This window comes from Coffea eugenioides, chromosome 5, assembly GCF_003713205.1.
Source record: "Coffea eugenioides isolate CCC68of chromosome 5, Ceug_1.0, whole genome shotgun sequence".
Lineage (NCBI taxonomy): Eukaryota > Viridiplantae > Streptophyta > Magnoliopsida > Gentianales > Rubiaceae > Coffea > Coffea eugenioides.
This window is the reverse complement of record NC_040039.1, coordinates 3,122,356-3,194,444: the sequence shown is the minus strand read 5'-3', so window position 1 is coordinate 3,194,444 and position 72,089 is coordinate 3,122,356. Positions and strand designations below refer to the sequence as shown.

The 72,089-nt window shown below is 36.8% G+C and overlaps 6 protein-coding genes across 6 annotated transcripts; 2 read left to right on the top strand and 4 right to left on the bottom strand.

Moving 5' to 3' along the window:
• The first annotated feature begins 798 nt into the window (after positions 1-798).
• Positions 799-2,550, top strand: LOC113770991. Its single transcript, XM_027315624.1, has one exon. It carries the CDS (start codon positions 799-801, stop codon positions 2,548-2,550), a length of 1,752 nt encoding a protein of 583 aa, XP_027171425.1.
• Positions 2,551-15,261: 12,711 nt separating this feature from the next.
• LOC113770989 lies at positions 15,262-16,705 on the top strand. Its single transcript, XM_027315623.1, has 2 exons — positions 15,262-16,029; positions 16,127-16,705. Exons 1-2 carry the CDS (start codon positions 15,262-15,264, stop codon positions 16,703-16,705), a joined length of 1,347 nt encoding a protein of 448 aa, XP_027171424.1.
• An 8,187-nt stretch (positions 16,706-24,892) lies between these two features.
• On the bottom strand, positions 24,893-32,682 carry LOC113770988. The gene is made up of 6 exons (XM_027315622.1): positions 32,628-32,682; positions 27,238-27,384; positions 26,877-27,060; positions 26,378-26,684; positions 25,195-26,050; positions 24,893-25,074 (listed from the first exon to the last, which is right to left on the bottom strand). Exons 1-6 carry the CDS (start codon positions 32,680-32,682, stop codon positions 24,893-24,895), a joined length of 1,731 nt encoding a protein of 576 aa, XP_027171423.1.
• A 695-nt stretch (positions 32,683-33,377) lies between these two features.
• On the bottom strand, positions 33,378-34,487 carry LOC113770987 (F-box protein At3g07870-like). Its single transcript, XM_027315621.1, has one exon. It carries the CDS (start codon positions 34,485-34,487, stop codon positions 33,378-33,380), a length of 1,110 nt encoding a protein of 369 aa, XP_027171422.1.
• Positions 34,488-48,937: 14,450 nt separating this feature from the next.
• On the bottom strand, positions 48,938-50,271 carry LOC113770986 (BAHD acyltransferase At5g47980-like). Its single transcript, XM_027315620.1, has 2 exons — positions 49,468-50,271; positions 48,938-49,372 (listed from the first exon to the last, which is right to left on the bottom strand). The coding sequence occupies exons 1-2, from the start codon at positions 50,269-50,271 to the stop codon at positions 48,938-48,940; spliced, it is 1,239 nt and encodes a 412-aa protein (XP_027171421.1).
• Positions 50,272-64,395: 14,124 nt separating this feature from the next.
• LOC113770985 (2-methylene-furan-3-one reductase-like) lies at positions 64,396-65,115 on the bottom strand. The gene is made up of 3 exons (XM_027315619.1): positions 65,071-65,115; positions 64,542-64,807; positions 64,396-64,461 (listed from the first exon to the last, which is right to left on the bottom strand). The coding sequence occupies exons 2-3, from the start codon at positions 64,743-64,745 to the stop codon at positions 64,396-64,398; spliced, it is 270 nt and encodes an 89-aa protein (XP_027171420.1). The 5' UTR covers positions 64,746-64,807; positions 65,071-65,115.
• Positions 65,116-72,089: the final 6,974 nt, after the last annotated feature.

Sequence of the window (72,089 nt, the reverse complement as noted above, 5' to 3'; positions counted from 1 at the left end):
AATGCTACCGAAATCCTCTTGCCTTTAGTCACTCCTGCCTCGGCAAATGTTCCACCGCCCAGCTAGCTGGCCAACTCTTATTTGCTGCTTCATTTCCACCGCTTAGACTTAGTAGTTCTAGTGCTGTTTTCTTTAAATTTTCCTTCAGTCACCGCCCAACTTTTACCAATTAATTCACCTTACTTCTACTTGGTTCTAGTCCCGATAATTTCTTCTTGGGATGCATGGTGAATTGTCTAACCTTTAGGGTTAAATTAGTCCTCTAGTTTTAGCATATTTACCTACTAAGGCCCGAAATTTTATTATCTTACTCATTGATTCCAAATTGCATTTGTTCTAATTTGTACGTACCTTAAAAGATTTTCCTTATATTGATCTAGTAGATTTTCACACATTTGACTTTAAGGAAAAATTAATTAATCATGTAATTTATTCAATTATATAATATATTCAAATTGCTCAAATTACAATATGCATATCATATGTTTATTTGATTCATATATATATATATATATATATTGCACCATTCTAGGATATTTCTAAATTCTCAATTTTTATATAAATTCAATTAGGCATTTAATTTAACCATTTATTCGTTATAATATTTCTAATATCAAAGTAACTAAAATAAAAGAAATTCATAGCGTACATATAATTTATTTTTTCTCGAGTTCTCACATAAAGAGGAATAGATATGGCCGTGGAAGAGGCAAAGGCAAAAATTCAAAAATTCTCTCTCTAGGAAAAAACTCTCTTCCTTCTCTCTATTCTTATTCTCTCTAATTTCTTAACTAGTTCATGGCTGCCCTTCAGCCGTCGGCTGAGGGGCAAGGATTATCACCTACCAAAAAAAAATCTTTCTCTCAATTATTTTCTCAGTCGGCAATATCTCCTATCCACATTCAGCAGGCTTCTGTCTACAAGGGAGAAGCTGCGGTAGTTTTTTCTAAAGCAGATGCAGACAAACTTGCAGCGCCGTTTCAATGGGCTTTGGTGGGAAAATTTTCACACGGCCGACCTTCTTTGGAAGATATTCGAAAGTTTTTTGCTTCTTTAAACCTGAAGGATCATGTTTCTATTGGATTGATGGATTATAGGCATGTTCTCATTAAGTGCATGGCTGAAGCTGACTTCAACAGAATTTGGATGCGAGGGATTTGGCAACTGGGTAAATATCCGATGCGTGTGTTTAGATGGACAAGGGAGTTTCATGTGCTTAGGGAATCATCTCTGGCTCCGGTTTGGGTAGTTCTTCCAGCTCTGCCTATTCATTATTTCGACAAACATTCATTATTCTCCATACTTTCTCCAGTAGGAAGACCACTCTTCCTAGATTCGGCAACCGCAGCTGGGACTCGACCAAGTTTGGCCAGGGTATGTGTGGAACTCGATGTAGCGAAATCTTTTACACAAAGAGTTTGGGTGGCTGTTGAAGGTGAGTCTGGATTCTGGCAACGTATTGTGCCAGAGAATATGCCATTATATTGTTCATCTTGTTCACGTTTGGGTCATTCCCAAGAGCAATGCAAGAAGAATGTAACTGAGGTTGGGTCTCGGTATCTATATAAGCAAAACATGAAGCTGCAGAGGGATCTACCATTAGAAGTTAATAATATTCAAGTGTCAAATTTAGACCTTGTAAACAACCCAGATGCTAACTTGAACAAAACAACAGATGCCGTGACTGATTCCGACGAAGTGCAGCATCCTGAGATGGGCAATTATGCTGAAAAACTCAAAGGTGCAGTGGTGGAGGAAGTCTGTACTGCCACAAAGGTTCAGGAAGTTAGTCAGCCTGATGATCACCTTAGTAAGCTTGGAGTATCTAAGTTGTCGTCCAATGCTGAATTTGAACAACCACACAATGATCTTGCATTGGAGCTGCCGATACGTGAGGATCGAAGGGAAATGGAAAACCAGCTGGACAAGGCCCACGGGAATGAATACCAAGGGACCCGTTCTGAAACTAATATAATTCCCACAGACAAACTTCTTTGTAAGGCTGACAGAAATTCTCTTCATCATCTATCTGATCACCAAGTGGTGATAGTTGCTGCATCCAAGCCGACAACATCTGATGTGCAAGGGAATTTTAATACGACTCATATGAGGGAGCAAACACTTGTTGGGGAACAATTGACTATGCAAAAGCAGTTAGAACAGGTCCACGAAAATGATGAAGGGACCCAAGCTACATCGTCTGAAGCATCAAAAGTGAAACTTCAGTCCACTGCCGACAATAACTCTTTGGAGCATCTCTATGTTGAGTTGCGAGGAGTGGAGAATTACGGTCCTACAGAGCATGGGATAGTGGAGGTTAATTCACCAACTGTTGCAGGAAATTTGTCTCCCAGACCGGGTGTCCCACAAGAAAATTTGCCGGAATCATCAGGTCCTTCTTTAACTATTCATCAATCAGGGGTGGCTGACCGTAATCCCAAACAAAAAAGGACAAAAGGTTTGAGGGCTAATTTGCAAACCGACAGAATTTTGCGCTCACGGTCAGAGACATCTTCCAACAACTCATTCCAGGTTCTTTCTCATGATTAATGGCATTTTTTGGAATATTAGAGGAGTAGCTAAAGCACCTAATCTACGAAGATTAATCAATTTAGTACGGACACATCATTTCCAATTTGTTGTGATTTGTGAGCCAAAGTTAGACGTATCTAAAATACAGACCATTCGTCTACGTCTATTATTTGATTACGTGCTTGTTAATTGTTCAAGTGATATTTGGGTGTTCTACAATAATCCTTTCCTTTGCTCGATTGTTGGTAATTCTGATCAGCATATTTCTCTACATGTACAAAGTCCCCTAATTCCTTCTCCAATAATTATGTCCTTTGTCCATGCTAAATGCTCAGTTGACGAGCGGCGTCACTTATGGTCCTCATTGTTAGCTGATAAGCCTAGTTTTCTTCCTTGGTGTATTGGGGGTGATTTTAATGTTATTGTGGCACCTCATGAAAAAAGGGGAGGTCGTCCATTTGCTATAACAGAAGGAGTGGAATTTCTGTCTTTCATGGAGGAGGCTGGAGTATTTGATGTTGGCTTCTCAGGACCCAATTTTACATGGTCAAACAATCGACGAAGTAGAGCTCGGATTTCAAAGAGGTTAGACAGGTTCTTAGTCAACGGGGCATGTCTGGATCTTTCTTATAACATTTCTGTCCTTCACTTGGCTAGACATCCATCTGACCATTCACCGTTAAAGCTCTCATTTGTTGCTCAATCAGATGCTAAGCCGCGTCCATTTCGATTTTTGAATGTGTGGACGACTAAACCACAACTCTTGGAGGTGATAAGCCAGGCTTGGAATCAAGATGTCAATGGATCTCCGATGCGTGCTCTATGTTCTAAATTATTAGCAACAAGAAAAGCTATTCAGACATGGAACAAAGAACACTTTGGAAACGTGATCGATAATATGCGATCTGCGGAAATGGCGGTGCAACGGGCAGAAGAAGTAGTAGATCAAGATGATTCCGAGGAGTGCCAGATTGAACTCAAAAAGGCTCAGGCGGAGCTGAGACATGCATTATCAATTGAAGAACAATTTTGGAGGCAAAAGGCCAGGGTGAAATGGCTTCGACAGGGAGATACCAATTCAAAGTATTTTCATGCGATAGTAAGACAAAGACGGGCTCAAGCTATGATTTATCGTATCAAAAAAGCCAATGGTGTTTGGGTGGACAATGAAGCTGATATAGCAAGTGAAGCAACCACCTATTTCTCTAAACTTTTCTCGGATTCTTTGGGATCATCTGCAGATATGCTACACCTAATTCCACCTATGATTTCGGGAGAGGATAATGTGAAGTTGGAAGAAATCCCTTCAATTGAAGAGGTTTTTAGAGTCCTGAAGGCAATGGATGAAGAAAGTGCTGCTGGCCCAGATGGATTCACGGGAAAATTTTTTACTTTTGCATGGCCAGTCATCGCCCAAGATGTCTACAAGGCGGTACTCAGTTTTTTCTGTGGAGCAGAACTTCCTCGTTTCATCACCTCTACTTCAATTGTTCTAATTCCAAAGGTGCCAAATCCTCAAGATTTTTCTCAATTTAGACCCATCAGCCTATGTAACTTCTTCAACAAGCTATTATCAAGGATCTTGGCAGACAGAGTGGCGGAAATATTGCCAAAAATTATTTCTCCCCAGCAGACAGGATTTGTGAAGGGTCGTAATATAACCGAAAACTTCCTACTTGCACAGGAGGTGATATCGGGTATGGCGAAAAAGAATAGAGGTGGTAATGTGGTTATGAAACTAGACATGTCTAAGGCATATGACAGAGTGGCATGGGGTCATATTATCAATGTTCTGAGAAGGTTCGGTTTTGGTGAGAGATTCATTGATATGGTTTGGCGACTGATTTCTAATGTCTGGTTTTCCGTCATTATAAATGGATCCTTATATGGTTTTTTCAAATCTTCGAGAGGACTCCGTCAGGGTGACCCATTATCACCAGCATTATTTATTATAGGGGCAGAGGTGTTATCTAGAGCACTGAATAATCTTGTCATGCAACCAAGATTTGTGGGTTTCAAAGTTCCATATGGATGCCCGTCTATTACTCACTTGGCATTTGCGGATGATGTTCTTATTTTTGCAAATGGATCCTCATTTTCCCTGAAGGCTATCATGAAAGTGTTAGATGATTATCAAAGATGTTCGGGCCAATTAATAAATGTACAAAAAAGCTGTTATCTAGTTCATCCATCTGTATCAATGGCAAGACGACGGCTGCTTGATCGCATTTCTAGGTTTGCCCGCAAGTCATTTCCAGTACGCTATTTAGGGTTTCCGCTCTACATTGGAAGATGCAAATCATCTTATTTTGGAGAAGTTTGTCACGCAATACTAGCAAGGATTCTGTCTTGGAAATCAAGGTTACTTTCCTTTGGAGGAAAAATTATTCTAATCAAGCATGTATTATCATCAATACCAGTTCACCTAATGTCAGCTGCAGTTATTCCCAGTTCGGTGTTAAAAACTATAGAAAAGGCATGCTCGGCATTCCTGTGGGGATCCTCACCCGAGGAGTCGAAGCTTCATTGGATAAGTTGGCCTCAATTGTGCTATCCAGTTGAGGAAGGGGGAATTGGATTTCGGAGATTATGTGACGTCTACATAGCCTTTTCCTCCAAGTTATGGTGGAAATTCCGAACAGAATCATCACTGTGGTCAACCTTCATGAAAGCAAAGTATTGTAAATGTCTGTATTCTTGTCAGGTAGAACTCAGGCCAACGGATTCGGCAATTTGGCGAAGGATGATCAATGTGAGCCGACAAGTGGAACTCTCAATATTATGGGTGGCCAAATATGGGGCGTGTCATTTTTGGTACGATAACTGGTTGGGGAGTGGTGCATTGTTTCTAAAGGTTCCGGTTATCCCAAATTTGACATTCCGAAACTTCGTAAGCAACGGCCATTGGGATTTGAACCTTCTATACCATACATTGCCAAAGGAAATTGCTTATTCCATTTCAGAACAAATGGCCCCAAAAGAAGGAAGTATAGCTGAAGTCATTTGGATGCCCACAACAATTGGAAATTTCTCTCTACAATCGGCTTTTGGGGACATTAGGCAGGCCCGACCCACGTCTATGGTATTTGCTTCCATTTGGCACCCTCGGATACCTTTGAAAGTTTCATTTTTCATGATGAGACTTCTTCTGAGGAGAATACCGACACCGGATAAGCTTCGTAAATTTGGTTTCCATTTGCCGTCAAAGTGCTTTTGCTGCACTGAGGCTTCTGAGGAGTCTATTGAGCATTTATTCTCCAATGGACACATTGCGTCATTACTTTGGAATTATTTTGGAGGGTTATGTGGAATAAAATTCTCAGGATCTTTTCTACGAGTACGCAAAGTAGATTGGTGGTTGTATTCACAGGATTCTGAGTTACGAAGGCTTATTTGTCGTATTCTTCCTAGTGTAATTTGCTGGCAGATTTGGAAGGCAAGGAACAAAGCAATGTTTGAGGGTGTCCAGATGCAATCATCGGCCATTCGCCAAGCCATCTTCTCAGAAGTCCAATCCATGGTAGTAATACATTTTAAACAACTGATAAGACTACAATCTTTTTGTCAATTGTATGATTGGTCAAACGCACCTGGGGGTACAGTTGTATATCAAGGTATCCGCTGGGAAACCAAAGAGACATGGAGGTATACTCTTAACACGGATGGATGTGCTAAGGGTAATCCAGGAATAGGTGGAGGTGGGGGCATACTCCGGGATTCCACTGGATTACCAATGATTGGTTTTTCGGCATATCTGGGAGAAACTACATGTCTCCGTGTAGAGGCTTGTGCCCTTCTTATTGGTCTTCAGATCTGTATACATAACGGTTTTGGAAACATATGTGTACAATCAGATTCATTGGTTTTAATTGGGATCATTCAACGTCGTACTCAATGTTCGTGGAAAATTCGAAGATACGTCAACCAGATTTGGCAGTTATTAGATGATCCACCTAGATTCACGCACTGCTATCGGGAGGCTAACACAATTGCTGATGCTTTATCTAATGTGGGTATATCTCATCCAGATAAACAAATTGAGATTTATGACACCTTCAGTACATTCCCAAGGTTGGCTCGTGGGGCAATCCGTTTGGACAGAATAGGGATACCTTCAATTAGAAAAATGAGGATTATGTAAGAGGAATATTTTGTTATATTTTCCATGAATAAAAAAAAATACTACTAAAAAAAAAAACCTTCAAAGAGGTCTTAATGCTGAAAATTCACAACCTTGCAACTATTGTGGCAAGACCAATCACCTTGAGAAAGATTGTTGGCACAAAGACAAGCCAAATTGCTACTATTGCAAGAGATTTGGCCATATTGAGAAGGATTGCAGATTCAAGACCAATCACCAAGTACAATTTTCAAAAGACAAGCAAGGAGAAGGAAACTTATTCTTTGCTTGTCACATGGCCACTGAAGTCAAGAATAATATATGGTACCTTGTCAGCGGTTGTAGTAATCATATGACAAGAGATAAATCCATTTTTATTGACTTGGGTGAATCTATAAAAACTGAAAAGACAAGCAAGGAGAAGGAAACTTATTCTATGCTTGTCACATGGCCACTGAAATCAAGAATAATATATGGTACCTTGACAGCAGTTGTAGCAATCATATGACGAGATAAATGCATTTTTATTGACTTGGGTGAATCTATAAAGACTGAAAAGACAAGCAAGGAGAAGGAAACTTATTCTATGCTTGTCACATAGCCAGTGAAGTCACGAATAATATATGGTACCTTGACAGTAGTTGTAGCAATCATATGACAAGAGATAAATCTATTTTTTTTTTTAACTTGGATGAATCTGTAAAGACTGAAATGAAAATGGGAAATGGAGTCATAATTCAAGCACAAGGATTGAGAACAATTGGTGTCCAAACCAAGCAAGGTATGAAGTTCATTCGTGATGTTTTATTTGTTCCTAATTTAGACCAAAATTTATTGAGTTTTGGACCGCTTCTTGAGCATAAATATGCACTTAACTTTGATAATTATAAGTGCTGCATCTATGACAAAAAGGATGGTAGACAACTTGTTATGAAAATCTAAACGCAAGCCAATCGAAGTTTTCCAATCAAATTCAATTATAGTGAAAATCAAGTCTTGAAAGTACATGTCAATGAAAATTCATGGTTGGGCATAAGAGATTTGGCCATTTGAATCTTCTTGAGCATAAATTTGCACTTAACTTTGATGATTATGAGTGCTGCATCTATAACAAAAAGAATGGTAGACAGCTTGTGATGAAAATTCAAATGTAAACGAACTGAAGTTTTCCAATCAAATTCAATGATAGTGAAAATCGAGTCTTGAAAGTACGTCGATTAAAATTCATGGTTGAGCATAAGAGGTTTGGCCATTTGAATCTTCTTGAACATAAATATGCACTTAACTTTGATGATTATGAGTGCTGCATCTATTAAAAAAGGATGGTAGATAGCTTGTGATGAAATCCAAATGTAAGCCAACTGAAGTTTTCCAATCAAATTCAATTATAGTGAAAATCAAGTCTTGAAAGTACATGTCAATGAAAATTCATGGTTGTGGCATAAGAGATTTGGTCATTTGAATTTTCATATCCTCAAGGTGCTTCAACAAAGAGAGATGGCATATGGCTTACCAAGAATTGAGGAGAAACATGAAGTTTGTGTAGTTGGCAAACAACACCGGCAACCATTTCATAAAGGAGTTGTATGGCGAGCCAAAAAAATTTTGGAGCTGATGCATACGGATGTTTATGGGCCCATGAAGACAACTTCTCATGGAGGTAACAAGTATTTCATCCTTTTTATTGATGATTTTTCAAGAATGACTTGGGTCTATTTCATGAAAGAAAAATCTGAGGTGTTTTCAATTTTTAAAAAGTTCAAAAGTCTTGTTGAAAAATAAAGTGGTTGTTATATCAAGAAGTTGAGTGATCATGGTAAGGAGTACACCTCAAATGCATTCTAAGAATTTTGTGAAGATGAAGGTTTGAAAAGGAAACTGACCATTGGCTACACACCACAACAAAATGGAGTCTCGGAAAGAAAGACTTGCCAAAGAAATTTTGGGCTGAAACTGTTTATACAGCTGTATATTTGCTCAATCGAAATTCTACAAAGGGCGTGTGGAATCAAACTCCAATTGAAGCATGGAGTGGAAGGATACCATTGGTGAAACACTTGAAGGCTTTTTGGAGCATTTGCTATGTTCAAATTCCAAAAGAAAAGAGGGACAAATTTGATGAAGTAAGTGAAAAATGTATTTTTGTTGGTTATAACTCCAAGTCTAAAGGTTATAGATTGTTTAATTTGAAGACTAACAAAATCATTATTAGTTGAGATATTGTATTTGATGAAAATGCTGCTTGGAATTGGAATGAGAAAAAGATTATGGAGCAAGTTGTTTGTCATTATGAAGAAGAAGAAAATTCAACAAATGAAGAAGAAAATGATGATGATTCAACACCAACAAGCAGTCCACCATCATCTCCAAGTTCAAGTTCGAATTCTCCCAATTCAACTCCAAAGAAAATGAGGAGTTTGAGTGATATTTATGCAAGATACAATTTTTGCATTCTTGAACAAGAAAATTTTGAAGAAGCATATGCAGAAAATGATTGGAAAAAGACAATGGAAGATGAAATTTATGCAACTGAGAAAAATGAGACTTGGAAGCTAGTTGAAAAGCCTCAAGACAAGGAGATCATTGGTGTCAAGTGGATTTACAAAGTCGAGTTGAATCTGAATGGTTCAATCCAAAAGAAGAAGGCAAGACTTGTTGCTAAGGGTTATCCACAGCAGCTCGAAATTGACTATAACGAAACATTTACACTGATTGCAAGATTTGATACAATTAGAACTCTCATTGCCATGGCAGTCCATAAAGGTTGGAATCTCTACCAACTTGATGTTAAATCTGCCTTTTTGAATGGTGAATTGAAGGAACAGGTGTGTTGAACAACCTCAAGGTTTTGTCAAAAAAGGACAAGAAGACAAAGTGTATAAGTTGAAGAAAGTATTGTATGGATTGAAACAAACTCCAAGGGTTTGGTATAGCCAAATTGATTCTTACTTCATGGAGCAAGAATTCAAGAAGAGTAAAAGTGAGCAAACCTTATATGTAAAAACTCAAGATAGCTCAAAATTCTCAATGTTGTTTTATATGTTGATGATTTGCTTTACACCAATAACAATGAGAAGATGATTGCTGATTTTAAGAAAGACATGATGAAAATATATAAAATGAATGATATGGAACTGCTACATCATTTTCTTGGTATGGAGATTTATCAATATGATAATGGAACCTTTATTTGGCAAAAAAAATATGCTGAAAATATTCTTGTGAAATTTGGCATGATTGATTGTAAACCGATGGCCACACCACTTGTTGTAAGTGAAAAGCTTGTCAAAAAAGATGTCAAGGTTCATACACAATCCCAGTCAATTACATCTTGGAGTAGCCAAGAGAGTGTTAAGATACATCAAAGGACATTTAACTACGGCATCAAATTCAGCAAAGGTGCTACTTTAAATTTGCATGTTTATTGTGATAGTGATTGGGGTGGATGCCTTGATAATATGAAGAGCACCTCAAGCTATTGTTTTTCGCTTGGTTCTGGAGTATTTTCTTGGGGATCAAAGAAGCAACAAAGTGTGGCACAATCATCCGCTGAAGCTGAATATGTGTCCGCAAGTTTGGCAACATGACAAACCATTTAGCTTAGGAGAAATCTTGAAGACGTTGGTGAGAAGCAAAAGGAAGCTATGGTGATGTTCTGTGACAACAAATCAGCAATTGACATTGCCAAAAATCCAGTTTATCATAGTAGAACTCACCATATTGCTATCAAGTACCATTTTATTCGAGATACAATTGAAGATGGTGAAGTTAAGCTAAAATTTTGCAAGAGTGAAGACCAAGTTGTAGACATCTTTACCAAGGCACTTCCAAAAGACAAGTTCAACTATTTTCGAAAGATGCTTGGAGTTCAAGAACAACAGAGTAAGAGGGGGAATATGTTGAATAATGTGCTGAATCAATTAGTTTGATTAATTATTTAGTAAATGAGATAGTTGGAATATTCTTTATGTATCTAGAATATTGGAATGCTCTCTAGATAATTGGAATATTCTCTATGTATCTAGAAGGTTGGAAATTAAGAAGGTTGTTGGTAAATGTGGCTGGAAGTCTTCCCTATGTATCTAGAATGATCACTTACAACTATAAATAGATCTTGTAAACTCCAAACCAATATAGGCGAGTGAAAAGAAATAAAACAAAACAAAACAATTGAAACTACCCTTATCTCCAAATATTCTCAATTCTTGGCCTAATATCCAACACAATCTTATAACTTCTTTCCCTAAATCTTACTAGTTCGTGACCAAAACCTACCAAAGAAAAAGCCTATTTGGTCCCCAACCTTTATGATTTAATACAAGGATAATAAAAGAAACCATCCTTGAGGTTTTCTCGTAATGTCACTTAATATAGCTAAGGTTTTAAAAAATCACCTATCTCCCTTATTTTTGCTATTTGTATGACAAAATCTTTAAAAGTCCTAAACTATCGTTTTGCTCCTTTTGCTAAACAAAAATACTCTTAAACCACTTTATTTAGTCTATTACCACCACATCACAAAGCAATTGCTGCTAAAATATATAAATTTAAAAAACAAAAAAGAAACTTGTTAGCACTAGTTCAACTTTTATATGATCAAAACGAATTTTTATGAACCATGTTTTTTTTCCAACCTCATTTCAACCCATGACCAAAACCTTAAGTTGTACTAAATCGCTACAAAAATCAAATCAAAATAACCAAGGAAATCATATGGCACTCTACCATGGTCACTTGAAAAAAGAAAGATAAGTAAAATTCAGTTTATGATAATTTATAAACAAAAATTGCATAGTCAACCAAAAAAATGGACAAGATAGAATGTTAGAGAAAGGGGAAAGAGAAAAGTGACTTTTATTTCTTGTTCTTTAGTTTTTTACGTTCTATTTATTTGATATGCATGTTATGTATGAAACGAAGGATAATATAGTCATTTTACAATTATCAGGAGAAATAAGTGATATTTTCAAAACTTTGGCAGTGCTAAGTGCTATTAAGAGACACTACAACAAAATTGTGCAATAGCTACGAAACTTTCAGCGAGGACTACAAAATTTATCGCTAGAATGTATATTGTAGCGAGGACTTTCAAACTTCTCGCCCAATTTCAGAAGCCCACTACAATTAGCGAGGAACCAAATTTTCCTTGCAAAGTTTCATCGCTAGTAACCTACACGCTTTGCAATGGTGAGGATGACTATAGTTCATTAGCAAGGAAGCCCCAGGTTCTCGCTTGAGAAATAACCGGAGTTTCCTTTGGTAAAACAATGACTAGCAGCGAGACTTAACTACTGACCTTGACTTAGTGGCTACTAGGGCTGTAATTGAGTCGAGTCGAGCGCTAGTATCTCTATGCTCGAGCTCGACTCGACAGTAGAGATATGTTGCTTGAGCTCGAGCGAGCAGCAGAAATGGAGTTCGCACTCAAACTCGAAAAATTGCTGAAAAACTCGAGATCGACTCGATTTCTTGCGAGTATGACTCAAGCTCGAGTACTTGACTCGAGCACGAGATTCTTGTCCACTTCCAGAATTATTTTTTCCTCTCAAATTATTTTTTTCCTTGTGAAATGACTATATGACCTATAAATATTTTAAAGCTATAGCCAACATTTTGGCAATTTAGACAACTCCAAGCCTAAAAGAGTAAATTGTAATAACTAAATATATAATTTTTAATTAATTAATTTGTGCTCGTTAAGGCTTGACGAGCCATCGAGCTTGACAAATTAATACTCGAACTCGGCTTGATATATTAACGAGCTACTCGAGCTCGACTCGCACTCGATCAAAGCCGAGTGCGAGTTAAGCTTTTGACTGAGCTACTCATGAGCTGCTCGCGAGTAGCTCGGTTCGTTTACATCCCTAGTGGCTACTACCACAACCTGTAAGGCTTGATGGGGTGGGAGGTTAAGGATTCAAACTTTACCTCCCTACCGGTTTTTCTTTGGGTCTCTTCAGTCCTCTCTCCCTCCCTCCCCTGTAGTATAGAATAAATGTAGGTCTATTTTGCAATTCTTTCAATATATGTTCTTGTGAAATATTCAAGAGAGAGGTTTTCTTAATGTCCCACCAACTTATTGCTAGTACATTAGTAGCACTTTCCCTTCATCTTTACAGGCTCAATTCTTTACTAGAAAGAAAATTTTCTTAGGAACCTAAAAACTAAGAAAAGCCCGTTTCATTTTTAGAAGAAAATACGGTATATATAAAATAAAATTCTTTCACGTGATTGAGAATTTGTATGATAGCATGACATATCTAGGACTCATTTTGTCATATGACAGTGATTCTCAGTTTTTTTATCACTTGGATTTGCATTAGAAGATGTTTGTGTACTTGTCACCTATATTATTGCCACTAAATCCACAAACAAGGCAAGAAGTGATTGGAATCTTGGGTACATTTCTTCTCTAGATTCATTTAACCATTTACATCAACTACCTATTCAATAACAAAATCATCATCAGCCTGTTTCTTACGTTATTCTACATCACAGAGCTATTGAATTGGTTAATCCATTTGGAGGATAGATCCAAAGTCCATCATTTCACTGGACAACTCCGTCGCTGCCGTCAAAGATGCCGACCATCATTTCACTGGTCAACTCCATTGCCGCTGTTCGACTGCAAGCCCGTGCTTGGCCAATCTCGTTCGTTGGCCATCACGCAACACCACACGATCACAACCATGTCCTAGGTGACCGTCGTCATGGTGCTTTGGACAGACCAACTAGAGCTCAGGCGAAGACCCTTTTCCAGAGAGAGATCAAAATTAAAAGCCATCTAAGAGCTGCTTCTTCTTCAAGAGCTGTTCTTTAAGAATCTGCGATCAACAAAGAAAGCAAAGAAATTTTTGGAGCAACAACAACGGCAACCCAATTCGCTGAAATCTTTGCACGAGCTAGTTCACGGTCTAGAATTCTTATTTCTTCGTTCACGATCTGAACAGGAAGAAGACACAAGATTTTGAACTTCATTTCTTACTGGTTGTTGGTAAATTTTGAGAGTTCATTTCTTTCCAAACTTCATGAACCGTAAGAACTTAAGTTTTGCCTAGTTTATGTTTGATAATATGCCTCAATGAATATTAAGCTCTAGAGAGTCTAAGTGGAAGGATAGCCTATTGTTTCCTTTTTTTCTGGAGAGCTATGGCAACAAGATTGTGATTGGTACTGTGGCTCCATGGCAGCCGTGACTGCTCCCCCACCGCAAAGGGGGGGTCACACGGGCTCTCCGCCGTCCTTCATGAAAAGTCCTTCTTGACATTGTTTGCGCAGCCCTCTTCGTTGGAGACGCGGCAGGTTCAGGCAACGTTGGCTACTCATTGGGGAGAACCTGCAGTCGTGTTTGATATGGTAGATATCTCCACCATTGCTGCTGCGTTCCGTTTCTCCTTGGTTGGTAAATTCTCTAGAGGCCGGCCACTACTTCCGGAGCTGGTAAGTTCTTTTTTTCCCTTGACTTGAAGGATTCTGTGTCAGTGGGTTTGTTGGACTTCAGGCATGTCATGATACAATTCAGAAACGATGTAGACTTTCTTCGGGTATGGGCTAGGAATATATGGTACGTGCATGGTTGCCCTATGAGAGTATTTAAGTGGTCCTCTAAAGTTCATGTGGATCAGGAATCCTCCCTAGTTCCGGTGTGGTTTAGTTTACCAAAGTTACCGATCCATCTGTTTAACAAACAATGCCTCTTCCATATTGTTTCCTGTCTCGGCACCCCGTTTTTCGTAGACTCCGCTACGTCTTCATTTTCTCGGCTGAATGTTGCTTGTGTTTGTGTAGAGGTTGACCTGTTAAAACCATTGCCGGCGAGGGTTTGGGTAGACATGGGAGATGGTGACGGCTTCTGGCAGCCTCTGAACCCAGAAAACATGCCCAGTTATTGTGGTCATTGCTACCGTCAGGGCCATGGTGAGGTGAACTGCCATGTGAAGCACCCTGAACTTCGGCAGCCGCTGGTGGAGAAGAATCAGAAAACTAGATCGGATAGAGGTCGAGTCGAAAAGGGGTTGCAAGAGGTGAATGCTTCTCTTCTGGACTGCTCGGAGAAGGGGTTGCAGGTCTCTCCCCTTCAAGTGGCTCCTGTTATGGATACTACTGACATAGATGGTGGAGGATGTCTGGTTCGGTCATGGTGGAGGAGCCATGGGAGTTTTTGGCTTCAATTCCAGCCGGCGGTGATACAGACTTGGTACTAGCGCATCACGCGAATTAGACGCCTACGGACCCAGTTTAGACACAGGGTGGGCTGACTATTTTCCTTCCTGGACTGGTGGAGGAGGCGATAGGGGCGGCGGTAGATCGGCTAATACATGGGTTTGCTGATCAGGTCGCTGGCGAATCAGATGCGGGCGAGTCTGATAATAGCGTTAGGAATGCGGCCTTTTTCCTAGCTGCTAAGATCGTTCCGGTAGCGGAGGCTGAGAAGGTAGGGACGAACGACCTGGAGGAACAGGTTCAGGAGGAGGTGAGCACTCAATAGCAAGCTATGGTTGTAACCTTGAACTTATCTCCACGCAAGGCTGGCGTGTTATATGACCCGCCACTGGAGGATAGTCGAAAGCATTTGGATGGTCCAATCACTCGTCGTCGCTCGAATAGAAATGGTGGTTCACCTCTGCGAGATCTTACTGTGCAGCGCCATGATTAAGTCACTCTTCTGGAATGCTCGAGGGGTGGACAACACTCTTACGATAGCTCGACTACAAAAGTTGAAATGCATGTGCCACATCTCGTTGATAGCTCTCTGTGAGCCGTTGGTGGGTCGTGAGCATTTGGATATTGTACGCCGAAAACTGGGTTTCCCGTTTGGTGTTTCGAATGTTGAAAGCAGAATTTGGATATTCTTTGATGCTGAGTACGAATGTGACATTGCTGTGGCCTCTCCTCAGTTTCTGGCAGTGAAGATTACCTATAGCTACTTCCGGTGTCCTTTTATTACGACTTTTGTCCATGCACCGTGTGCCCTGGAAGAACGGGAGCAGCTCTGGCAGCAGTTACTTCGGGTGAGTCAAATGGGTGTCCTAACAATCTTTCTAGGTGACTTTAACGTCATTACTAGCGCAAAGGAGAAACAAGGAGGTTGGCCGTTCCGATTTGTTGAGGTGGAGTCGTTCTTAAATTTCACTGAGGAAGCGGCCTTAACGGATTTGGGTTTCTCTGGCCCCAAGTTTACATGGTGCAATAATCGCCGGGGGAGGGCCCGGATATGGAAGTGTCTGGATCGAGCTCTAGTGAATCAGATGTGGTTGGACTTGGCGGTTAACACTTCAGTGACACACTTGCTTAGAGTGGCTTCGGATCACTCTCCGTTGCTGGTCACTTGCTCCTTTGCCATCGGCAGTGGCCCACCCAGCTTCCGGTTTCTGGAGGTATGGAGGTCCCATGGGGAGTTTATTAATGTGGTTCACAAGGCTTGGGAGGTGGAGTATGAAGGCCTCGGTTAGGGTTTTACTTTCGAAATTGAAGGCGGTGAAGGATGCGTTGCGACTGTGGAATAAGGAGGTATTTGGAAATGTTTTCGATTGCGTCCGGGAAAGGGAAGAGCGGGTCCTTTCTTTGGAAGGGTCTTTGGAGACTAACCCAATAGAGGAGGGTGAACGTCTGCTTACCCAAGTGCAGTGTGACCTCAAGGCGGCTCTGCTGCAGGAAGCTAGATATTGGCGTCAAAAAACTTGTGTTCGGTGGCTCAAAGAAGGGGATGCTAACATTAGATTTTTTCATGCCCAGTTTAAGCAGCGGTGTGTGCATAGTTATATACACCGTATAAAGGATATGAATGACATATGGGTAGACGACCGGTCCCAGATAGAATCCATGGCGATTGAGTACTTCTCTGAAATATTGGTGCAACAAGCACAAGTTCCAGTGGATCATTCCCTCCTAGACATTATCCCCTCGGTGGTATCAGAGCAAGACAACGAGACTCTTCAACAATTACCTACTGAAGACGAGATTCAAAGAGTGGTATTCCAGTTAAATGGGGATAATTGTTCGGGCCTGATGGGTTTACCGGCTCTTTCTTTACTACGTGTTGGGATGTTGTGAAGAGTGATGTGTGTAGAGCGATTGGCGATTTTTTTGAGGGGGCATAATTACCTTGGGGGTACACAGCTACGCTGTTGACTTTGATTCTAAAAGTACCAGGTGCGTCTTCTTTCTCAGAGTTTAGGCCAATTAGTTTGTGTAATTTTGTGAATCAAATTTTCTCTAAATCACTTGCTCTGCGCTTGGAGGCTATTCTGCCTAAGATAATTTCGCCCCAACAGAGTGGATTTGTGGAGGGCAAGCAGATATCTGATAATATACTGCTGGCTCTGGAAATGTGTTCGAGGTCGAGTAGGAAGGTTAGGGGGCAAATGTGGCATTGAAATTAGATATGGCCAAAGCTTATGATCGGGTCTCCTGGTGCTTCTTATTACAAGTTATGCGCAGGTTTGGGTTTGGGGAACAGTGGATAGATATGATCTGGCGGCTGATCTCTTCTTGCCACTTTTCCATACTGGTGAATGGGAAACCCTGTGGCTCTTTCCACTCATCTCGGGGATTGAGGCAAGGGGATCTACTATCTCTGGCTCTGTTCATCATTGTGGCTAAGGTACTCTTGAGGGGTTTGAACGCCCTAGTGGGAAACCAGCAGTTTTCGCCGTATCTGGTTACTCGAGGTTGCCCTCCGTTGACACACCTAGTTTATGCTGATGACATTATTATATTTTGCAATGGGACTACACGCTCGCTGACATGTGTGATGGACGTACTAGATAAATACCAGAAGAACTTAGGGCAGCTGGTGAACGCTTCTAAGAGTTGTTTTTTGGTGGGCAAGAAAGTGTCTATTGCACGTCGCAGGGTGATCTCGCGAGTTACAGGTTTCTCCACCAAAGATCTGCCAATCACTTACTTGGGTTGTCCTTTGTATGTTGGGAGACGATTTAAAGGGTTGTTCACTGGCTTATTGGATAAAATCTCATTGCGTTGACGGCTTGGCGAGGCCAGTGGTTATCCATGAGTGCTCGGGCTCTACTTTTTAAGCATGTATTGACCTCAATCCCGATTCATCTTTTGACCGTGCTGGTGCCTCCGAGGGGGTAGTTGTTTGAGTTGGAGCGGATGTTTACTCGATTTTTTTGGGGGGAGTCAGAATTCGATCCTAAGAGGCATTGGACGGCATGGTCGAAGTTATGCCGTCCTGTGGAGGAATGAGGGGTAGGCTTCCGATCTTTACAACCGATCAGTGATGCTTTTTCTTGTAAGCTTTGGTGGTTATTTAGGGATGGCCAGTCACTCTGGGCAAAGTTTATGCGGGGCAGGTATGTCGGTGGTTTACATCCTAATCAGGTGGCTATTTCTCCTAAGTTCTCTGCTACTTGTGCTCGGATGTTTACGGTTCGATGCTCCATGGAGATGTGGTTGCAGTAAGACCTGTCTGGGGGGGAGTCTTTTTTTTGGTGGGATAATTGGAGTGGACTTGGTCCGTTGGCATGGAGGTTCCCAGAGTTAGCTTCTGACGGGAAGATTAATGGTTATTGGAGGGACAATCGATGGGATCTTTTGGCACTGGCATCCTTTCCATCGGAAATTGTAGCGGCGGCGGCTGAATCTTTTTCTTGTTTTGGTACAGGTCTGGATAAGCCTGTTTGGACGTTAGAACCCTCGGGAGGTTTCTCTATAAAGTCGGCCTATCAGTTAGTTCGTACAGCTGGAGCCCGGGTGTGACCTATGCGTATATCTGGCACTCTACAATTCCTAAAAAATTGTCTTTTTTCATGTGGCGATTGCTGCAGGGGTGGCTCCCCGTGGATGCGGTGTTGGCGAAGTTTCAGGTGCATGGCCCTTCTAAGTGCCATTGATGCTTGCGGCCTCAGTCAGAAGCATTGCAACATGTTTTCTCTACTGGCGACTTGGCAGACGAACTTTGGGGTTTTTTTGAACAGTCGATCGGTATCTCTTCATCCTCTATGGTTAATGTTAGGTCCGGTGCTCTACATGGTGGTTCACCCAGGTCAGAGGAAGGGCACTGCGTTGGCTATACCGAATGCTGCCCTTACTTATTGTATGGTTTCTATGGAAGGCCAGAAACACGGCTCGTTTTGAGGGTTGGAGTATCTCGACTGGACAGGTTCGGGGATGGGTCATTCATGAGATGCGGTTGCTGGTCCAGGTGCATTTTCCGGCCATGTCACGATGGTCATTTCCATGGACGGAGTTCCTTAACTCGATGTCTGCGGTACGGAGGCCACTAACCTCGACATTGGTACGTTGGGTGTGTCCCAGGGATGGGTTTTTTATGGTAAATAGGGATGGCTATGCCACATCTCGTGGGGTGAGTGGCGGCGGTGTAATTAGGGACTCATACGGTAGGTTTATTCTGGCGTTTGCTGATGTTTTTGGTCTTGTGAATTCCATGCAAGTGGAGGCGTGCGCTCTTCTACTGGGTCTTCAACTGGGGCTTCAAAGGGGGATCTCCCAGTTAATTGTTGAGTTTGATTGCCTTGTCTTGATCAGTTGTTTACGGGGTCCTGGGGTGCCCGCTGTCGTTTGACCTGTCGTTCGGGCTATTCGGGGGATTACCCCTAACGGTTATCGGTTCTCTCACTGTTATAGGGAGGGGAATTCTGTGGCGGACTCACTAGCATCTTATGCCAATGCGCATGGTTTCTTTTAAGTTTTTTCTACGGTGGCTCAACTACCGTGTCGCATTAGAGGGTTATTGGCTCTAGATATGCAGAATTTTTGTAGTTTCCGCTTTTCGTTCCGGAGCTGAGGTCATGATGCTCTTCATCAATTGGGATTTCCAAACTTTCGTAGAGTTAGAATGTAGCAAGTGCCATGTGTTAGTTTTCTTGAATTTGAGTTTGTTGGCAGGGAGTTTCGTCCATTTATAAGGGAAAACTCTGTCAAAATTTTCTTAAAATAAATAAAATATTTATTTAAAAAAAAGATGTTTGTGTATTTCGATGAAATTTATGGGCCAGTAGATTGTCTAATCAAGTTGGAAAATTTTGGATCTCTGACTAATAAAATGTTGAGAAATTAGACAGATCCGTCATATCCATAAAGCTTATGTTTAAATGTCTAAAACAGAATTACTAAATAGAGTTGTCTTCGCTTTGGCTTTTGAAGAACATGAATGGTGTAATAATTGATATATTAGGTGGACCTCTTGTTTTGAGCTCTAAAACTGGGATTTAAAGTTTCCGATGATCATAATCCTTATCTAACACGATTAAGTAAACCCATCCAGAGTGGAAGGTATGTGATATCAACTGTAAAGTATTATACGTCAATAGTGACCATATAGATCATGTGTAGACTCGATTGGCAGCCTATAGAAGTAGTCAACTGTATACGGAGTTTGTTCATGAGATGGTATCAAAGTCTTTCACACAGAGTCACCATGAACTGATTGAACCAATGTAGTCCTTTAGCTTTCTCACTTTAATTAGTATATTAATTAGCACTTTATCTCAGTAGAGGTAGCTAATTTGTTCTAATACCGCTGGAATGTTGCCTTTTCGATAAACCCTGAGGCAAATGAAAAATCTGGACCTATTGACAGGTGCCGAACCTGTGCAATAATAATAATAATAACCTAAATACCACCAAAAGCAGTCAAAAATTAATCCTAGATGCTGGAGCAGGGACTCTAGGTGTGCAATGGGTTACTTGATTCACCCTATTCCCGAAGAGTTTGCTGAATCCGATATACCTGAATTAATTAATTGACGAAATTTACTAAATAGTAGACAGTGGCAAGTAGGGTCGTCTCCTCAGGAACTGAGGATATTTGTCTCTTTTAAAGTCCAGTTGGTAAGAGGGGGATTTCACCGATATGCAACTAAAAATAATTAAACAATCCAACTAAAAATAAATAATTAACTAGCACAAATATAACAGGAATTAAATCAAGAATAAATAAATTCTAGCCAAGGATACAACTATTTAGGCACAGTCCATTTATCCGATCATTGATGCAAGAGAGGTTCACTTAATTTATTAATAGACTAGTTATAGCCATCGAGGAGCTCTAATGACCAATTTTTCCTTAATTTATAGATGACCAAGGTACGACCATTAATCACCCCTAACCAGAAGAGTATTCCTAAGTACGACCGTAGGAATTAATTTTCCAATTGCATTAATAGCCAGAAAAACCCAACCCTAATCAATAACACGCTACGAGGGTTATTTAAATTAGATTGCACGTTCCCCTAATGTGTAAACACACCAGTTGCCACTAATATTAATCAATCAAACAATTACGGATTTAATAACACGCTGTGAGATCCAAGTAATAAAATAATCCCATGAAAATACAAGCAGGCAACGTGCAAATATTAATAAATTAAGGAGCGCGTGAAAACTAATTAGATCTCACAGATTTTCGGGACTGTGCCGTCGAGTTGACCCTTGACTAGACGGAAGACTTAGCCACGCTGCATAATTAAATCACCACACGTGTTAATAAATTGCGAAGGTATTGTTTTTTTACTAGAAAGTAAGGAATAAAGGGTGTTTTTCCCATTGGGGAATATTGTCGAACACCTGGCATGTGTCAGAGGCCAGTCAGGAGAGAAAAGAGAAGAACTAAAGGCTAGGCTAAAAACTAAACTAAAAGGTGCCGTCTTCCTTCCCTACGTTATCCCTATTTAAGAAACAAAAGAAAGATAGACTAAAGCTATCTAGGTGGTCCCCACACATGTGGACAAAGCCTCCAAAGTACTTCTTCTTCCAAGTCTCTTTACGTTGCTTTCTTTGAAGAGCCCAAATGACTCAATGCCTTGCACTAGCTTGTGGTTCCCACCAATTCAAGGGCCCAAAGGTTGAAACCCTTAGAAGTCTGCATTTTTCCATACAAGTCCCTCCTTTTTGGTAATTTTCTGTTTCACTCCTGAAATTGATTCCAAATACCAAATATGAGTAAATATCAGCAATTAACACAATATTTGTCAGGGATAGAAGGGGAAATCAATAATAAAATTACTAACAAATTATACCCTATCAATTCCCCCCACACCTAAATCATGCTTGCCCTCAAGCATGGGACGACAAATAACACCAAAATTTGAAAATGGGTATTGCTCCATCTACCCTATTGCCAAGATACCAAGGAAAACATCTATCAAGCATCAGTGATCAGGGATCAAGAAACATCACCTCGGTTAGCTTCTGAACTATAAACTCCTCCAATTTGAAACAAACTAATCTAAGAAAAAGGAATGGTTATTCACATTTATCAGCAAATGGCCCAACTACTAACCAAAATCTCGACATTAAGATCACAAACTGGAAAGCTGACTTATTCACATACTAAACACAATCTTTTTTTTTTTTTGTGAATAACAAAAGACTTAATCTATAGCCATTAGAGCCTTTTGACGCGAACTCCAACATTTCACAGATGGAGGAGCCCGGTTACTCAACTCCAATCGCTACGGGACCACGCACTCATAGTAACTACTACCTTTTGACGCGAGAATCGACACTTTAGGTGAAGATCCCCGGTTACTCAATAGTAATCACTAGCGGAGTACAGTCAGCTCTGATTTACAACCATATAGCACAATAACTAAAATAGCACAAAAAATAACAGCAGCCAGCCTCAAATTTCCAAACATGGAGAACTAAAATTAATAAATGGACCAATTCACATGAAAAATGCCAACAATCATTCCCCATGCTTAGAAAAGTTAACCAAAAATAGGAAAAGTTAAGCAATTATTGATATTCACCAAAGAGATACTCCTGAACTCAACCACATCAACTTGATACCTTTTTAATAAAACTTGGCAATAGCATAATTAGAGGCAACAATCCAGCATCAAAACTTGGTAGTCATAAAAGAACTGACCACTAGAAAAAGAAAAGAAAATAAACGAAAAGGGAGATAAATATCAAACTAAAAATAAAGGAACAGCCTTTAGAAACTAAAAACAAAAATACTAGCACCCCAAACTGACCCCCCCATACCTAATTCACACATTGCCCTCAATGTGATAAACTAACAGCAAAAGGAAGGAGAAGGGTAACGGTACTTCCCTGAAATTGTCAAAACAGGAGTGGGTCGGGCGGAGTGCTGCCAAATTCTGCACCATGTTATGCAACTTGCATTCGGAGTTGGACCCAGTCGTTAGCCCCTGGGGTAGGAGGAGGCTGCGAGTGTCTAGGTGTCCTAAACTTAGAAGCGGATCTTGGCCTTACCATGATCTCTAGATGTCACTCTAATCACAAGGGACTACAATTGCCAACAGATAATGGAAACAGGAATTTCAAAGTAATAACAAATTTTTTTTTTGTTTAAAACCAACCCAATGAACAATAGGCACAATTCAATCACCCATAGGTTATACGAATACCTCAACACTAATAACAAATGCAATTAATCAGCCCCTGTGGTCCAAATGTAGTCAAATTCAGAATAAATTTAAGCGTAACAGGCACCTCTTAATTTAACCAACAGCCGCAGCAAATTACCCACAACTCGACACAAATTATACAATTTAAACACAAATGGACCCAAAATCGTAACAACTGTCTCCAATTGGACAGTTAAATACCCAATTCAACCTGCTAGAATTAGCAATTGACCACAGAAATTGGCAATTCCAGCAACCACGTTCAGGATTCGAAAAACAATTTAAGCACTATTGATCAAGAAACTGTAAGCAACAATGCAACCAGTACCACTGGTGTACACACAGGGAGGATTTAAATCAAATAGCAGCAACTCAATAAATATCAGAAAAATATCCCCACGTATGGCAGCAATTAAACCCAATTCCGTCCAAAATTTTACCCTAGAAATTGCCCAAAACAACACCTTCTTCTATTCATCAGAAACCCAAACACAAATTCCAGAAATTTATGCTAATCGGGGAAGAAATTACAATACCTCCACCTGTCAATTTTGACAGGTGATGACGTAGCAATGGAGGAGCGTCGGACAGCGGCGGTGCGGCTCCTCAGCGAAGTGGACCGTGAGGTGGTCTGGTTGTGGGCGAAAACTGCGCGCGAGGGAGGAAGTAGGAGGTTGACCGCTGGTGGAGATAGCCGACAGCAGTGGCGGTGGAGGACAGCGGACAGAACCGGAGGAAAGCTGGAGTGGCGGTGGTGGTGCGCCGTGGGCTGGACGAGCTGTGCGGAGCAAGGAGGCTGCGTGCGAAGAGCTGGTGGCACACGAGGTGAAGCTGGAGCTGGAGAGAGGCACGGCTGAGAGCTCGTGAGGGAGGAGCGGCGCTTAGGCAGAGTGGAGGAGAGATTAGGGGAGCTTGGTGGTGCGAGGCGCGGTTGGGTTGGGCTGCGCGCTGTCGGCGGCGGCCGGAGGGGAGTGAGATCTGGTGCCACGCGCAGGGGGCTGTGGTGGCACTGGGCTTGGGTTTGGCTCACGGGCGGCGTGGTTTGGGCGATGGAAGAGAGAGGACTAGCGGCGCGCGGCGTGGGTTGGTGGAGGCCTGGAGGCGACGGTGGAGGCGCTCGTGGCAGACAGCAACGGCGGCGATGTGCGCAGAGCTGGAGTGCGGCGTGCTGGTGGCGCGGCTGTCGCGGAGCTCGGGCAGGCGGCGGCTCTGGTTGAAGGAACAAGAGAAAAGGGGAAAGCAGGGGCAGTGGGGAAGAAGGAAGAAAGAAAAGAAAGAAGAAAAGAAGGAAAGAAAGAAGAAAAGAAGAAAAAGAAATTAAAATGGTTTTTTTTTTTTGGTTTTAACTAGTCTTACCGAAATTCTCCAAAAATTGAAATTGCTTTTGTAAAATATTTTTTTTTTTTTTTTTTAGAATAAGGAACCTCTGTCTAGGCGTGGCACGCCTAACTTTCCCCTGTCATTTGACCACTCCGTCGAAAATTTTAGATCTTTTAGCGTGACCACCTGGCTGTGGGCACGTACTGCTAAGAGTCTAAGATCATGAACGAAATTTCTTTTCTCTCAGGCGTGACCACCTGCCGTGGGCACATCTAACTGTTATAGAGTCTGCAGCTCATGAACGAAAATTTTCTTTCCCTCAGGCGTGACCACCTGCCATGGACAGATCATGAACGAAAATTTCTTTCCCACAGGCGTGACCACCTGGCGTGGGCACGTCTAACTGCCAATTTCCTGTCACCAACCATCAACCTATTAATTGACATTAACACTTAACTAAAACTTCAAAAATGTATAAAAACTGAAACAAATAGTCTTGGGTTGCCTCCCAAGTAGCGCCTTTCTTTAATGTCTTTGGCTAGACATTGAACACCACTCTTCAATCTGGGTGTAACTCAATTTTCCTGGAAATCGGTGGCCCTCCCCCAGGATCCAAATAGCCTTTGAGTGCAGCCTTCTTTCTTAATTTTCTACTCCTTTTCACCTCATACAGTGCTTTCATCCCCTTATACTTGTTCTCAGTAAGTTTGAATTTATCCCTACAAGCAAACTCAGAAAATTCTTGCACAGAGGGATTAATAGCATGAATAGCAAACACAGGGTGAGAGTTAACAGGATGTTTCATTGTATCGAAAATATTAAAGTGGACTAGTTCTCCATCAAATTCCATGGACAATGTACCCTTATTAACGTCAATTTTTGTCTGTGCTGTGCTAAAAAAGGGTCTACCTAGTAGCAAAGGTGAGGGGTCAGGGGAATGATCATCATCCATGTCAAGTACATAAAAGTCAGCCGGGAATATCAATTCATTAACTTTAACCAGCACATCCTCGACCAACCCATCAGGGTATGCATTTGTTCGGTCAGCTAATTGAATTATTATCTCGGTTTCTTTTAATGGACCGAGATTCAGAGAAGCATACATAGATTTTGGCATTACGTTGATCGATGCTCCTAAATCCAGCAAGGTATTTCTAATCAGAGTATTACCTATCTTGCATGGGACAGTAAACCTACCTGGATCCCCACACTTTGGTGGTAGCTTTCTTTGGAGAACTGCTGACACATTCTCCCCAACAATAACTCTTTCATCTCCCCTCAGCCTCCTTCGATTGACACATAGGTCCCTCAGAAATTTTGCATACTTCGGCACTTGCTTGATGGCGTCTAGTAGGGGGATATTGATCTCTACCTTGCGAAACACCTCCAGGATCTCTTTCTCCTTGTCCTGCTTCTTCGATTTTTCCAACCTGCAAGGAAATGGAGGGGGATTAGTTTTAACTGTAATTATTGGGTCTGGAAGTACCTTTAGATCTGCACCATTGCTGTCCTCCCTCTCAAGTTCATTTTCGATCTTTTCCTCATCCTTATCCTTAGGGATCATAGGTTCAGGCCCCTGAATTTCCTTCCCGCTCCTTAAAGTCATTGCGCTTACGTTCTTCAGGTTCAGTTCAGGTTGGGATGGCAATCTTCCATTTACTTGGGACTCCAAACGGTTGATTGTTGTGGCCATTTGACTTATCTGATTCCTTATATCCTGCATTTCGGAGTCCGTCCTTTGCTGATTTTGCATAATGGTTGCCTCCGTCCTTTGCTGATTTTGCGCCATGGTTGTCATCATTTGTTTCATCATCTCCTCCAAAGATGGACCAGAGCTTGGGGGCGGAGGTGGTCGGGGTTGGTATTGCTGCTGGTACCCTGGTGGCTTATTTGGCACAAAGTTAGACTGCCTGTTCGGTGTAAAGTTGGGTTGCTTATTCCCTCCATAACTGAGGTTGGGATGATCTCTCCACCCTGGGTTGTAGGTGCTTGAGTAAGGGTCGTACTGCTTCCTTGGCGCGGGCGCGTGGTCAGCCATGTTCACCTGTTCTGCAGTTTCTTCCTGAAGCATTGGGCACATGTCTGCAGAGTGACCCATACCAGTGCAAATCCCGCACACCCTGGCCTGAGATGCATTCCCTACAGCCAGTTGCCTAACAAACGAGGTCAACTCAGTTAGCTGCTGCTGCATAGAGGATGTCTCTACCTCATTCACCTTACGTATTGGGATGTCCTCTCTCGAACTGAATTGTTGTGAATTCTCTGCCATCCCCTCTATTAACTCCCGTGCTTCCTGAGGGGTTTTGTTCACCAGTGCCCCTCCACTTGCAGCATCAATTATACTTCTGTCTCTGAAAAGGAACCCCTCATAAAAATACTGTATGAGCAACTGCTCACTTATTTGGTGTTGGGGACACATTCTGCACAACTTCTTGAACCGTTCCCAATACTCATAAAGTGACTCCCCTGGGTGCTATTTGATCCCGCAAATTTTTTTCCTCAGACTTGCAGCCCTGGACGCAAGAAAATATTTATCTAAGAACTTTTTCTTCAATTGGTCCCACGTGGTAATGCTACCTGGTGGTAGGTAGTATAACCAGTCCTTTGCAGAGTCCTTCAAGGAAAAGGGAAATGCCCTTATTTTTATCTGCTCTTCTGTAATATCCAGGGGCTTCATACTGTTGCACACGACATCAAACTCCTGCAGATGCTTATACGACTCCTCACCTGGTAAACCATGAAAAGAGGGTAAAAGAGAAATCAGACCAGATTTTAACTCAAATGAGGTGTTTTCACTCAAACTCGGGAAAGTAATGCACAAAGGCTGCTGATTTAAATTAGGGGCAGCCAACTCCCTTAATGTTCGTGCATTAGCCATGGGGATTTCTTCTTGCTCCGAGTCACTCGAAGTGTCACCAAATGAATCTGTTGGTTCAACTCCTGACTCAGGTCTCTGAGATGTAGCACTGGAGTGCTCCTCTCTGAGCTGTCTGGTTTTCTTTCTCGTTCTACGTGCGGTCTTCTCTACCTCAGTGTCAAAAATCAAATCACCTGTACGAGAAGATCGAGGCATACACTAGAAGAAAACCAGAAAATTAGGACAAAAAAAAATGAATTTAAAAAGAAACAAATAATAACGCCAGTCCCCGGCAACGGCGCCAAAAATTGACAGGAGCCGAACCTGTGCAATAATAATAATAAAAACCTAAATACCACCAAAAGCAGTCAAAAATTAATCCTAGATGCTGGAGCAGGGACTCTAGGTGTGCAATGGGTTACTTGATTTATCCTGTTCCCGAAGAGTTTGCTGAATCCGATATACCTGAATTAATTAATTGACGAAATTTACTAAATAGTAGACAGTGGCAAGTAGGGTCGTCTCCTCAGGGACTGGGGATATTTGTCTCGTTTAAAGCCCAGTTGGTAAGAGGGGGATTTCACCGATATGCAACTAAAAACAATTAAACAATCCAACTAAAAATAAATAATTAACTAGCACAAATATAACAGGAATTAAATCAAGAATAAATAAATTCTAGCCAAGGATACAACTACTTAGGCACAGTCCATTTATCCGATCATTGATTCAAGAGAGGTTCACTTAATTTATTAATAGACTAGTTATAGCCATCGAGGAGCTCTAATGACCAATTTTTTCTTAATTTATACATGACCAAGGTACGACCATTAATCACCCCTAACCAGAAGAGTATTCCTAGGTACGACCGTAGGAATTAATTTTTCAATTGCATTAATAGCCAGAAAAATTCAACCCTAATCAATAACACGCTACGAGGGTTATTTAAATTAGATTGCACGTTCCCCTAATGTGTAAACACACCAGTTGCCACTAATATTAATCAATCAAACAATTACGGATTTAATTGACTAAATTGGCACGAGATTAATAAATCACATTGAACATCGGGCCCTTGAGATCCAAGTAATAAAATAATCCCATGAAAATACAAGCAGGCAACGTGCAAATATTAATAAATTAAGGAGCGCGTGAAAACTAATTAGATCTCACAGATTTTCGGGACTGCGCCGTCGAGTTGACCCTTGACTAGACGGAAGACTTAGCCACGCCGCATAATTAAATCATCACACGTGTTAATAAATTGCGAAGGCATTGTTTTTTTACTAGAAAGTAAGGAATAAAGGGTGCTTTTCCCGTTGGGGAATATTGTCGAACACCTGGCGTGTGTCAGAGGCCAGTCAGGAGAGAAAAGAGAAGAACTAAAGGCTAGGCTAAAAACTAAACTAAAAGGTGCCGTCTTCCTTCCCTACGTTATCCCTATTTAAGAAACAAAAGAAAGATAGACTAAAGCTATCTAGGTGGTCCCCACACATGTGGACAAAGCCTCCAAAGTACTTCTTCTTCCAAGTCTCTTTACGTTGCTTTCTTTGAAGAGCCCAAATGACTCAATGCCTTGCACTAGCTTGTGGTCCCCACCAATTCAAGGGCCCAAAGGTTGAAGCCCTTAGAAGTCTGCATTTTTCCATACAAGTCCCTCCTTTTTGGTAATTTTCTGCTTCACTCCTGAAATTGATTCCAAATACCAAATATGAGTAAATATCAGCAATTAACACAATATTTGTCAGCGATAGAAGGGCAAATCAATAATAAAATTACTAACAAATTATACCCTATCACCTATGGCTTTCTTTAATGTTGCTTATAAAAACAAGAATGGAGGGGCTTCTATTTTATCTATATCCTACTCTATCCTAATCTATTTAAGGGGAGATCCAACTGGACCTATGGGGGGCAGGTGAGAACTGAAACACCACCGAACCAAATGGGGGTGTGTAGTGCACCCGTTTGGATTTTTTAGAAGAGCCACTATGTGGCAATTGGTGGGAGGCAAGCTTCGAAACCTTGACCTCCCACCCCACCAATCCTTAAGAGGTTGGTGGTGGGCTAATGGTTTGGCTATTCATTTACTTATTCCCCTCAAACTTTGACTTCACTCTTCACTAATGCGACTGTAACTTTTCAAAACGAGATGCAGGAAAACAATTTGGAGGTTGAAGCTGAGGATGGTACGCAAAGTTCTAAAACTGAAAATTTCAACTTGAAGAGAAGCGAAAGTTATTATTAGCTCAAAGGTCTTAAATTTAGTGACACCGAGGCATAGAGAAATCAAATTGATCGGAAACTAGTTAGCCATTCTTGGAATTATGCCATTCTTGGAATCCTATATTTTGTGTTAATGGCTTAGGTGGTTCCATATGCCTTATTGTATTTTGGAATGACCACTTTGCGATGGATTGATGTTGTTATATGGAGACAGAGTAGTCTTTCATGTATTCAACAAGCTCAGATGAAAACCAAGTTGATAGTACGAAATTGGTTCCAATGTGGGCAAGTTCTGTAGGATGTGTTAACAAACACATTTCTTCTGTGCATATTGTTCTCTAATTGACTTGTTTTTGTAATCAATAGCTCTTGCCTGGCAACGCGTGATAAGTGACTAATTTACGTAATAATTGTATGACATTTTATATTATTTTTAGTCACTTTGGTTATATTATTGGAAGAAAATGAATTATTTTGGCTATAATTGGTGAAAAATGCTTTTAAGTGGTTAAATGAGGTTTTTATCACTTTTTACTTGGATTTTGTGTATTTTGACAGTTTTGATACATTTTCATATTTCGGCTATAACTTGAGTTACAGTGATCTGATTGAGATGATTCTTGGACCAATTTGAAGATAAGAGATAGATCTACAACTTTGGTGAAGACATCTGAATCCAGTTTGAAGGTTTTCCAAGTCAAAAAGCCGAATTACAGTAGCAAATTTCATTTGGTCGAAGCTGAATCAGGGCAATGAGCAGTCAAGGGTATTTTAGTCATTTCTCAGCCCACACAAATCCAAATGAGGTGATTCTTGATGCATTGGAAAGCTAAATCAAAGGACTACAACTTTTATGTTTTGGTCAAGAGTTAAATCAGCTTCTATTATCAAGAAAAGGTCAGTTGAAGTTGAGGCAAAATCAGAGCAGCAGTGAAGTTTGAGCCGAAAGTGCACAAAAAGTCACTGTAGCAATCCGGCTGGAACTTGGCCGGATTTATGGCCGGATTTCTGGCCAGATTGTGGTCAGAGAAGGCTGCTCTTTACACGGAAAACTCAATTTCACCTCCAACAAGTCATATGTAATGCCAGACATGTGAGAAGCACTTTGCAACTGTAAAAGGGAGGTGTAAGCCTTATTCCTTGACCACCTTTGTCTTGAAATAGCCAAAACTTGCAAGATTGAAGGGAAGATAGAGAGACATACGGGAGATCTTGGAGAGTGCAGAAATGTAGCTCTTTCATCTTTTGAGTATTAGGTTAGCTTAGTGTAGACTAGTATAGTTCATCCATTCTTGTAGATTGACTAGATTAGGATGAAGATAGGAATGAAGAAGGAGGAGTTGAAGCTCAAGTGACATGGGTTATCTCTTCTCCAACTCTTTATCTTTTGTACTTGATTCTAAGTTTAGTTAATATGCAAGTTCTGGATTTTATGTTATTTATGTGTCTCTAAAGTTTATGCCTTGGGTTTGGTTGAACTTCCTATGATTGTTAGTGTTTATTATTTGGCTATTTGATTGCTATTATTTGAGCAAGTTATTTAGCACTTTAGCTCTTTAAATCATGATTAATCTAGTACCATTTATTGTGATTATCTAAGGTGTTGTTTCTGCAATGAAAATTGAGATTTAACACTGGTTCAAGAAATGCTAAACATAGGGAGTACACTCACGAGAGTAGAGGTGCACCTATGTGGTTTTAAGTGATTCATTTCATGTAATTTCATTGAAGAAATGAACTTGTAGCTAATTTCATAACCATGAGAATAGGTATGGATTAGTTATGAGTATAATTGATTCACTACGAAAGTAGGATTCATATACATAAGGAAATTACACCATAGCTAGCCAAGATAGTAGTTTTCAATGATCCAAAAATAGCACTTGCATGAGTAGTTAGGGATACCATAACCTAAGGAGTTTTCATTTGTTATTTTGTATAAGTTCAGTAGGTTTCATTTCTTATAATTTATTGATAGTCTAAATAATAGAGAAGATTTAGTAACACCGGTAATTGTTCAAATCTTTCTCGTGGGATCGACCCGATACATGCTCTAAACTACTAGTTGACCTGTATACTTGCAGTGAAACGGGTGTAAATCGGATTTTTTTTAACTTGTACATATATGAAAAGCCCGTCAACGCGTGCTAGATGTACGTAAAGTGAAGGTATCTCAAATCATATCTTGATTTGGTTGGTCTGGTGATTTTGGTTAAGTGGGCAAATGTTCCAAAAACAGGGAAGTTCTGCCAAATTTTATTCATTTTAGTATTTAGAAAATCTACACTAGCATATATTGAGTGGATATGTGATTCAAAGCATGTCCATAGAGTGAATGAAATTACTTAACAAGTCATATGTAACATGCAATCAAAAAAATTGAATGATTGTGTGATATTAAAGATGGATCTTCTTGTATTGGTGGAAATTTGGACGCATGGAAAAAATAGAAAAAAATTGAAAAGGACTGGTGCATAGAAACAATTTATTTCATTGAAATTATATTAATTTTATACATTTATAAATATTACATAAATAAATTAATATGGTTTAACACTATTAAATGAACTAAGCCATGTTTGAACCACTCCAAACAGGTGGTGTTCAAGTAAGTCAACCCCGTTGGCAGTCTATATGTAATTTAAGCAATCATGGTACTAATAATATCATGATAGCATCAATTCTGAATAGTGGTTTCAAAAAAAGTGTAGTATTTATAATGAAGGGTGATAATCAGTCAGTTAATCATTGATCAATTAAATAAATTTGATTGAATTTGATTTTAGAGATGAAGATTGAAATGAAAATATCAAAATAAAATTTTGACAAAAATTGAAATCAAATTGAATTATAATAGAAAATTAATTTGGCTAATCAATTAATCAATTTCGTCTGTTATATTCCTTTGCTTCCACCATTCAGGCTATTCTTCAGCTGTTCACAAGTCAAAGCCACCCACCAGCTCAATCCTAGTCTATTCATTGCAGAGCTTTGTGAATATAGAAGGGATAATTTTTCTCTTTAACCAGTAATTTCCATGATACGATGAATCTTGGATCAAGGAAGAACGCTATTTGAAATTGTGTACAAACCCAAAGATAAGTGTTCAATTCTTAAATAAATTAGAAACAACAAAAAGATCTTCTTTTTTTTTTTTGCTTTCTATCCGGTTAGCACCAATAATCAATTTCACATCAGAATCCATACATACCAGAAAATCTATCCATTCCTCTTTCAGAATCAGCATTCCTAAAATCTCGTTCCATCTTGTAGTAATGGTTCGAGAAGAAAGATCAAAAGCCCGACTTCAAACCACACGAGAAGAAGGATGAAAGCCTTGATTGTAAAAGATTTGATATATGGGTTTTTCTTCAAGGAAGGTAGTAAATGTATATCTTGATTTAAAGTGTTTAGAAGCTTTTTTATTTATTTATTTTTTTGTCTAGAAGCTTGTTGGAGATTTTGCCAAAAAAATTCAGTTGCTGTTTCACTAGATAAACAAATAACAATTGCATTGGCAAAGGCACTTGATATTTTCAGAAAAATCTGTCTTTAGGAACATCTCTGTACGGTTCATGTATCAACTTTATGAAGCAAAAAGTAATAGAAAATTTGATTTGAGAATTTATTTCCCTACAACTATCTATTTAGGTCCAAAATGTTATTGTGTATTTATGTGGATAATCTTTTTTGGCCAAGCAACAACAAAATCTATTGCCTAAAAAAATGGAAACAAAGAAAAAAATTAAAGCTATCGCGATTTCTGTAGTTGACACTGTTTTTGGGTCCTTAGAAATATTTAGGCCCCAATTAAAAGTTGGAAGCAAGTCGAAGCGTAGATTATGAAAACAAGTGCAGTTTCTTCTCCAAAAAATTCATGTCTATCCAGAATTGGTAATTTCTTCTCTGAAAATTACAATGTTTTGGGGTTGCACTTTTCGATTGTGAAAAAGATAGAGTTTCAAACTCTTTGGACAGAAACTATGCTATCATAATAAACAAGGACTTCCAATCTATCCCTTTTGCCATGAAGTCCAAGATTCTTAATTTCCTTAGTTTTTCTATCATAGAGAACCAGCTCTCGAGAACAATTTTCCAGAACGAGTTCACCGCTCTTCCAAAATCCCAGTGGCCTTTCAACACCTGAAATAGGACCAATACTTAGTTGCTTAGTCCAAGTAGACTTCTCGTGAGCTCCTAAAACTAATTCATTCATCACCCAAACATCAAAAACTTTCTCCTTTTCCTTCATACGGTAAACAATCAGCGCAATGGACTCGTTCAATGGCACGATGGATCGCGTAGTTCTGTGCCTTCCACCAAAACATTCTATATCTGATGGCAACGGTGTCTCTTGGAAGATTTCTTTGCTCATGTTGAAGGAAAGTATCACCTCGGTATTACCATTTTGCGCCCACCAGCAAAATGTCTCATTTTTGTATACCATACTCCACATATTGGTATACATGACATTAGCTGGAACAGCTGCATCATATTTTCTCCAAGAATCTGTCCCTAATGAGTATATCTCAACATGATAATACAGGCCGCTCTGATTAGAAATGCAAAACAAAATTTGTATCACCTTGTAATCCTTGATTTTGGAGTCAAAACCTATCCCGATATCGCCTCCACGGACCTTTATGTCATGGGGCCGTGAAACTTGTGAAGGAGGCAAGATCTTGAATTGTCCTATTGAAGGGTTGCACAGGGCAATCTGGTCTGGATAGCCATACAAACAGATAATACCATTACATGGACCTATCAATCTAATTTGGCCAAAATTGTTGCTAAAAAATGGTGGCAGATCTTGATTAATGAATCTATCAAGTGAGGAATCCCTAGATAATGAGATGACTCTTTTGTTAGTCATGGAACTACGGCAGCTGATGAGTAGATGAGCATTGACATTTCGTCTAATGGGATTGATCATATTGTTTACATGTGTATAGATAAAATTTTGATCCTCAAGAAGGGCATACCATGCTTTGCAGACACATTTGAATCTAATTAAAGATTCTGCAGGCAGCCATGAGAGAATTTGGAGCAATATGTCTTCTGGCAGATTCATTACACCTCTTGTTATTGTGTTCTTCTTCTGTGCCTCCTTATTCTTCCGTTTTCTTGTGCATTTTGTTTAGAAAAGTAAAAGAACTTGAGGATAAAAAGGTGTAGGCAAGAAAAGCAAAGAGCCAAGAACATGAAGTAGAACCAGTTAATACATTTTAGCAATCTCCTAGAAAGATGGAGGACCATCACTATGCCCAAATGTTTAGTGCAGATGTGGAAAGTCATAGATAATACTTATGTAAAGTAAGCGGAAAGTCATAGATAAATACTTATATAAAGTAGTATGTTTGAACAATTCATCAAATTTACCATTTTATTAATAAAATTTACTATTGTTTGACAAAACATTTCAATTATTTGACTTAAACATACTGATTCGAACTATTGTAAGTTTGCAGAATAAAATAGTAAATGTAATTAATAAAGCAATAAGTTTGATCAGTTTGCCAAATTTACCATATTATCAATAAAAATTACCATTTTTGACAAAAACTTATTATAATTTGAATTAGACTTACCAATTCCAATTATGGTAAGTTTTCTCGAGTAAAATACGAAGTTTGTCAAATAAAGCAGCAAGTTTGATCCATTCATCAAATTTACTATTTTATTAGTAAATATACTTTTGTTTTGGACAAAAATTACTACTATTTGAATTAAACTTATTCCAATTTTTGTAATTTTTTTGAGTAAAATAGTGAGTTTGTGCAATAAAGTAGAAAGTTTGTTCCATCCACCAAATTTAACATTTCATTAGTAAAAGATACCATTTTTTTGGACAAAAAATTACTATTGTTTGACTTAAACTCACTGATTCTAACTTTTAATAGCTTTGTATGGCAAGTTGTAACTTTTGACCATTCACAAAATTTATCATTTGTTTGAAAATATAATAAAATTCATCTACTTTATTACTAAAACTTATGTATATGAAATTCTTAAGAATGTCGAAGATTTTTTTTCTGAAAAATAAGACTCAACATCACAAATAGCATTTCTAGTTGTATGAAATATTAATTTCTAGTGTAGTACTTGGGACTACGTAACAACAAAAAAACTTTATCAAGAAAACATTTTTTCTTATTAGGGCCTCATTTACACATAATAAATATCCTATCAACAAAAACTCATAATTATTGAGACAATTTAGTGTCATTATTTTTAAAAAAAAAAACTACCTTGATCAAGGAGTGCATTCGTTAGACAAACTTATTTTGCAATTATTTGTGCCTAATATTCCAAAAACTTCACTGCTATTAAATTTGTCTCAATTCTTATTGCTGTAGAGCATTTTTTATGCTTTTTCTTATTTTTGTAGAATTTAATATTTTAAAAGACAAACCTTTTCATTGTTATAACAGAAATAGATTGGTTCTCCTATTTACACAACAAATTATATGAGTTTATCAATAATACCACTAAGAATAAACAAGATGACCAATCTACATTATAAAAACTTTTCATGGGAATATAAATATTTTCAACTACTACTTTAAGAGATCTAAAATTTGGATCTTATTACTGTGAAAACCAAATTTACAATCAAGTTCCTTTATCTTGAGCAAATCAAAACTCACAATTTTCATAAAAAACGTTACCCATCATTGATTCATCATATTTTGTTGCAGCTATGTTTACAATTTTTACCATTCTAAGCTGAAATGCGACTAAAGAGAATAAGGAAGATTCTCATATTCAAGAAATTTTCTTGATAAAATTAGGAGTACAAATAAAAAAAAAACAATCCAATGCATCTTTGCATCATTGTAAAGAACTTCTACACAAATATTACAATCTGGTATCCCCAATAAAAATTGAGCATTGTATTTGTGTACTTCCTCAATTAAGCTAGTGTTACTAAGATTCATCTGAAAATATTTATCCAAAAAACTGATATATAGATTATACTATGAAAAAGACAGAAAATTTGTTAAGGAACAGAGGGTTACAATAACAGATAATCCTCATTAGCTCTTGCCAATCATCAGTCTTATTAAGGAACAATTAGAATCCCATTTAGCTGCAACAGTAACCCAAAATCATCAAAGAAGCATGCATTAACTGCTCTTCATCAAGACCAGCTTGAAGTTATTGTTAGATTCATAAGTAAAGGATTATGTCTCACATTGGTCCGAGAGATAGAGAAAGAAAGTTAATATGTAAGTAAGGGTTCAAAATTTAATGGTTTAAACTTTTGGATTAGAGTTGGGTTCCTGACTTACATGTTGGGTTCTTTGGTGGACTCTCTCGAGGTGTTTCTCCCTATCAAATTGATATAAGAGTTTCAAGTTATGAGACTGGGCTACTCACGGGCAAGTGAATTCTTCTCTAAGTTGGACCGATGAAAATTCTCTTCTTGATAATGGGCCGAAGTGCCAAAAGGGCTAAAGAGTTTGGCTAGTGTTAGACCAAGTGTGCCATGGGTTTGGCAGGGGGAAAGAAGAGCAAGTCCATGATTGGGAGAAGAGGTAACCTTAGGTGATGAGGAGGACTTGCGTTGAGTATTAAAGTGAGTTCGAAAATTGATTTGTAAATTTGGGTTTAATGTAAGAGATTACTCATAAAAGGAGAGATTTCTTAGGTTCATGAGTAAAGAATTATGTCCCATGACGTGCGCGGAGTATACATATACATTTTGCCTCATTCTAATCAAGTTTTATATTTATAAACTCCTAAACACCCCACACGCGATTTATCGCAAGTATACGAATCGTGAGCGAGTATAGGGTATTAAGGGTCGATCCCACAAGGAAGATTGCAATTACCGGTACTACTAAAGCTTCTCTATTATTTAGACTATCAATGAATTATAACAAATTTTACCTACTCAAATTATACAAAATAGCAAATAAAAGCTCCTTAGGTTGTGGTATCCCCAACTACTCATGCAAGTGCTATATTTGGATCATTGAGTACTACATCTAGGCTAATTATGGTGTAATTTCCTTATGCATTTGAATCCTACTTTCGTAGTGAATCAATTATACTCATAACTAATCCATACCTATTTTCATGGTTATGAAATTAGCTACAAGTTCATTTCTTCAATGAAATTACATGAAATGAATCACTAAAAATCACATAAGTGCACCTCTACTTTCGTGAGTGTACTCCCTATGTTTAGCACTTCTTGAACTAGTGTTAAATCTCAATTTTCATTGCAGAAACAACACCTTAGATAATCACAATTAATGGTACCAGATTAATCATGAATTCAAGAGCTAAAGTGCTAAATAACTTGCTCAAATCATAGCAGTCAAATAACCAAACAATTAACACTAACAATCATAGAAAGTTCAACCAAACCCAAGGTATAAACTTTAGAAACACATATTGAACACAAAATCCAGAACTTGTATATTAACTAAATTTGGAATCAAATACAAAAGATAAAGAGTTTGGAAGGAATACAACCCTTGTCACATGAGCTTTCTTCCTTGTCTTCTTCATCCTCCATCTTCATCCTAATCTAGATAATAAACAAGAATGGAAAAGCTACACTACTCTATACTAAGCTAAACTAACACTAGGGAGATGAAAGAGCTACATTTCTGCAACTTCAAGCTTCTCCCGTATGTCTCTCTATTTTTCTGCTATGAACTCCCCATCCCCTTTTTGCAATGAATTTTGCTCTTTTATGATGAAAGGTGGTCAAGAAATGAGGATTACATCTCCCTTTTACAGCTGGGAATGTTTCTCACATGTCTAGCATCCAATGTGAGTTGGTGGAGGTGAAATTGAGTTTTACGCGTACAGAGCAGCCTTTTCTGACCAGTGATCCGAGCTGCTACAGTACCTCGGATCCATATGGATCCGAGCTCAGATCCACTAACCCAGAAACAACCGAGGGTTCGGATGAATAGTGGATCCGAGTGTGGATCACTTGCTCTGTTTTTGGCCCAACTTCAACCGATCTTTTCTTGATGATAAAAGCTGATTTAGCTCTTGACCAAAACATAAAACTTGTAGCCCTTTGAGTTAGCTTTCCAATGCATCAAGAATCACCTCATTTGGATCTGTGTAGGCTGAGAAATGACTGAAATACCCTTACCTGCTCATTGCCCTGTTCCAGTTTCGACCAGTAGAAATTTGCTATTGTAATTCGGCATTTTGACCTGGAAAACCTTCAAACTGGATTTAGATGTCTTCACCAAAGTTGTAGATCTATCTCTTATCTTCAAATGGGTTCAAGAATCATCCCAATCCGATCATTTTAACTCAAGTTATAGCCGAAATACGAAAATGTGTCAAAACTGTCAAAATACACAAAATCCAAGTAAAAAGTGATAAAAACCTCATTTAATCACTTAAAAGCATTTTTCACCAATTATAGCCAAAATGATTCATATTCTTCCAATAATATACCCAAAGTAACTAAAAATAATATAAAATGTCATACAATTATTACGTAAATTAGTCACTTATCAAACTCCCCCACACTTAAATCATTGCTTGTCCTCAAGCAATTCACACATAATCAAATGCAATGATTCAAGAGGTGAAATAATATATGCACTTTGTCCAATTTAATTCCTCAAGACTTGGAAAATAATCATTATACAATTATTCAATTTACACTAAATACTCATAATATCAAGTAAAGGAAAGATAATTATACCCTAAATTCAACAAGTTAAACTTAATCTCTTACCCTAAATTAATTTTACAAATAAGCAAATCACATAGTCAATTTATAGCTTTCCTCCTCCTATAATCATCTTTTTCTCAAAATTCTATAACTAAGAGGGATTTATTCACACAAATTTTACTTAAATAGTGAGAATGCCTTTTTACGCGAAAATCGACACTTTTAGGTGAAGATCCCCGGTTACTCAATATTTCACTTATTCAAGTTGCTATGCATACTCTTAATTCAAGTACCTTTTTACGCGAATGTCGACATTTGTTGATGCCAACCCCCGGTTACTCGGTACATGAATCATTGGAGTAGAACAATTTTTATTTACTTTCTCTTTTTTTTTTCTTTTTCAGAAATAAAGGACAATAAATAGATAACCCCTCTTAGAAAATATATAAGAATAATCAAAGGAGGAATATAACCTTTATCGACTATATCAATCACTTACTTGCAAAATTAAGTAAAGAGAAGAAATCTCATTAAACATGTAAAATTATAGGCATAATTTTCCTCACTTTACCAAATATACTTTCTAAAATGTAAAAATTCTAATTGCATAATAACTATTTCCAAGTTAAATGAGGACTAAACCTTCCAAAATACACATAAAGTTTCAACAATTGGAAGAATAAAACACTTAAGGTTGGAATACTTTGCCCTTTTTGAATGAAAATGCAAAAATTTGAAGAACTTTTGGGCCATAGTGAAATATTGGAAAAGATTTTAGAAAAATTTTTACAGAGTTTCTCCTTATAAATGGATGAAAACTTCCTGCCAACAAACCCAATTTCAAGCAAATTATCCACATGGCAAATAATTCAAACACAATTCCAATATTTCTAAGCATTTAAATCCACAAAATATCATCACATAGCATTAGAATGCAAGTTCACATATTTCCTCCCCCACACTTAAACTTCACATTGTCCTCAATGTGAGAAAAGGAAAATAAAGAAAGAGTAAAAGAAAATACTCCCCTTATGACTTGCGCAATCCGAATCCATGTCCAAGTGATGAATTTCCAACCGTATTTGAGAAAGAATGGAAGTTCACTTATTGCACCCTTTGCAATTGAGATCATTTGCATGAACTCTTGCCATTGCCACCTACAAAACACACAAAAACATTAATCGAACAACTAAAAAAAACAAGCCAACATGAAGAAAAGAGGAGTTGAAAAGTGATCCAAGCCTTCGTTTTTAAAAGGATCCGAGGTCGGATCATGATAAGTGAGCTCGGATCAAGAAGCTCGAATTTTTTCTGATTGCAGAAGTGGATCCGAGGCCTTGGATCCATACGGATCCGAGCTCGGATCAAGAAGCTCGAAGTTTTTCTCTGATTGCAGAAGTGGATCCGAGGCCTTGGATCCATACGGATCCGAGCTCGGATCAAGAAGCTCGAAGTTTTTCTCTGATTGCAGAAGTGGATCCGAGGCCTTGGATCCATATGGATCCGAGGCCTTGGATCCATTGAATCTGCACTTATTGCAGAATTTTTACAATTTTCAGTTTGACCTCAATTCTTCAAAATACACCCTAGATCATTTCTATGTCAAAATAAACCATTCACACACATGTAAAATGATCTAAACATGCATTCTAAACCTCTTTAATGCATCAAAAACCATAATTACTGAATTTGAGGTATTGAGATCTTTGATCAAACTTCGCCTTTTTCACCTCATTTGGTCACTTTTGCATCTTTTTCCAAAACCTACAAATGAAAAAATAACAAAATAACTCAAACTCATACTTTAAACATAAAATCACTCCAAAGTAACACCAACTTAAACAAGCATTGGGTTGCCTCCCAATAAGCGCTTCTTTAAAGTCAATAGCTTGACTATTTCTCCTCATTTTTCAAGGAGGTTTAGTTAACGAATAATCCACCATTTTAGGCCGTGGTGGATCATTAAAATGTGACTTTATAGCAAAAGCCACAAGATCTAATGATGTGAGAGATGGAAGTGACTTACATATTCCAAGTGTTTCATAGATATTACCTTGAATATGCACCACTTGAGAACTTACCAAAGGAAATGTCATGAGAGTATCTTGGGTAGGAATACCTTTAGAACCTATACTTTCAATGCACTCCTCAAGAGGGGTGAAAAATGAGTCATTAAAACTCACCTCTTGAGGCTCAAAGTTAGTTCCAAAGATATTATCATGTGAAATGGATATTTGCTCATTAAAACACAATTGAAATTCATCATTTTCATCAAAATGCAACCCATTTTCACATACAACATTCCCACCATTCATGCTAGGATCATTTTGCACATTATTAGAGGAAATAACTTCACACAATGCACTCAATTGCTCATGTATTCGACCAAAGTGAGAAGCTAATTCATCTATTCTTTCCTCAATCCTATCAAAACGATCGAAAGTTGCATTTGCTAGCTTTTCTAATGCTAAATCAAATTGATTAGAAAAATTTTCTGCAGCTAGCTCCCAAGATGCATTATAATCATTAGCTAATGGTTCACTTTCTAACTCCCAAGGTAGAGGTGCATTAGCTAACTTCTCTATTGCCAACTCCCAAGATGGTTTTGATTCATATTGGACACTTTTAGGTTGGTAATCATAAAAACATGAATAATCACTATAAGTACATTGATCATCCCAACCATAAGCAGGAGAATTGCTCCATTTAGCACTATATTGATCAAAACAAGGATTGTAATGCTCTAATTCATCATAATAATCCACATTTTGTGCTTGCATACATGTATGAGTAGCATGATAACCTCCACACAAGTCACAAATCACATGATAAGAATTAAAAACATTAACATTCCTCCCTTGCTCAATTTCATGCATAATTGTGTCCATTTGAACTTGTAACATCATAACATCAAATTTAGCCTTTAAGCACCTTAAACCATCTTCAAAAGACATACATTCAGTAAATTCTTGGTTACCTCTGTTGAAGGAGTTTTGCACTTGGTAACCATCCCTTGCCAATCTTCCACTTCTCAAGCATTGTCCTCCAAATTGACCTATCCTCCTCATCACCTAAAATTGCTTTTAAATAACTTAAGAGCAAAATTAGTAAGAAGAATAGGTGATAAAACACATACACATATAAAACACTAAAATAACAAAAAATAACATTCACAGTATAACTAATAATATGTCTAAACTAATAAAGTTACTCTTCACACCGATATTGCCAAATCTTCCCCGGCAACGGCGCCAAAAACTTGACGTGCGCGGGAGTATACATATACATTTTGCCTCATTCTAATCAAGTTTTATATTTATAAACTCCTAAACACCCCACACGCGATTTATCGCAAGTATACGAATCGTGAGCGAGTATAGGGTATTAAGGGTCGATCCCACAAGGAAGATTGCAATTACCGGTACTACTAAAGCTTCTCTATTATTTAGACTATCAATGAAATATAACAAATTTTACCTACTCAAATTATACAAAATAACAAATAAAAGCTCCTTAGGTTGTGGTATCCCTAACTACTCATGCAAGTGTTATATTTGGATCATTGAATACTACATCTAGGCTAATTATGGTGTAATTTCCTTATGCATTTGAATCCTACTTTCGTAGTGAATCAATTATACTCATAACTAATCCATACCTATTTTCATGAGTTATGAAATTTAGCTACAAGTTCATTTTCTTCAATGAATTACATTGAAATTGAAGTTCACTAAAAACCACATAAGTGCACCTCTACTTTCGTGAGTGTACTCCCTATGTTTTAGCACTTCTTGACTTAGTGTTAAATCTCAATTTTCATTGCAGAAAACAACACCTTAGATAATCCACACTTAATCGGTACCAGAATTAATCATAGAATTCAAAGAAGCTAAAGTGCTAAATAACTTGCTCAAATCATACAGTCAAATAACCAAGAACAATAGCACTGAACAATCATAGGAAAAAGTTCAACCAAACCCAAGGGTTATAACTTTAAGAAACACATATTGAAACACAAAATCCTAGGAACTTGTATTATTAACTAAATTTGGATATCAAATACAAAAAGATAAAAGAGTTTGGAAGCGAATACAACCCTTGTCACATGAAGCTTTCTTCCTTGTCTTCTTGCATTCCTTCATCTTTCATCCTAATCTAAGATAATAAACAAGAATGGAAAACGCTACACTACTCTATACTCAAGCAAACTCAACACTAGGGAGATGAAGAGCTAACATTTCTTCAACTCAAGCTTCTCCGCGTATTTTCTCTCTATTTTTCTTGCTATGAACTTCCCCATCCCCTTTTTGCAATTGAATTGTTTGCTCCTTTTTATGATGAAATGGTCAAGAAATGAGGATTACACTCCCTTTTACAGCTGGAATTTCTCACATGTCTAGCAGTCCAATGTGAGTTGGTGAAGAGGTGAATTGAGTTTTACGCGTAGCAGAGCAGCCTTTTCTGACCAGTGATCCGAGGCAAACTGCTACCAGTACCTGTCGGATCCATATGGATCCGAGCTCAGATCCACTAACCCATAAACAACGAGGGTTCGGAGATGAATAGTGGATCCGAGTGTGGATCACTTGCTCTGTTTTTTGGGCCCAACTTTCAACCGATCTTTTCTTTGATGATAAAAGCTGAGTTTTAGTCTTGACCAAAACATTAAAACTTGTAGCCGTGAGTTGCTTCCAATGCATCAAGAAGAATTCACCTCATTTGGATCTGTGTAGGCTGAGAAATGACTAAATACCCTTACCTGCTCATTGCCTGTTTCCAGTGTTTCGACCAGTAGAAATTGTGCGTATTGTAATTCGCATTTTTGAGCTGGAAAACCTTCAAACTGGATTAGATGTCTTCACCCAAAGTTGATAGATCCTATCTTTTATCTTTCAAATGGGTTCAAGGAATCATCCCCAATCCGATCATTGTAACTTCAAGTTATTAGCCGAAAACGAAAATTGTTCAAACTGTCAAAAATACACAAAATTCCAAGTAAAATTAGTGATAAAAACCTTCACTTTAATCAACCTTAAAGCATTTTTCACCAAATTATAGCCAAAATGATTCATATTCTTCCAATAATTACCCAAAGTGACTAAAAATAATATAAAATGTCATACAATTATTACGTAAATTAGTCACTTATCATCCCACATTGGTCCGAGAGAGAGAGAGGAAGAGCAGTTAATATGTAATTAAGGGTTCGAAACCTAATGATTTAAACTTTTGAGTCAGAGTTGGGTTTTTGACTTACATATTGGATTCTTTAATGGACTCTCTCGAGATATTCCCCCTATCAATTTTCACAAATGATGTTTTTACACAAAAATCATCAAAGTTATTGAATTATTTATAATTATAGTACATAAAAAACCATTTCACATAATGCTGAACTTCATTTCCAAATAACAGATACAACAAAAGATCATTCCATAAGCATAAAGACAATTTAAGTCGATCAATAATCTGCTATAGTAAGTTCTGTGAGGCATCGAGCAACCATTTCAATAACTGCTTGCCAAAACAATTACATTAGTGACGGGCTTTTGATATACGTACAAGTTAAAATCCGATTTACACCCGTTTGACTGCAAATATACAGGTCAAATTAGTAGTTTAGGGCATGTGTCGGATCGATCCCACGAGAAAGCTTGAACAATTACCGGTGTTACTAAAGCTTCTCTATTATTGAGACTATCAATGAAATATAAGAAATGAAACCTACTGAACTTATGCAAAATAACAAATGAAAGCTCCTTAGGTTATAGTATCCCTAACTACTCATGCAAGTGTCATATTTGGATCATTGAATACTACTATCTAGGCTAGTTATGGTGTAATTTCCTTATGCATATGAATCCTACTTTCGTAGTGAATCAATTATACTCATAGCTAATCCATACATATTCTCATGGTTATGAAATTAGTTACAAATTCATTTCTTCAATGAAATTACATGAAATTAATCATTAAAACCACATAGGTGCACCTCTACTCTCGTGAGTGTACTCCCTAGATTTAGCACTTCTTGAACTAGTGTTAAATCTTCATTTTCATTGTAGAAACAACACCTTAGATAATCACAATTAATGGTACCAGATTAATCATGATTTAAAGAGTTAAAGTGCTAAATAACTAGCTCAAATAATAGCAATCAAATAGCCAAATAATAAACACTAACAATCATAGGAATTTCAACCAAACCCAAGGCATAAACTTTAGAGACACATAAATAACATAAAAGCCAGACTTGTATATTAACCAAACAATAGAATCAAGTACAAGATAAAGAGTTTGGAAGGAATGTAACCCTTGTCACATGAGTTCATTTCCTTGCCTTCTTCATCCTCCATCTTCCTCTTCATGTAGCTAACATACAAGAAAGGATAAACTATCTAAAACTAAAACTACCCTACACTAAGAAAATGGAAGAACTACATTTCTGCACTCTCCAAGCTTTCTCCCGTATGTCTCTCTTTCAATCTTGCAAGTTTTTTGGCTATTTCAAGACAAAGGTGGTCAAGGAATGAGGCTTTTCACTTTCCCCTTACAACTGGTAATGTTTGTCACATGTCTAGCACTACATGTGACTTATTGGAGGTGAAATCAAGTTGTCCGCATAAAAAGCAACCTTTTCTGACCACAATCCGGCCAAGTTCCGGCCGGATTGCTACAGTGACCTTTTGGTGCAATTTCTATTCAAACTTCACTGCTGCTCCGATTTTGCCTCAACTTCGACTGAACTTTTCTTGATGATAGAAGCTGATTTAACTCTTGACCAAAACATAAAAATGGTAGCCCTTTGAGTTAGCTTTCCAATGCATCAAGAATCACCTCATTTGGATTTGTGTAGGCTGCAAATGACTGAAATACCCTTGACTGCTCAATGCCCTGTTTCAGTTTCGACCAATAGAAATTAGCTACTGTAATTCGGCCTTTTGACCTGGAACACCTTCAAACGGGATTCAGATGTCTTCACCAAAGTTGTAGGTCTATCTCTTATCTTTAAATTAATTCAAGAATCATCTCAATCTGATCATTGTAGCTCAAGTTATAGCCAAAATACTAAAATGTGTCAAAGCTGTCAAAATACACAAAATACAAGTAAAAAGTGATAAAAAGCTCATTTAATCACTTAAGAACATTTTTCACCAATTATAGCCAAAATGATTCATTTTCTTCCAATAATATAACCAAAATGACTAAAAATAACATAAAGTATCATTCAAATATAACGTAAATTAGTCACTTATCAATTAGTACTCCATATATTACGATTTTAAAACTCATAAAAACCAAAGCAACAAGATAACTAAAAGGTGAAAGCTTTCATTCAACTTCAAAGAAAAACCCTATTGCACTCCATACAAATTTTTTTTTAAAAAGAAGTTAAATTGATATTTCAACACCTGAAATAGGACCAATACTATTGGGTTTTTAGGCTCCTAACTTATGTGGAAAAGTCCAAAATTAATGGGTAATTGTTTAGGCCCATTAAGGAGTTGTTCTACCTATTTATAGGTCAAATTAGGTTTATTCCAAAAGTAGAAAAGTGGGAAAAATGTAGAAAATTCTGGAGAGAAATTTCAACAAGTTTCTAGTTTGAGTAGTTGTAGTAAATTGCCGATTGACATAGCAAATGATGTCTGATTGGCCTGAAATTTTAACTGAAGAATAGTGAAGATCGGATTTTAACGGTTCAATCTTTAGTTGTAAATTTTGGACTGTTGCTATTTTCTTGTGAAGTTTTTCACAATTTTTATTTTTTATTTGAGATTTTGGTGACTTTGTTGATTGTTTAAGACCATATCTTAGTTGTGTACTTGCTGAAAGTTGTACTCTATTTTTAATTGGTGATAATGGAGTAATTTGTGGTGGGCTCAAGAGTCTCATGGTTTTTCCTCTTCACATTGGAGAGGTTTTCCACGTAAAATTCTTGTGTCTTCTTGTGATTGTTTCTTCATATTTGTGGATTGATTTATCTTCCGTTCGTTGCTATTTTTTTTGTCTTGCTTAAGACTTCTAATTTGTTCTAACGAATTGGGGAGGTTTTCGCTGCGTATTGTGATTATTTGGAACCCGATACCTCCCAACAAATACTTAGTTGCTTAGTCCAAGTACATTTTTCATGAGCTCCTAAAACTAATTCATTCATCACCCAAACATAAAAAATTTTCTCTTTTTCCTTCATACGATAAACAATCAGCGCAATGGACTCGTTCAATGGCACAATAGATCTTGTAGTTCTGTGCCTTCCACCAAAATATTCGATATCAGATGGCAATGGTGTATCTTCAAAGATTTCTTTGCTTAGGTTGAAGGAAAGTATCACCTTTGTGTTGCCATTTTGTGCCCACCAGCAAAATGTCTCATTTTTGTATGGATTAATCATTCTTATATTGATAGTGTATACACCGTCAGAATTGAATGAAGGACAACTATGCAAATTTTGAATTTAAAATCCAAATTTTACACATATGTCATAAATTCAATGATGATAGCGTATATACTATTTATGTATATAAGATTTACTCTTTTTGTATACTATATTCCACATATTGTATACATGACATTAGCTGGAATAGTTGCATCATATTTTCTCCAAGAATCTGTCCCCAATGAGTATGTCTCAACATGATAAAATATGCCGTCCTGATTAAAAATGTAAAACAAAATTTGTATGACCTTGTAGTCCTTGGCTTTGGAGTCAAAACCGTCATTTTAAAGTTGAATTTGTACATCAATAAAATGATAGTTTTCTTCCAAAAAAAAGAACTCTTCCACAAAAAAGTTCTCTCTTTTTTTTTTTTTGGTTTTTGGCGGCCAGTGGTGCAAATCAAGAAAGCTTCCTCCAAAGGCCTGTCAATTTCCAATCCTTGGGAATATTTTGCAGTTTGTGGAGAAAAAGAATAACCACTCAGCTATAGCAAAACTCTCAAAAGTTTCTGGACCTTTATGGAAAATAAAAAGTCAAGAATTATTTAAAAATGGTAAATTATATATGAGCCCCCCCCAATAGTTTCATCTATTACCACATCATCTTTGACGCTATAAAATGTCCACTTTACCCCTTATGATTTTATGTAAATTAGAAAGTTGAAGAAAAATAGTCTATGTCACATGGTTAATTGAAATATTAATAGTGCATTTATGTAATTGCTAAATCAATCGACGGCTTAATTACCTTATATAAAAATATAGGGGAATTACATGGATAAATGCAAAAACAAAGGGGATAAGGTGGATATTTATACAAATTATAAGGGCATTATATGGTGATTAAAATTTTATCACACACGGTTTTAGAGCTCATTTTATTAAGTGCTATAATTGGTTGTGCATTCCGTCCATTTTTTCACTTTACATAAAACTATAAAAGTATGACATGACTATTTTGAAACTTTAAGAAAGTCATTTGACATTATGTAAAATCACAGGGGTTATAGTAATTTACCCTTTAAAAAATATGATCATAGTTCATCAACTGGAAGTGTTGGTTTAGATGCCTCCCAATAAGTTCCGCATTGGGTCGCAACCAGATGTAAACAAATGGCTTCAGATTTGCAAAAATGTTCAAAGAACAAATTCTTTGAATAGACCGACGCAATGCTAGCAAAGGAAAACATTAAAGAAAAGGTGGAAAAACTTTGTAGGCAAATAATTGAACATTTGCCTAGCCACCTTCACAGCATCTCTCCATCCAACATTTTATTTTCCACAGAAATAGACCAATTACATTGATCAATAAATTATACACAAATAGTAGATTATACTTGTTTTTTCATTTCAATGAAACACACAGAAAAGCAATATAAGAAAAACCACATAAATGTTGTAAATGAACATAAAAAGCAAGAAACCTAAATTTCAAGAGGGCTAGGATTCAAAGAAGCAAAAGCGAGGAGCTCCTGATTTTTCTCGAATATAGCCATGAGTTCTTCTTTTACAGTCACCCATGCTTCTATCCCTTCTCCTGATCTTGTATCCATCAAAATGACTAGATTTCCCACTCCATATGGGTCAGTGTCCCCACTGCCGAGGCATGCCCATATAGGTTTTCCCCACCCAAAGTCAGCCTCATAAAGACCACTCCTGCAAACACTGGAGAGTGGAAAAGATTCAGCATTGTAAGAGTACTTCTCCCTCAAATGTTTCTTAGACCCGATTAACTTCAGCAACCGATCATCACCTTTTATACCTTCAACAAAATCACCATCAATACTGGCAATGGCATCACTTATTTGATGCACCAATAATGGTAGCTCAGGATTAAAATCATCCACAAACAGTGTAGTCTTACAAAAAATATTTCCAAACGAATGAGGAGGCAAAGGAGGTGAACTTCTTGATCTGAGATCCACCACTGGTGCCAAAACTGGTGTTTTGTTACCCCATATTTAACTTTTGTGGCATTTATGAAAGATTTCGATAGAAGTCCCATAACAACTTCGATGGAACTTGGTATCGGAGTAGATGAGCACGCGGCCTTGATTTTAAGTAAAGCCAAGGCGGAATGATCAAACACGAACCTGCTGGTGACAAAGTTATGCTTTTCTTTGGTTTGATTGTGGAAGTTGGAACGTGAATAGGTAGATAAACTTGGATCAGGAGGAAATACAGAAGACGAAATAAAACTAGGATTTACTTGTTTTGATGACTCGTTACGTGCTCTAGCTGCCCAAGAGTTTAGGAATGTCAATCGCGAGAGACCATCAACAATCTTGTGAGAGGCGTACAGGCCAATGGCAATGCCACCGCAATAAAAAATGTTGGTTTGAATCATGACAAGATGAGTCTTGGAAAGTAGTTCCTCAGAGTTAGGATGAAATGGAAGCAACTGATGTATCATTTGATTTGTAGGCTGCTTAAGAAACTCCGAAAGTTGGATATTCACGCGAGCTTCAGCATAGTAGACGACTTCATCATTGCACTGGATTTCGAAGTCATCTTTGATCCTTCCTGCAAGAGGATAAAATGGTACCAAAGTTTCCGAGAGGGATCTCTTTAAACGTTGTCTTTCTGAAATGACATCAGTAAGATTGGAGCTTTGCTTGTTTGGGTAGAAAAAGACAAGTGGACTTGAGTAGATGTGACCTATAAGCTGGTCGAAAATTGAAAGCCTGTGAATTCTCAGGTGTTCCGGGGTTGGAGATTCCGGTTTGATTTCTTCGCGTGAGATGATCTTGACGTCCATATCTGCAATATTTTGATGTTACTGGCGTGACTGCTGATGAGTGATGACCAATATCGCAGGAGTCCAGGGTATATACCTAGTAAACAACCATGGGAAAATAATTTAATTAGGAGTAAAATTAGTCTTTACTAAAATATGCAACAAGATGGGGAGAGATGAGCACACATTTGTGCAGTAGGAAAGTTTACTTTTGGGACATATGCTAATATATTGCAGACAAATAATCAGGAAAGCATATGCATGATATGGTGTCGAAAGGAAAAGAATATGCATCTAGGGTAAAAATTGACGATTTAGATCATATTTGATTTTCTAATAGTCTTCATGATAACTCGATTGCTCTGACTAATTTAACCTCTGCCAGCAGTAGAAAAAGTTAATTATGGTAAAGAGATGAGTGAGACATTACTCAAATTTTATTATAAAAAATTATTCAAAATTAGTTCAAAAATATAATCAAGGAAAAAAAAATTAATGACAAGGAAACCTATGATCCGTGTGACTCCTCATTTTTTTGGCTATCCAATGACACGTCATCTTGAATATTGAACGTGTACGTAATGTTTAGATCCCATGACTTGAAAAGATTAACAAAAAAAATGCGTGGCGAAAGTTGTAATGAGAGATGAGAAGTAGAAATTCTGGAAGTAGGCTAGGAGGTCACGTGATTGAACTGGGAATCTTGGACCAAATTGAGTCATTGAGATTTCTGAAGAAAGTCACAACCCGATTTGATCGATTTCAACAAATTTGATTAGGTTTGACCAATTTTTCATCACTTTTCAGCTTTAGCATTCGATTGGATCAGTGTCATGATCGATTCTTGGTTCAACGATTCGAACCGAGAGGCCGACCAGTTGTAGTATACAAATGCTCGATCATGTAAATGCTCCATCTTTTTGGCTTGAATTTCTTCATTGGGGTGAAGAAAGTAATTAACATTGCAAAGTGGTAGGTTCCTTGATAAAAACTCAGAACTGTATCAGAGAACATAGTAAACCTCTGTGCATATTACTGAAAAAATCCATGCATGTTCAGTAAATTAGTTAAATACTCTTGACAATAGTCATATGATATACAAAAAAAAACAGGTGACTGAGCAGTATTTTTAAGTAATAAAACTAAAATCTTTTAGTTTGAAATAAAAAGAAAGGAAACGCTAAATCTGACTCTGCTAGCTATATATCCTCAGACCCTGTAATTTTCGATTTGAACCATACAACTCATCAGAATCCCAAAATCAACGTACTTTTATATTTGCCGTATCTTCACAGAAAAATAGGAGAAAACAAAAGCATCTAAGTAACAGGACACATACCTCTGCAATAAAAGCAATGCAGCTCATAAGCCTTTTCCTTGAGCAAAAGAAGAAAAGCGTACGGGCATCCTCTTCATCTTTCTGGAGAAATTAATAATGCTTCAATGGTTCAAAGCTGGATCAGAGGTTCCTTCATTTTATGGTCTTTCTTACAATAATGTCGAGGTTATAAAATAGTAATCCCCATATGACCATGTGCTTCTAGCTGATGTGTCATCTACAGCTCATTTGATGCAACCACTCAAGTCATTAGTCCTATTAATTTACGTCTAGCATGATTGAGCCTGTATTTGTCAGCTAACCTGTCAGCGGTCTTGAAACTTCCCAAAAAAGAAATTACAAGCGATAATTTCAAAAATCTCCACTAAGATTTCTGATAATTTTAGCTAACTCCCCTCTAATTTTAGAAATTACACTGACTTTCCTTGGCATAATGACCTATCGAAAATGACCTTCACTCTCTTGCTATTATATTCTTAAAGGAAAAAGCGAAAAAGATTAGAAAAACTTATTTGAAAAAATTTTGCAGATAAAACAATTGCAATTAGAAAAGATTATTAGTGGATGCATTGATAATAATTAATATCGACGTGAATGTAAAAAGCATGGTTTGTAGAGAGATGTGATTTTTTTTTTTTTGTAGGCTGGGGGCCTATGAGTTTTGGATTGCTGAAGTATCTTTTTGCAAGATTTTTATTTTTTATTTTTCTGAATAGCCTATGCCTTAGGATTATGATAACAATTCACATAAGTGGAACTATTAGTGGTGATGTGGCTCTAATGATAGAAAGAAATTTGAGCATTTTCTATTTTTTCCCACTTAGCTGGCAACTCGTGAATGTAAGGTCCCGTTTGGATTGCGATTTTCCTCAGAAAAATTGCTACGTTTTCCGTGAACACATTTCTCTATCACCTTTTTACCTCACATATATCAAATCGCTACAGTAATTTTTCTACAAAAAATCCAGAAAAATGCAATTTAGGTGGTAGTTATGGATGTAGAAATATGTAAGTGTTGGTGGTTTTGATATTAGAGAGGAGAATATATGAGAGTTTTTCTTTTTTCCATTTTAACATGAAAAGCAATTTAGGATTTTCATATGAAATATATGTGATTTTAAAGATTTCGCGACCCAAACAGTGAATACAATGGAGGTTAATGCAATTTTTAAAATTAAAGAGAAGTTAGGTGAAATTGTCCCTAACTTTAGGGGAGATTTCTGAAATTATCCATAACAATATGGATCCCCGTATAATTTTATGACAATGAAAAGGAGTCTGTTCTTTCTAAATTGACACGGAAACAAAATGACCGCAAAGGCGCAAACAGCTGTTGATTACATAAATGATTTGCAAGCAAGTTCATTTATTCGAGGAGCCGTAGTAGTAAACTCCCATTGCCATTTTTTTTTGGCCCAATGCTATATTTTATATCATACCTGTATGTATGTATGTATGTATATATATATATAGGTATGATACCAGACGGGACGAGGGCCCTATCTCTAACTACATAAGGCGTCGAAGGTCTTGCTACAGTGATTTTGCTGGTTATTTTGTAATTTGGCTGTTCGATTTGTCCTTCTTTGTCCTGTGGTCCAATATGTAGCCGTCAACGTCCTCTGCTCTCAATCTGTGCCCGTGAAGGTGTGAAGCTCCAGTTACAAGTTATAAATCAATTGTCTGGCTTTGTTCTATTAAATCACCCTTGCTCCCTGCTTTGTTCGATTAAATCAAGCCCTCTTCATTATTAAATTAAAGCTGCTCACTTGTTCGATTAAAGGTATTGCGTCGCTTTGTTCCATTAAATCAACCTCTCTCAATTATTAAATTAAAAGTGCTCAATTATTAAATTAAAGCTATTGTGATTTTAGATTGAGTAGCATAGCATAAATGTGCTCAATACAAAGTGATAATTAGTTGTGTGCCTTATTAAATTAAATCTAATTAGAGCTTTTGTGTATAAGATTGATCTCTCAATTATTAAATTAAAGCTACTCAATTATTAAATGCTTGATACAGAGTCATAATTAGTTGTATTAAATTAAAACTACTCAATTATTAAATTAAAGCTATTGTGTTTTCAGATTGAGTAGCATGGCATAAATGTGCTCAATACAAAGTGATAATTAGTTGTGTGTCTTAAATGTGCTCAATACAAAGTGATAATTAGTTGTGCGTCTTATTAAATTAAATCTAATTAGAGCTTTTGTGTATAAGATTGATCTCTCAATTATTAAATTAAAGCTACTCAATTATGAAATTAAAGCTATTGCATTTTCGGATTGAATAGCATAACATAAATGTGCTCGATACAAAGTGATAATTAGTTTTGTGACTTATTAAATTAAAGCTAATTAGAACTTTTGTGTATAAGATTGATAATATTTGTTAGCTATTGTTAGCTTTAAGATTGAATATCATAATATAACGTATATGTGCTCAATACAAAATGATAATTAGTTGTCTACCTTATTAAATCCATTAAATTAAACTCTCTCGATTATTAAATTAAAGCTACTCATCAGATCTTACATGGTTCTTCTTTGTTCCTTTCACATTACGTGGAGCAATTCTCCTTTGAGTGTGTCAAATTTTGCCTGACGTGTTGCATGGTTACAAATTACACAGTCAAATTTTGCCTTACGTGTTGCATGCTTACAGATTACACCTTGCAGATTGCACTGGGTCAAATTTCATCTTACGTGCTTACAGCTATATTTGGTTCGTTCGGTGATTACAGATATGCTTGCTTCGTTTGGTTCTTTTATCATAGTGGACTTGCAATCATTACGTGGATTTAATGCATGCATGTGCTTGCTTTTACCAAAGCACATGCTCTTTGTATAGTTAAGCACTCTGTGTGCTATATCTACATTAGCTTTTCCACCATCAGTTTCTTTGCTTTGACTTTCTCTACATGCATACCAGCAACTATTATAATGTTTTAGAGATGTTTCTCTTTTGTCCTGCGTCTTTCTGTTAAGCCTCCATCTTGTGCCAGCTTTTGGTGATTTTTGTTTCCAGTTTCCTCGTTCTCGCTCGCTTCAATCAGGTGCTGCCTGTTTTCCTTTACTGTATTTCTCCACTTTTGCGCCTAATATAGCTGTTTATTACGTTGTTCCTTCGCTGAACTTTTTGCTCTTTCACTGTGTTTGTTTATTTTTGTTTCGTATGCTTCAGATTATGCTTTTATCATTTTCTCTTCCCCATCATTTCCATTTCTTTGTTGCAAGTTTTTAGTTTGCATGGACTCTGACTTTTCTTATGTTAGCTGCTTCCATGTTATATTTATCTTTTCTGTGATCTTATCGGTTTATTCCATGCAGCTCAGCTCAACCATCCTATTCGAAGCTTATTGTTCAGGTAAAGCAATCTCTCTTTTACTTAGTTGTTCCTCATCTGCTTAGTGCTTAGCCTGTTCTACTTCGCTGTGTTTTATTTTCTATGTTTGTTATCGTTTTGCTTATTAAATGGTAATCATCTCTTTCATTCACGCTTGTTTTGTCTCCTCCAAGAAACTTTAGATGATTTATGATTGTGATTGTTGGATGTCATGGATAACAGAATTTTCTTAATTTTAGCTACAATTGCATATGGGTCGGAAATGTAAATTTTCCTCAGAAGATAAGAAAAATATCTATATGAGTCAATATTCTAACTCTCAATCTATATTACATCAAAAACTAAACTAAACAGTTTACATTCCAGTTGGATGTAAAACAAAAAATTGTACTTTTTGTTTACGAATCATAGCAGCTTTCTAGAATTTTGTTCTGTACAAATAACAACTAACTTTTGTATTAAGCTACAATTCCCAATGATCATGTATATATAAAAAACGCATGGTTTCTACTTTCCTGTTTATAATCCATCTCTTATACAAACATCTTCTTTACAAAAAAAACCATCAGTTAACACTCACCAACAAGATAATATGGGCACCCCGCGACGCCTGCGGGGTCCAACACCTAGTATATATATATTGCCTCAGAATGGGGCGAATTTCTTGAAATATCATTAAAATTGAAAATTGTACAATAATTGGTGTTGTTTGAGTTGGGTTGCTGAATAAGGAATAAGGAGTTGCCGCATCTGCGATGTGAGACTTCTAATAAAAATCCTTTTAATTTTTATTTATTTTGGAGTCGCTTTAATTTTGTTTTTTTCAACTTTTGTAAAGATTTCGCTGCTCATTTCATGAGCGGCGAAGGAATAGGACCCATTTTGTCCTATAGCCACTCATGAGATTTTATTGTTTTTTAAGCATCGATACATTTTATTTTTTTTCCTTTTTAATAAAATGTAACTTTTAACTGCGACGATTTTTTTCTGTAAAACAAATTATGTGTTATTTGGCTCAATTAGAATTTAGGGTTTAACATTTTACATGAAATCCTAATTTCCAAACCATCACAGTATAACCCTTTAACCCTAGTTTTAAAATCAAAATTCTTAAATCGTATTACTAAAATCCTATTATAAACTAGAATTATAAAAAAATTTAATATATCATATTAGAATAATGTTAATTTTATAAATTTAGATGATAATCAAGAATAATGTTAATTTTATAAATTTATAAATTTTAATATCGTAATTACGACGACCTTAATATCAGAAATAACTCTTAAAGAACACCAATTTTATGATAGATTTTTATTTTAGCAATATTCTTAGAAATTCGCCAGGGAAAAAGGCGAATTTCTAGATTATCATATAAATTTATAAAATTAACATTATTTCAATATCATATATTAAATTTTTTGATAATTCTGATTTATAATAGGATTTTAGTAATATGATTTAAGAATTTTGATTTTAAAATTAGAGTTAAAGGATTATACTGTGATGGTTTGGAAATTAGAATTTCATGTAAAACGTTAAACCCTAACCTTAATTGAGTCAAATAACACATAATTCGTTTTACAAAAAAAAAAAAATCATCACGGTTAAAAGTTACATTTTATTAAAAAAAAAAGGAAAATGTATGAGCGGCGATGCATAAAAAACACTAGAAGGGGCTGTAGAACAAAATGGGATGGGTGCGCCTACCACCTGAAGCAGTCAAAAATCAATTCTAGTACTGGAACAGGGACTCTAGGTGTGCAATGGGTCACTTGATTCACCCTGTTCCCGAAGAGTTTGCTTAATTCGATATACTTGAATTAATTATTTAACTGAATTCACTAACTAGTAGACAGTGGTAAGCAGGGTCGTCTCCTCAGGGACTGGCGAGAAATTTGTTTCTTTCAAGTCCAGATTAATGGGGGGTTTTGGGATTAAATGCCAACTAAATAAATTAAATGCAGAAAATAATTAATTAAAAGAAATACTTAGAGAAACTCTAGCCAAGGGTACACTTCAGAAATGGTTCATGCACTGATCATCGATTCACAGATAATTTCATGATTTATTAATAGATTAGTTATAGGTGTCATGCACGCGAAAAACAACCAACCTTTCCTTAATTCCTCGATAGTCAAGGTACGACCGTTAACTATTTCTCTAACCCAAAAACAACCCTAGGTACGACCGTAGGATTTAATTTCTAGATTGCATTAATAATTAGAAAGGCCCAATCCTAACTAACAAATACGCTACGAGGGTTTGTTTAACTTAGATCATATGTTCCCCTGACATAAACCCAATTACGCCAGTTGCCACAGAGATAGGGATAACGAACAATTACGGATTCAATTACCCCTAATTAGCAAAATAGCCTATATGATTAATTAATTATTGCGCACTAATCAATCATCCACACGAGCTATACCGGTTAAAAGCAGGAAACATATGAATACCAATAAATGGAGAAAGCAATTAAAATAAATCAGATCTCACAGTAATTGTTGAACCAAATCTTCAGTTGTCCCATTGACTAGTAGTGTAAAATTAGTTCTCCATCAATGGAGAACAAGCCATGCAAATCATTGTTCTCAACTTTCTCCTCCAAATTCGAAGGAAGAAAACTTGATGGAATAAGAATTATCCCCCCAACTACCAAGCCAAAGGGATAATTAAATGTTCCCTGCTATTGCCTTTGCGGCGCACATGATAGACACCTAATAGGAGAAGAAAACTACTCAGCGGAGCCCAGAGCCAAGCGGCTGCCTCGTCTCTTTTTCTTATTCCCTTGGCTCAGTAGTAATCACGTGAAATCCCTGGCTAAGTAGTAATCCCGCGGGATCCGTCCTTTTTTTCCTCTTCAAAGTCGGCTGGCCTTCCCTCCTTTTCTCCCTAATTCCTTACAAAGACATACGAAAGTCCCTTTTCTTCTGTCAAACTCAAGCTAGAAAGACTTCCTAATAGTCTAGAATCTTAGTCTATATGAACCTTCCTAATCTAATAGATTTTCCTAATAAAAAAATAGTTTTCTCGTAGTACTCAACTACTAAATAGAAAAAGGCAATAATTATTCCAGCATAGCCTCGGATTTGGAATCGACAATTCTTTGGAAACTGCCTCGTGCGCGTGAGATCTTGAATATTCTGGACTTGAATGTAGGTCCCGAACGTGCCACCACTAAATTAGATGGAAATTGTCCTTTTATTCATGTTTTGGTTATTTTTCCTACAATTAGCACCATTAACCAAATATAAGTAGAATCCATCAATTAATACAATATTTGGCTAAAATAAAAGGGAAAATAAACATAAATTAAATGTCAATTTCACATCCCATCAATGGGACCTACTCATGAGCGGCTATAGAACAATGGAACAAAATGGGATGGGCCCTACTCACTTCCTTCGCCGCTCATTCATGAGCGGCGAAACCTTTACAAAAATAAAAATAAAAAAATAAAGCGACCCCAAAATAAATGAAAATTAAAAGAATTTTTATTAGAAGCCTCAAATCGCAGATGCGGCGACCCCTTATTCAGCAACCCGTCTCAAACAACACCAATTTTTGGACAATTTCAATTTTAACAATATTCCAAGAAATTCGCCTCAGAATGGTTGTTGTGTTATTATTTTTATTATTTTTGAAGCATCTTTTTTACCCTTACAAAAGGGTAAAGGGTCCTACCATATTCAAATAAAAGTACTTTTTATATATTTATTAGAAATTTCAAATGATGTTGATAACTACCTGCATAATTTCAGGTAACTATCAAATAACTACAAGTCTAGACATTTTTATTTTCATAAAATTTGTTAACAACAAAATTTTCTCAGTCTAAAACCAATTTTTGTAAAATCAAATTTTACAAATAACTGTGATTTATTATTATTTTGACAAAAAGAGATATATTATTTTCACGGTACTAGTATGTACCTAGTCTCTGGTATGTATTTAGTAATTTCATAGCCTTTAGATTTCCAAATGAGATGATTCTTTATGCATTTGAAAAATAACTCAAAAGGTTACAACTTTAATATTTTGTGCAAGACTTAGTTCATTTCCATCATCAAGAAAGTTGCAATTAAAATTGATGCAAAAATAGAACAAGATTGAAAAATCATCAAAAAGTGTAGACCTACATTCAAGAGGATCCACGAGCTGATCCATGAGGTGCAGGTAACGGATTTAGGTTCGTGGATTCCTGATTTTGGTTGCCAACTAACTCTACAACTTGCATTCTATTCATACAAGTTTTTTGACTAATATTTATGCAAGAATTTTGGCTAGATATGTGCAAGAAAGCAAATAGACACTACAAGAAAATTGGTTTTTAGTGACAAGCCATTTTCGTAACAAAAAAATAAAAAGTTGTCATTGATAAGTTCTATTTGCAACTTTCTAGTCGTCACAGAGTCGTCACTGAAGGCCCGTCGGTAAAAGTACACAGTGACAACCTTAAAAGTCGTCAGTGAATGGTACTGTTTTGTGACAACTGGCGTCATCAGTAATTGTTGTAATTTTAGTGATGACATAGTATCTTGTCATTGATGTACAAAGCAATGTCGTCACAGAAACTAATCCATAGTGTCAACTAGTATAAACTAATTACTGACAACTTTTCTTGTCACTAAATACTTTTCAATTCCATAACAATAGGTGGTTGTCAATGGAGAAATCTGATTCAATAACAACACTTTACCACCATGAAATTTGATGATTTTTCCGCTGCAATTATATCTTAAAAATGAAAAAAAATGACAATGCTTTACAATTAACAAATGAAGGCATCCATTACATTACGAAATACCAAAATATCATTTTAAGCATTCGAATATCATAATCCAAGTCCCTACAAATAGTATTTGATAAGTATTTGGCCTAAATTTCACATATAAGTCAAGGCAGTTTTACAAAACAAATCCAAGTCCCCAAAAAAATGTGTTGTCGAAACATTTCTTGAGCATAAGATTTTCTCTATAGTTCTTGAGTCAATTAACAACTCTTGCTGCTGATCTTCCAAAAATCTAAAATGAGCAACATATCTGCCGTGAAGTACTTCAATTATTAGCAGGTGATAAGAAAAACTTGAGACAAGAAAGAGAACTTAATAATTTGCAAGAAAATAAGCTAAATCATTTCTTTTAAGTATCATCTAGAGAGAGACTAAATAAGAGCAAAGTAAGAGATAAAGCACTTAGAACTTCTGACAAACAACTGGGTATAGAACTGGAAATGAGATTGTACTAATCCAACCGTATAAATTCAATAACTTCCCTACAGTTTTGCAAACTTTTTTCAAGTAAATATGAAAGAGAACAAACCCAACATTGCTGACCATAGCACCCTCTCAAGCATCAAAATTGATGGAAGCTTCAGTGCTAGCAGCAAGATAGCAACCAAAAACAATAGGATTCTAATCAAAGGTTAACCTTCAGAATTGCTTTTCAATTTATCTAGTAATTCAAAAGCCAAACCTAAAACTGCTACTCAGGTTTAGCCAAATATGAAATTTTAATTGATACAAAGTTACAAACATTTCTTTGTCTCTGCCAAGGATGGCTTAGCATAGTATTGCTACCACTTGTTGTTTATTGGTCCTCAATAATTATCACTAATTCTTTGGAACTGACCAATACATGTGATTTTTACCAGGGAGTTTAAAGTATTGGAAATTAAGGGAAAAAAATAAACAAATGGATTTTACTATTGTTCGCTCAATAAAGATAGACTTTTGCATCATTATGAATGTTGATCAACTCTTGCAAAATATTTGAAGCTTGCTGATTCCAGAACAACAAATCATAAACGAACCATTATTAATAGAAAAAAGACAGACTTGACAGATTTGCATCAAAGTAAATGAAAGTTTAAAGTTAAAAATATTGGTTATTTTAGGTTCACTGATTTGAAGGCTAGTTTTCAAAGCATTGCGTTACATCAGAAGCCTGCTCAATCTAACATGCACATTAATCAAGAAGAAAGTCAATTGATAGGAATATCTAAGCAACTTTTCTTTGAGACATACATTTAATATTGAATCTGAAAAAAAAAATTCTGTTGGATAACATACTTGACAAAACATAGAACTTTGGATTATACTGAAGAGACATGATAACAAGTATGTAATTCTCACTCATTTCTGGATACTTAAAGTAACTTAGACAAGTATGAAAACAAAGTTTCTCATTCAAACTCAAAATGAAAAGCAGCCCAAATTCACCAGTTCTGAAAATAAATGAAGAGAGTAAATTATGTCCAAAACAGAACAACAGATTAATGGTGGCAAAATGTGCAACAACATGATAAGGGTTTATTTTACGTATTTTTAAGTGCATTCTATTAGTTAATTTTGGTTTGATTATTTAGTTTTATAACTAAAATAACTAGGTTTTGGTAAAAATCTACATTTTATGTTAAAGTGGCTAATATTGCATTTCTATTGATTTTGATGGTAAAAACTTCATTTTCATGCAGGATTAATGATCCAATCACCAAAGGATGTCAATTGAGGTGAGAAATGGATAATTGGTGATAAATGTAAGTGATAAAGAAGAAATGAAGTGAAGTGAAGAAATGCAAGTGAGAACAACTCTGACACATTTACGTATTTCGACTATATCTAGAGCTACACATATCAAATTAAGGTGATCTTTATACCATTTTAAAGCTAAGAGATAGACCTACATTTGGTATGAAGACATCGAAATCCGATTCTGCTTTTTTCTTGGTGAAAAAGTCGAAATACAGAAGCTGCATTCTATGGACAAGAATGAAACCGGGGACTGACCAGTTGTTGGTATTTCGATCCTATCTCAGTTTACAAAGCTCCGATTTGGATGATTCTTTAAGCATTGTAAAGCTAATTCAAAGGACTACAACTTTTGTATTTTGCACGAAAGCTAGTTCGGCCTCCATCATATAGAAAATCGCAGTTGAAACGAGGCCAATTTCATAGAGTTGAAATAGCGAGTCAGAAAAACGTGGGTTGAAGCCGCGTTTTGTCAAGTCACATTTTGTAGCCGAAATTCTGCAATTTGCTCAGCCATTTCTCTTGTGTTCATATTACTTTCCAACTATAAGTTGCAAGGGAATTCGGTGCACATGCTTTAGAATACAAAAGGGCAGACAATATGGCTTATCGTCAAGTCAAAAACCTTTGTTATTGACTATCTTAACAAATTTCAGATTTGGGAATCAAGAGGTGGAATTTGGCTTGACAATAAAAAAAGAGCTTTTGAGCAGTTTTTATGTAGAGAAACAAGGGAGGTCAGAGGATCATACGTAGCCAAATTTTCTGATATCAAACTCTCTCTAGCTAGTAAATTTTGCAGGAACACTTGGAGGCTTCATCTTGTAATCATCTAGCACAAGACATAGCAGATTCTTGGAGGGCTTCACCATTACTTGGCTAAGCTTTTCTTTATCTTTCTTGTACTTGTAAACCGAGATGTTTTCCATTAATGAAGTTATGAGTTTGATTATTATATCATCAATGAGTAGCTAAATTTCTATATCTAGGGAGTAGATGAAACTTATGGCCAAGTGATATGAGTTGAATGTGATTTATACTTGTTGTATCTTGTATTAACTTGTCCACTTGTGTATGCTTGATTACTTGTTGTTGTTTGATCACCAATAGCAGGTTTATAGTTGTTATTACTCAGTGAGAAATGGTAAAAACAATGGAATAACATTAGTGGAGTTTGAGTTGTATATTCATGAAAATAGAAATACATTCAAGTGGATTAAATCTACATTTCATGCATGAACAAGAGCAATTTCAGTTTTCACCAAGAGATTAGGAAGAACCAAGCTGTTTTAGACCAATTTTATCATGAGAATGAAGTTTTGGTAATTTTGAAAATGAATCCCTGGTTAAACAAGAGTAGTAACAAGTGTTAAATTCATTTATTTGGATCATTTGTGTCATAAGTGGAATCTACATCCCTAGATTCAAGTATTTGGTGAATTTTTCTTCTTTTGTGATATTGCAATTATCTAGCTAAGGATTTTAGATAGTAAAAAGATTGTAGTCAGATTTAATTCTGAATTTTCTGCTCAAATATATTGTGAGTCTAAATAATAGAGTAAATTAGGATCTAGTAATTGTTTAAGTTGCTCCTCGTGAGATCGATCCGATACATATCCTACATTACGATTTTGGCCTGTATACTTGCAGTCAACATGTATAAATTTGGATTTAACTTGCACTTACATTAAAAAACCCGTCACAACACATGAATGGTGGCAAAACAGAAGGCTATCTATTGATATACGAATTGATCAGATTCAAAGAGAGATACATCCAGAGGCTATCACTAAAAAGGCTTTTACTCATTTGGATAGCTCCTTATGTATTTTTGCATTACAATCTGAAACATAAAGTACAACTGCAATCAATACTGTTAGCGTAAAGAAAAGGTTTTGCAAGAAAAGAAGCTTAGCAGTATCAGTTCGAACCTTTAACAGCTTGCTATGTGAGGAGGATGTAGCAAACAATAACCCTTCATTTTTTCTCTCATTCCCAACCAATGCACTTTTTGACTCAATTGAAGACAACCTAACTAAATCATTTCCAATCCTTTATAGTTTAGAGAAAAGTTCATCCATCAAAATGGAATACTAAAAACTTATAGCAGAGAGACAACAAAAATAGATATCAATGACTGGTAAAAAAAAAGAAGAAGGGGTTCTCTTATTATCGAAAGTTAGGCCAATGCTAATCATTTCCAAACATATCAATGTTTTGAAAAAAAAAACCCAACATCAAACCAATCTTTTGTATATCAAAGAGCTGTAATTGTTTGATTATCAATAGACATAACATGAAGAAATTATGAGACCTTTTTTTGCATTGAAGCCTTTATTAGTTACATCTGTAATGTCCTTTTAGCTAAGCTTATGTCTATAGAGTGATAATCTGGCACATTAACAGGTAAAAAAAATAACCCTAGTGGTAAGAAGCACATAGGTTGTGCAGCATTTGCATGACCTATATAAGAGGATCAATGAATCTTAATAAGTAATTGTTACAGAATCTATATGAACCTGCTACGCAGGGGAGGATCACTTAGTACATGAAAGCATACAATTTTTTAAACGAAACATGCAAAACCTACCTCCATTACACTGCCTTCGATATTAACTCGACATTAAAAATAGAGCTCAAAAAATGTTTACAACCTATAGTATACTTATGCAAAAGCACTAAAATTGATGTTGAACCCATAGCCAAATATTTTAACGCAAAACAGGAAATCTTTTATGACTTCCGACAAGGATGATTTACCATACATATAGATTGGAAGCGAAACAAGGTAAAAGATACTTAAAACCATGAAACTTTCCTTAAATTTCTGTAAAATCATTGTGTTTTTATGAATTTTGATGCATTACGTGGTTAAAAGAAATTACCTAAGCAACGCAAGAAAATAACCCAAAAATAATGAAATTGATGTTCACCTCAGGAAATTTCCCTTCCTCTCCAAAATAGGTACAAGAAAGACTGTAGCAGCTGCATAGACCTAGACAATGAAGAAACCCAAAATTATTTAAGGAAACTGATAAAGCTGAATGAAGAAAAAAGAAAGGCCAAAATTTTTACCTGAATGATAAAAGATCCAACTTCACCAGCACCACCCAGAACAAGAAGTGATTTACCAGCTGAAGGCCCAGCACTTTCAAGTTCCCCGTACGCTATTTCAATGGCAACAGGAAGGCTAGCTGCCTTGGCAAAACTCAAATTCTTAGGCTTCAAAGCTAGTACCTTCTCCTCCACTGTAGTGTACTCCGCCAGTGACCCACACATCCTTTTGGGTACAAAGCATGCTCATGAATGTCTCCGAATACTTCATCCCCCACCTTGAATTCCTTCACCAAAAAAATTTTGCAAAAAACAATTAGGGCAAAAGATTTTGTGAGGGTAAAAATTAGTTGTTATCTTGTACAAGAAAAAGTTGGCCAAAAATTAGTGAGGGTAAAAAACCACAAGTAAGCAAATGCCAAAAGAAGGAGATGACTCCATCCATAAATCAAATGAAACCCAAAAACACTGGACAGAAGTTTTTGGCAAAAAAATAATTAGGGCAAAAGATTTGGGGGAAAATTAAGGAGGAAAAAGATAATGGACATACCTTTTGTTGCACAGAGTTAGTGGTGAACGTGGTCCTCCGTTTAGCATTGCACAACCATGATCAATTAATATGAGATGAGAAGGAGATGTTCAGTATAGATAAGGATGAGAAGTTCTATTTGGTTCTAAGTGTTGGTAGTGTCTTGTAGAGTGAAAGAGTAAACCTGACCGATGGCTATTTTTCACTTAGCTATTTTTCACTAAAGTGTTTAATACCGATTCCACTCCTGTTCTTTGTTTATTGACTTTGAATAAAATTTCAATTCCTTAGATTTCCCCCCTTACTTGTTTGGTAGCAAAATTCCAAACAAACTTTTTTAGTTTCCAACTTTTTAGTTGAAATATAATTTTACTAATACATTATTACTTGCTACTTTTAAATATTTTTGTGAAAATATTCATAATGGGTGAGAAAATCTTTTTGCAATACTGCAAGTGGTAAAAGCACCTTGGTTCTACTTCAAATAGTTAATTTTTTTTAATGACATCAAATAGCAGATTCGATATTAATATTGATATCACTTTCTCCAAATTATGAAACTAAATTACAACAACTTATTTATCTTTCTTTCCATTATTTTCCCCCAATACTCCAGCATTTTTTTTTAGTTATTTTATACTAAGGAGACATTTGTTTCAATGGTTAATTTCACTTTACATTATTGCACTAGTATTGATTTGCAAGACAAAACTTGAGTTCCTAACAGTTAAAAAATTCATTAGAGAGCAAATACAAAATAACAGTTGCTATAGTGTATAAAAATTTTAAATCAGATAGTGACAAGAGCGAGTTGTCACTAACTACTTCCATCATTATCAATGACAACAACGGCCAAGTTGTCAAAGAAGAAGGGGGAATTATTACTGACAACATTTACAAAGTCGCCGTAGATGTAGTTTGGCGCACTCTGGTGGGAGTCCAACTGTGACGACAATCTAAGATCATCACTGGTGCCTTTGCTCCTTTCAGTCAATTGTGACAACTTTTCATATTATGGCTAATGGGCCCCATTTTGTGACAACTAATTTTCATCACTAGAAAATGTTGTCACTAATAACCAAATTTCTTGTAATGAGTTTTCAAGAAATATCTTTTGGAGATTTCAAGACACAACTTGCACCAACTTTAACATGATTGATTGGAACTTGATTCTTCTATAAATGGGCGGCCATTTAAGACACATTTTTGCATAACTTTGGAGTCTAGAAAAACTACACAAGATGTAGTCTTTACTATAATTTCCTAGTTTATTAGTGTAGTAGCTCTTAGTATAGCTAGTTTCATCCAATTCTTATATGTAGCTAGACAGATGAAATTGAAAATGAAGATGGACAATTTGGAACTCAAGTGACATAGATGACATCTCTTCTATCACCTTATTTCTTGTATTGATTCTCATGTTTAATAAATATACAAGTTTGGTTCTTGTTTGCAATTCCTTTATGTCTTGCTACTTTGTAAACCTAGGGAATGGATGAACTACTATGATTGTTAGGTGAAGTTTTCATGGTTATTTGAACTGATTTCTTAAACAAGTTATTTAACACTTTTGTTGTTACAATCGTGATTAATTTGAATCCATTAATTGTGATTATATAAAGGTGTTGTTTCGTTAATAACCATTGCAATCCAATACTAGTTTATGGAAGCGCTAAGCCTAGGGAATTATCTCACTAATTTAGAGTTACACCTTTGTGACTTTAGTGGTTTGTTCCACGTAATTTCATAGAATTTAATAAATCTATAACTACTCTCATATCACATTCGTAGGTACAAAATAGTTATAGGTTTGGCTGGTATACTTGTAAAAGCATATATCATGTACCTTTGGAAACTACACCATAATTAGCCAAGGTAAATGGACTCATTTAATCCGTAATTTCACTTGCAAGATTAGTTAGTAAATCCGTAACCTAGAACCTCTTTGTTATTTTTTTACTATTTTTATTTCATGTTAAGTAGTATAGATTTATTTGCTTTACTTATGATAGTCTAAATAATAAAGATGAAAACTACTGGTAGTTGATAATCTTCCTTGTGGGATCACATCTTATTATCACTATATTCATTTGACCCCGTATACTTGCGTTAAATTGAGGTAATTGGACTTAATTTAATTGATAATTGGAAATATATAACTTAAAAGCCTAAACCAAGTCAAGTTTTTGGTACCGTTGTCGGGGAAGATTTGGTTCAATATTAGTGCTAAGAACAACTTTAATAGTTTAGACATTTTTACTTACTCTTTTTTGTCGTGTCTAGTGTCTTATTTGTCGTATTATAGTATCTTGTCGAGTCCTTGTTTTGTGTTTAGTGTCTTATTTTGTTTGTGTTTTATTAGCTATTCTTCCTGACTAATCTTACTTTTGAATGTTTGAAGGCATTTTTAGGTTTCAAGAAGTATAGTCACAAGACATAGGTCAAGGCTTGAGAGAGGGAAGTTTGGCAATGGACCCCGACTACTTCTAATGCTTCTACTATGTGGAATTGCTCAAGTTTGTCTAATGATTTACAAATTGACCCTATTATAAATGATGGGAATGATGCATGTGAAATTAGATATCTTTTTGATGATAATGATGACCCTAAATATTATTTTCATGAGAAAGTGTTCATTTCATAAGATAATGTCTTTCGAACTAATGATAAATCTCAGGAAATGAACATCAATAATTTAATATTATTTAAATGAAATGAATTGTTTCTTTGCCCTAGTCCTTTTTGATTATTTCCATTTTTTCTATAGATGAATGCGGAGTACGCATAGTCGCATATAACAATTAAACTCATTCCACAGTCAAATTTTACATTTATGAATTCCTAATACCCCACACGTGATTTACTACAAGTATACAGGTTGAGATTGAGTACAGGGTATTAAGGGTCGAACCCATAGGGAAGATTGTTAATTACCGATAGTTTTTGAACTATTTTATTATCTAAACTACCACAAGTGCAAAAAATTAAATCTAAACTATAAACATGAAATAAAAGTAATGAAAATAACAATAGAAAACTCCTAGAGATATGGAACCTTAAATCTCCTTTGCAAAACTTTAATGTTAGAGTACCAAACTGAGAGTTTCTTGCTTCTAGGGTTTCGTCCTAGGGTTGCCGTCTAGGTTTTGTTGTCACTCTGATGGCTGCCTCGGCAGCCCTTTCAGCCAATAGTTGGAGGGCTAGCACCACCTTTTGTAAGGTCCTTTGCGGACATTGTTTAACAGCACCCATGGCCGGTACCAATTGCCAATCCAGTAATCACTCGTTCCTTCATTTCGGATCAACCTTCCATCGTGCAGGAAGCTACAACATACAAAGGTAAACCTATTGTTTTCTTTTCCAAAGAACATGTTCATGTCTTGGCTAGCCCTTTTAGATATGCATTGGTGCGAAAATTCTCAAAAGGGAGACCAAGTCTGGAGTTGCTGCACAAGGATTTCCATGCTGTCGGTTTGAAGGGAACTTTCTCTATTGGACTGCTAGACCATCGTCATGTCTTAATACGGTTTGATTGTAAAGAGGATTACCTCCGTTGCTGGTTGCATGGAGTTTGGATGTTTCAAGGATTCCCTATGAGAACCTTTAAGTGGATGCCTTCTTTCTCTACTTTTCATTTGAGTTATTCTGGTTATTCATTGGTCTCCCATCTCCAATTACGAAGAGAGCTTTTTCTTCTTCTTTAATAGATACTTTAGACAGAGAGATGTCTAAACCTTTTTCATTGGCAAGTAAACTTTCCAACTCACTTAAGGTTGGCGGTAATAAGATCCTTGTATTCTGGTCTTAAACTGTGGACAATAATTCTCCGCATTCTGGTCTCTGTGATTGCATTTTGGGAATCCAATTTGGATATTTCATCACAAATTGATTTCACCTTAGAGAAATATTGACCTAGTGTCATATTTTGCTGACATTGGTGCGAAAATTCTCAAAAGGGAGACCAAGTCTGGAGTTGCTGCACAAGGATTTCCATGCTGTCGGTTTGAAGGGAACTTTCTCTATTGGACTGCTAGACCATCGTCATGTCTTAATACGGTTTGATTGTAAAGAGGATTACCTCCGTTGCTGGTTGCATGGAGTTTGGATGTTTCAAGGATTCCCTATGAGAACCTTTAAGTGGATGCCTTCTTTCTCTACTTTTCATTTGAGTTATTCTGGTTATTCATTGGTCTCCCATCTCCAATTACGAAGAGAGCTTTTTCTTCTTCTTTAATAGATACTTTAGACAGAGAGATGTCTAAACCTTTTTCATTGGCAAGTAAACTTTCCAACTCACTTAAGGTTGGCGGTAATAAGATCCTTGTATTCTGGTCTTAAACTGTGGACAATAATTCTCCGCATTCTGGTCTCTGTGATTGCATTTTGGGAATCCAATTTGGATATTTCATCACAAATTGATTTCACCTTAGAGAAATATTGACCTAGTGTCATATTTTGCTGAGAAATTGATAGTAATACATTTTGAGCTTTTGGAATTTTGCATCCTTGGTCTTTGCAAAAAGTATTGTGAGTATGTTCCATGCCTACTTTGGTGTCTCGGTGTCTTTGATCCGCTGTAGCAAATCATCTTCTACAGCCATTGTCAAAGCATATATGGCTTTGCCAACTTTAACTTTCCACTTTTTAAGTGGCTCTGCCTCCGTTGGCAGTGTTGTATCATCTCCACCAACAATGATCCACAAGTTTCATCCCAACAAGTAGAACTTCATATGAGTACTCTAAGAACCATAGTTGTTAGAATTGATACTTAATTTATCAATATTTCCAACCGAGATGGCAACTTCCGCCATAATTAATTTTATGACTTACACTTTAATAATTGTGTGATATCAAATATATTTCACAGTATTTCACTGTGCTTCTAGAGAATCTCCTCTCGTACCGGTCCAACAGGTTGCAAAATAAAATTTTATCAAGAGCAAGTCCAGGATAGACCCTTTCTGATACTAGATTGTTGAGTTGTGATAGGCTCTAATACCAAATTAATTGATTAAATCCACTAATAAGGGAGACACACGAACAATTTTATTACACTCAAAGTGTATACAATAACAACACTCGCAAAATAAACATATAATAGACATTGCTAAAGTGAGTCTCACTCTTGAGAATATCTGCTCTAATTTATTAGAGCCTCACTTGAGATATCTACTCAAAACACTAACAGAAAGTTGCACTCTAAATATCAAAACACTCTCTAAGCTCTAATTCTATTTGAGCTCTTGTTATTCTCGTATGAGAATGGAATGCTAAGAATGGCAAATGAGCTCCCTATTTATACTAGTGAATGATAAGTGACTAATTTACGTAATAATTGTATGATATTTTATATTATTTTTAGTCACTTTGGGTATATTATTGGAAGAAAATGATTTATTTTGGCTATAATTGGTATAAAATGCTTTTGTTCAATTAAATGAGGTTTTTATCACTTTTTACTTGGATTTTGTGTATTTTGACAGTTTTGACACATTTTCGTATTTCGGCTATAACTTGAGCTACAATGATCGGATTGAGATGATTCTTGAACCTATTTGAAGATAAGAGATATATCTACAACTTTGGTGAAGACATCTAAATCCAGTTTAAAGGTTTTCTAGGTCAAAATGCCGAATTACAATAGCAAATTTCTACTGGTCGAAACTGGAACAGGGCAATGAGCAGGTAAGGGTATTCCGGTCATTTCTCAGCCTACACAGATCCAAATGAGGTGATTCTTGATGCATAGGAAAGCTAACTCAAAGGGCTACAAGTTTCATGTTTTGGTAAAGAGCTAAATCAGCTTTTATCATCAAGAAAAGTTCAGTGGAAGTTGATGCAAAATCGGAGCAGAGCTGGAAATTGAACCAGAAGTGACCAAATGGTCACTGTAGCAATCCGGCCGGAATTTGGCCGGATTTGTGGCCGGATTCCTGGCCGGATTGTGGTCAGAAAAGGCTGCTTTGTACGCGTAAAACTCAATTTCACCTCCACCAACTCACATGCGTTGCTAGACATGTGAGAAACATCTCCAGCTGTAAAAGGAAGGTGGAGGCCTCATTTCTTGACCATCTTTCATCATAAAATAGCCAAGATTGCAAGATTGAAGAGAGATTGGAGTTCATAGCAGGAAAATAGAGAGTGAGCTACGGGAGAAAGCTTGAAGCTGCAGAAATGTAGCTCTTTCATCTCCCTAGTGTTAGTTTAGCTTAGTATAGAGTAGTGTAGCTTTTCCATTCTTGTTTATTATCTAGATTAGGATGAAGATGGAGGATGAAGAAGGCAAGGAAGAAAGCTCATGTGACAAGGGTTGTATTCCTTCCAAACTCTTTATCTTTTGTATTTGATTCCAAGTTTAGTTAATATACAAGTTCTGGATTTTGTGTTCATTATGTGTTTCTAAAGTTTAAGCCTTGGGTTTGGTTGAACTTTCTATAATTGTTAGTGTTTATTATTTGGTTATTTGACTGCTATGATTTGAGCAAGTTATTTAGCACTTTGGCTCTTTAAATCATGATTAATCTGGTACCATTGATTGTGATTATTTAAGGTGTTGTTTCTGCAATGAAAATTGAGATTTAACACTAGTTCAAGAAGTGCTAAACATAGGGAGTACACTCACGAAAGTAGAGGTGCACTTATGTGGTTTTTAGTGATTCATTTCATGTAATTTCATTGAAGAAATGAACTTGTAGCTAATTTCATAACCATGAGAATAGGTATGGATTAGTTATAAGTATAATTGATTCACTACGAAAGTAGGATTCAAATGCATAAGGAAATTACACCATAACTAGCCTAGATGTAGTACTCAATGATCCAAATATAGCACTTGCATGAGTAGTTAGGGATACCACAACCTAAGGAGCTTTTATTTGTTATTTTGTATAATTTCAGTAGGTTAAATTTGTTATAATTCATTGATAGTCTAAATAATAGAGAAGCTTTAGTAATACCGGTAATTGTTCACTCTTCCTTGTGGGATCGACCCGATATATACCCTAAACTACTAGTTGATCTGTATACTTGCAGTGAACGGG

Excerpts from the sequence above, each read along its gene's own strand:
- LOC113770991 (XM_027315624.1), top strand. The coding sequence starts at position 799 with ATGGCTGCCCTTCAGCCGTCGGCTGAGGGGCAAGGATTATCACCTACC.
- LOC113770989 (XM_027315623.1), top strand. The coding sequence starts at position 15,262 with ATGGTGGTTCACCTCTGCGAGATCTTACTGTGCAGCGCCATGATTAAG. Across the intron at positions 16,030-16,126 it reads CCAGCTTCCGGTTTCTGGAG|GCGGTGAAGGATGCGTTGCG; the intron begins GTATGGAGGTCC and ends TCGAAATTGAAG.
- LOC113770988 (XM_027315622.1), bottom strand. The coding sequence starts at position 32,682 with ATGGAACGAGATTTTAGGAATGCTGATTCTGAAAGAGGAATGGATAGA. Across the intron at positions 26,685-26,876 it reads TGGGACCAATTGAAGAAAAA|AGACAGAAGTATAATTGATG; the intron begins GTTCTTAGATAA and ends GTTCCTTTTCAG. Across the intron at positions 26,051-26,377 it reads AGGAAGAAACTGCAGAACAG|GATATAAGGAATCAGATAAG; the intron begins GTGAACATGGCT and ends TCCGAAATGCAG.
- LOC113770987 (XM_027315621.1), bottom strand. The coding sequence starts at position 34,487 with ATGAATCTGCCAGAAGACATATTGCTCCAAATTCTCTCATGGCTGCCT.
- LOC113770986 (XM_027315620.1), bottom strand. The coding sequence starts at position 50,271 with ATGGACGTCAAGATCATCTCACGCGAAGAAATCAAACCGGAATCTCCA. Across the intron at positions 49,373-49,467 it reads CCACAAAAGTTAAATATGGG|ACTACACTGTTTGTGGATGA; the intron begins GTAACAAAACAC and ends ATTTTTTGTAAG.
- LOC113770985 (XM_027315619.1), bottom strand. The coding sequence starts at position 64,745 with ATGTGTGGGTCACTGGCGGAGTACACTACAGTGGAGGAGAAGGTACTA. Across the intron at positions 64,462-64,541 it reads TTGGATCTTTTATCATTCAG|GTCTATGCAGCTGCTACAGT; the intron begins GTAAAAATTTTG and ends TTCATTGTCTAG.